Raw genomic sequence first — 72,089 nt, forward strand, 5'->3', positions numbered from 1 at the left:
CCCTGGGGACAATAAATCTAATCTAAACTAATTTAATATTCAATCCCACACTTGGCGATTGAGAACATACATTCGTAATTTACCTCCTTTAAAGCACTTTTGTTGTAATACTATGGATTTAGTTGACACTACTAGCCGACTTTCTTTAGTCCAATATTTTGAGAGGGGTCTGCCTGCAGGCCTCCACTCTCAGGACAGTTCCGGGCTGAAGTCGAATAGTCCATTTAGCTTAGGAACCTTCCTAACGGAGTGAAATGACCCGGAAGTCCCTCAGTGGCAGCCATGATAAGTGCCGTTCAAATTCTCTAGATGATAGGAAAGGAGGTTTCAAACTTCCTTTATAACCTCCTTTAGCTTAGGAACCACTGGACCTCCCTCACCGAAAGGAGAGGAGAAAATGCTGCCCCACAATGCCTTGCAGCCGCAGCATTTGCCGGCCCAATTCCAAACCGCCCCTACACCCTACCCCTACACACTACCCCTCCGTTTGCGCGTTCGCGCGGAGGGTCCGCCACATTAAGTGCTGTTCCAAACCAACGAGTGTGGAGCGGTGTGGAGGGGGAGTGGGCTATCAAGCCCTCAAACAGCGAGTCTGCATCGGTGCTGACTGGAGACCGGTCTCTACCTGACCGGTCTCAACGCTGTGTGTGTCCGTCAGGAAACACGTTGTTTACAAACAGTTCCAGCAAACATCCACTGATAAATTGCGATGTTAACAACCTCATGATAACTTCATATTTTCTTTACTTAGGATCATACCTGTGTTTAGTCTAGAAAAAGGTAAATGTGTGCATTTTATTATAAAGTTGTGTATATTTACAGACTGTTGCAAAAACTAAGAAGCTTAGAAACATCAGGTTTAAAACTAATAGAGCTTTACAGAAAAAGTAACACAATTAAAGATGTTTGGAGTTTTATTTGAGTTCTTAATTAAAAATGTTGGTCTAAGAGATTTGATTTGAAACCGTTGTTAAATACAGTTGCGGCATTTCCTGTTTCTGCCGGAGAGAGGGGAGGCCGTCCCAATGCGGTGCGCTGTATTTATACCCTTAACCCTTAATGGAGGGAACTACATTCAGCTGCGAGTGTGGCTACAGACGGAGTTCACTCCGTCACGGAGGGGTAGGGTCGAGGGAGTGGTTTGGGATTGGGCCGCCGTCACACAACAGTCGGCCGTTCACGGAAACAACCGATTATGACCTAGAAATTATATCATGAAAGTTACGGTGCTTATTAAGCTTTTTAAAACGTATGTGGTAACTTGCCAAAGTGCTTTGTTTTGAACGTCCATCAGTATTATAATCAAAAAGAGTTAGTTAGTTAGTTTTTACTGAAATGATCAAATAAAGTCAACATTTCACAGTCTTTACTGAGCTGTGTGGGGTTTGTTCAACTTTTAAAAGATGTTTGAATGGTGATATACACAGTGATAGATGTTAAGGACTAACGTTTATAATAAATACATTTGTATTGATTTGAAGATCTTTTCATAGTTCATACAATCATACGTATTGGGATAATTTGTATTAATGTGGACCGGAGGGAGAGGGTGACGAGCATAAGTTTCACTTTCCTTTTTTATTTCAATTCCAACTTTGGTCATGAAGAATATGTTTCTCTGTTGTCCCCGTTCATAAAGCATAAAACAACAGCATCAGAGCACGGTGCAGAGTCTCTAGATGAGTTTACAGTAGTCCCTCGTTCTTATTAAACATCCATGTTGTAGTCCGCTGTATAGAAAACTGTAGTTTCCATAGTTTACCCACAGCAGCAGACGCACATTCATGACGTCCGCTGGCGCATCATAAACACGTCGGATAGTGAAAGTGCAGTCGGATTCTCTAAAGTACAGCAGTCTCTTCTCCTAAGTCCTTTTGAATTCTCCTATCCACTATTATGATGCGCCAGTGGACGTCATGAATGTGCTTTCATGATATCATTTCTGGGTCATGATCGGTTGTTTCCGTGAACGGCCGACTGTTGTGTGACGGCAAATGCTGCGGCTGCAAGGCATTGTGGGGCAGCATTTTCTCCTCTCCTTTCGTAAAGGGAGGTCCAGTGGTTCCTAAGCTAAAGGAGGTTATAAAGGAAGTTTGAAACCTCCTTTCCTATCATCTAGAGAATTCGAACGGCACTTATCATGGCTGCCACTGAGGGACTTCCGGGTCATTTCACTCCGTTAGGAAGGTTCCTAAGCTAAATGGACTATTCGACTTCAGCCGAGGTGTCCTGAGACTGTTGCCTGCAGGCAGGCTCCCATGAATATTTTGCAGGAAGGTACATTGAATTAGAAGTAAAACAAGAAGAAGAAGGATAAGAAGTAGAGGTAGAAGAAGAAGAAGTAGAGGTAGAAGAAGAAGAAGGAGAAGAAATAGAGGTAGAAGAAGAAGTAGAGGTAGAAGAAGAAGAAGTAGAGGTAGAAGAAGAAGAAGAAGTGGAGGTAGAAGAAGAAGAAGTAGTAGAAGAAGAAATACGCTAACGCTACAAACAGGCACAACACTGTTACTCTGTTTTTACTGACATGTAACATTTTATTTCACCTTGCTCTATGTTTTTTAACGCACATTCAAAAACGGGAACATTTTCGGGAGTTTCAACCGGGTACCGGCCACCGAAAAAGGGGACTTTGTTTGCAGCTAAGCACACACGCTAACATTAATTAAGACTACAAGCTCACTTGGGGTTGAGGCTTTTTTACACGTTGATTGACTGCCTGCCCACATATCTGATCTAGACATAGTAACGTGTGTTGGGGAAAATAATTATTTAAAGTTATTTAATAATTGTGACATTTATTTTACTTTTCGATGGATGAATGATGCTCAAAGTGAGGGGCGCCGGGCCCGGTGCAAGGTCGCTTCACAGCAGTTGAGAGGGAGAGTTAATGTGGTGCATGTGTGGTTTTTTTTCGGTCAATTAACAAGCATTTGAACGTGTATGCAGTGCATGTACCATCGCGCTCTTATTCATTGAGCACACTAATCTGAACTACATCTAAACATCAGGTAATCTATCTGGCAGTGATTCCTCTGGAACCGTGAGAAAACACAAAGGACTCATTCAGTATTGTTTTATTTATCAGCTGAAAGGATCTGCGTCTTATGGTTTCATACCTTGCAACAGTTGAGCAATATGATATGCAACATAAAAACTGTAAAATCAAAATAGCCTCAACAATTTAAAACATGTGTGGTCATCTGTGCTTCTACAAGTGGCTTCATGATGTTGCACATAAGAAATGTGTTTTATTTGGTTAATATTGAGATTTGAAATTGTAGCTGTCTTCGTTAATGTATAATTCCTTTTTTAATAACACAACATAGCTGGGAGAGTATAATCTGTTAATAATAAATAGCTCTTGCCCGATCTCCTGCCCAATAAGTTAATGTGTCACCACAAATCCAATGTTGCTCTATACTACACGGTTTCACACTATGAAGCTTTGTGTAACAGCTCTTTCCAGCTAATGAGATGTAGAAGAGAATACACTACAAATATATACATTTCTTACTGGTGATGCATTCAAGGTTAAACTCCTTTAGTTTTAAATTGCACAACCAGGAAACACAATAGGAGCAGCAAAAGAATAAACCTATGCTAAACAATGTAAAACAGAATGTTATTTTACTCTTACATTAGAGTTTAATATGATAAAAGTCTCCTTTATCAAGAACTGTGTTGTTTTTGTTCAGCATGCTCTCTCTATCTCTTTCGGTTTCTCAGTCTGTAAATGCCCAGGGCTTTCTCTAGTATTATATGACAGAGTACAATGTCTGGAAAACCCTGTACTTTAACCAACAGTGCAGGAAGTGGGTCAGAGGATAATCTTTGTATCAAATTATGCCTTTGCAGTGGACAATAGAAACTACTTTTTTAATTGTATTTGGACAAAATTGCCTCTGTGATGAGGCGTATTTAATTTCTTAACTCAACAAAGCAGCACCCGGTGTGTGAGCATCAGCAATGACTCTGACAACTGGTGACTGATTCTATAATTTAGGGTGCATTTCACATCAACAAAACAGTACAAAGAAAGTGTTCTTTCTCAATAGAACAATCAGTGGTTCAAGTTAGTATATTCCTCAGTGTAACATATCCACTAGTTGCAAAGCTTAAACATTTTTTTATTTTATTTTATTTTAAGGGAAAGGATGTTTTCACTACTCAGTTTGTCAACTATGTTACGGACAAACTTGATGTCATTACAATCATTTGATTAAGTCCTGCACTTCAAGTAAAATCAAATTTGAAAGGCTCTTGAGTCTATTCTACCATATATCCAAAGATTTTTTAAAGTTTAAAAAATAATTGTATTAAAGTTTTGTTTTTTCATGTGATATGTTCAGCACTGTCATTAAGTTTAGGGATATTTTGTATTATAAAACTACCATACAGGTCATTTTGATAGTTTTAAGAGATGTCATGTAAAACTCCAACCTGTGTAGATGTACATTATACTATAAAGGATATCAGAAGCACTATTTTAGATATTTTAAATTTGAAAAAATGAGGTGCAACATAGTTGACAATGAAAGTCAAACATTTGACGCAAATAACATAGTTGACTGGACACATTATTAACCATCAGCACTATGTTCATTTCAAGGCAGAAGTGCAAAATTCCATTGATAATGATGTGTAATGACGTCTACATGTCATACAAATTGTCAACTAGGTTACCTGTCAACTAAGTTACTACAGTTATTACAGTACTGGGTAACTTAGTTGACAGGTAACCTAGTTGACAATTTCCCTATTTTGACCCATCATTTCAATGGTAGGCCTTGCCTGGATGATCACATGTCATTTTCTTGAACAGGTTAACATCACATTTGAACATATAATTGAATTAAAATCATTAAACAATTGTAAACCATAACAATGTACGTAACATTGTTGATGGTCAATTAATATACTCATTGACAATGTGCTATTATACATAACATATTGTAAAAAGTTAGAGGACAATCACCACAGTGTGTTCAAAATGTCTGCCAAAGAGGAACATGGCATCATGTGATGCTGGTGACATGGTATTGGGACAAACCATTTTTGAGTTAAAGGGGGGAGTTCTGTTAGTAACATATAATAGTTGACAGAACTTTTGCGGACATTCATATATTAAGATATTTAAATAATTTAAAGGAGGAAATCAATTAAAAATATGTTATTATTCTTTAGTATTTAGACTTTTGAAATAAATGAATACTTTTTTTTATTTACTTTAATGGTTTTTATTCATTATTTTGAAACCAAGACACCCTCAACTGAAAAACGGACATAGCAAAAACTGACAATTTAAGAACATCATGACACATTTCAAGCTAAATAAAGCATAGGATGCACATAATGTTTGTGTGATATTATAACATGCTTTCCAATAATAGGCAAAATATGATATTTTTGAAGAAAATAGTTAGAATAATTATAATTATCATCAATGGACATCAATGGACATGGAATGTACCCTAAATTGTAGAATCACTCTGGTACCAAATTGTGCTTGTGGTGCTCAGTGGCAGTTTGGAAAAGCTTGTACTTTCATTCTTCCTTTACATCTCTGTGCCCACATTTAATCAGAAAACCTCCATTATATATATTTGTTGCTGCTATTATTCTTTGTTTTGGTGACGGTGCTGTAACCTGGTTACAGTTGAGTCCTTCATTTGAGTGTTATAAAACACAATAAAGTCATGACGCAAGTCAATATTGCGTCATGTCACAAGTCTAGGCAAGTTATGCACATTGGACACCACCATCATATTTATAAGAGGGTTAATTGGATCTCAGTCTCAAACAGATCTGGGGACTTGAATTCTGCATACAGCCCGTATCCTTTATGCATTTGTTACTTATCTTTGCCAATTAAGCTTCCAAATGTTTTTGCTTGAGTTGGCTCCTAAAAAAACCTGCTTAAAGGTGGGGTACGTAATTTATTTCAGAAACACTTTTTGTTATATTCCATGGAATGCTCTTAACATCCCGATAGCAATGAATATATTAAATGCTTTGACAATAAATCCATACAAAAATGTCATCTGTGGAAGCCGTGGCGCTGTAAAAAGCACGACCAATCATTTTAACCGGCCCGGCTAAAATAACTGGATGGCCTACCTGCCTGTCAGCCTTCCATCTGTGCACACATTTATCTCGTGCCCTCATTGGTCATGTGCGCGTTCGTGTGTGTTGGAGGAGGGGCTCTGTAACGGCCCGTCCACACAGCAGCGTTAAAAAAATCTTTGCTTAAACACTTGATATAGGTAGGGGAAACTTTAACAGGTTGACTGCAAAGAGAAGAAGGGTGAAAGACAGTGTTTACCCTGCAGGCCTACATGCTGTTTTATGCCTCTGCTCCACAAAGAATAAAGTCCTCTCTCATGAAACACATGTGTCTCTTCTCTGTGTTGTGCTTGGAGACAATATATCTATCACATCATACATATCTGTGCAATCTGATGACCAGCTCACTCCTGTCAACATATTGGGTAAAGGAAAGAGGCACCAACCTGTTTTCCTTTGAGGCGCATCATCTGTTTACTGGTACATAAACTCTAATGAACCTAGCTACCCACTCAGCAGCAGCGGCTCTGGGAACAGCTTGCAGAGCTGGTGATCAAGCATCATGATTAAGCACCAACTGTGAGAAAACTCTCCGTGTGTTCAGTCCAATTCAGCCCTGCACTGATTAGACTCATCAGGGCCCCGTATGCTGCAGGGCTTGGAGGCGCACCAACTGCTGTTTGAGATACAGACTTTTGCCAAAAATATTTCACTACTGGACATATGGGCTACAATAAAAGAGCAGAGCTTTGAAAGGAGGAATACATTGGGCATTGGGAGCATGCAATGAATTAACACTTTTCTACATTGTGCATGATGCAATAAAAAAAGGAAATCAAAGTTATTTCAGGGTCACATTTGTATTTTAGTTGTGTTTTTCTCAAGTACTGGACACCGCGTCTGCACGACGCTGATCTCTATTAATAGCAGAACAGGAAACCAGTTTCATAACACAACTTTGGTTGGATAGAAAATGATGTTGCTAAAGAGTGCATGATCTGAAGATAGGCCCTTCAGTGGTGTTTCCTTGGATGGCTCCATGGATTTTTGTGTGGCCTGAAACAGATTTGTATTTGTTAAAGGGTTAAAAGGAAAGGAAACAATAAGATATACCTAAAAAGTGCATTTGAATACTATGTTAACAATGAATATAGGGTATTTTAAACACATTAACACAGATGGTGCTAAGAAACCTTGGACAGTAGTGACAGGATTTGGGGTGGCAGTACCGGAAAAAGGTATTGGAATCAGCAGAAGAACATCTGATAGATTGGGGGTGAGGGGAAATGAGAAGGGCGATGGACTGTCAAAGGGGCCTTTAAAGAAGGGTATTGTAGAAATGCAAATACATGTTAATAAGGCCGAGGTCAAATGTGTAATCTGGGAGAAAGTAAATGTGGCAAGAAAGGTAGGAAAAAGAGGGGAAAGGGAGGCATCTACATCAAATTCGAAATAGTGTTGTGTAGTGTCTGTAATAGGAGAGAATTAACCGTGTTGAACAGATTGAGATTGGGGCACTGTGCACTGAACAAAATGTTAAAATTAATAGTGCACCAGACTGGTTTGTCTGGGAGTCAATAGAGTACGCAGTAATGAGATGTACAAGTATGAAACATAGAGGGAGATGTTGAGGAGTACAGGATGTCACTTTAAAGGTAGTATTGAGCATGAGTGAGGCAGCACAGGTTAGGGCATTGTTATATTTCTTAAGGGGTACGGGGGTTTTATAGGATTTTAGGTGTTTCTTTCTTGTCTTTTTTTTTTTTATCTCATTTGATTGTGAGGGATTTAGAATAAGAAGTAAGTACTGTCTGATCCACACTATGGAACAGACAGGTGGCGGTAATGCACCATTGAGCTGGATGCCATCCGCCGTCAAACCCGAAAAAGAAGAAGAAGAAGAAGACAGTTTCATAACAATACGTCACTTCCTCTGACCGCTGCTTAAGGTAACTCATTTCATTTAAAGATGCCAATATACTAGCTATACCTTTAAAATATTTACACCACTTTGTCAACAGTGACTGATAGTTACCATGTTAAGCCATATGGTTCAATTACGTGATGTTCCGCGAGGCCACTGTCTCTTAGTTAGCTAACAAGCAGGCTACATACCTAGCATGTTTCTATGACTAAAACACAGCATTTCATTTAAGGAGACTTTTATTTTGAAATTGAAGAATAAGTGTAGCCTATTTAGGTATCCGCGTAAACTCTGATAAGATGTTAGGATGTACGATCCTGCTCATCGTGACAATAATGTGCATTAAGTTGCACTAAGGTTGCTCATTATAATTTTGAATGTGTTAGCTGATGGTTGTTGAACCATCCACGAGTTTGATCATGATTTCCCCTATGAAACATCTGGAACCAGCTGTGCAGAATAGTATAAAATACTGTGTTATAAGAGCAAGGCTGTTTTGGGTGTAATATATAACTGGTTATGAATTAGAAGGTGGTACATTTTATGCATGATGTGCAAAAATGTTGATTATGGTTGAGGAAATGTGCTGATGTTCACAACATGTAAACATCTGGGTGCACTCTGTGTTGAAGCAGCATGGAGATTACATTACAAATGGCTTTTTCATCACTACATAAACAGCAATTCACTTTAATACAGGTAGTAGTCCTAATGTGTTTTAGTGGGAAATACATTGAGATAATACATTTCTGTCAGCATTCTGTAAATACTTGTTTTAAAGGGGGACGTTTACATGAACTACCACAACTGTGATTGTTTAAATTTAATTTTCTTATCTGTGGGGCTTAGTGACAACAGGAAGCCCCAGAAAAATCCCCTGACTGCATAACGTTAAGAGGATATTGTTGTACAACTGCCTGAGGTTTCTGTGGATAGAGAAACAAAAACATTTGACATCTGGTAGTATCCTGTCTTGATAGGAGCACATGGCCGACAATGACACACCTTTGGCCTTTCAGAGCATCACCACAGCTGATACCATTGTTTGATTAATGTTTGATATGTTATTCTGTATCACTGTAATGGTCTGCTCATCATAAAGCTCCCCAAATGATGTATTCTCTTGCTCCTTTAGGTTATCTACCTCATGACTCAATGTTGCGTTTGATCGCAACATCCCTGTGCCTCAGATGCCAAAGTGCCGCAGCTCTATCTTTACACATAAGACCATGTGCAACACTCATCCCAGCAGAGAACCAGCAGACTGTGGAGGCTCTCTACGATCTCTCTGTGGACATCCAGAAGGTGCGGAAACTAAATAGCTGGGTCCTGCATCAGAGCCCAGCCTACACTAAGGAGGTAGCAGACCTGCTGAAGGACTTAGGGGCCTCGGGCCCTGTCATTGCCCGGATCCTCACAGTTCACCCTGAGGCGGTTCTCTGCCAGCCGGAGCAGATGCAGACTCAGAGGGAGCTGTGGATGTCCGTGTGCCCGAAACACAAAGAGCTGGTTGGTATCATTGAGAACTTCCCAGCCTCCTTCTTCACTTCCTCCAGCCACCACGACAACCAGCGGAACAACATCACTTTCTTCCAGAGCCTTAACCTCAACAAGAGAATTATCACTAAGCTCATGGCCAGCGCTCCGCTGAGCTTCAGTCGGCCGGTAGAGCAGAACGAGGTGATGGTGCGCACCCTCCAGCAGGCTTACCAGGAGCTCGGGGGGGAGGAGGCCAACATGAAGATCTGGCTGCAGAAGCTGCTGAGTCAGAACCCGTTTGTTCTCCTGAAGCCCCCTGAGGTGCTAAGGGAGAACCTGCTGTTTCTGAGGGACAAGGGCTTCAGCACCGCCGAGCTCCTCCACCTGCTCTCCAAACTCAGGGGATTTGTCACCGAGCTGAACCCCGACAGCATGCGCCGCACCCTGGCGTACTCGCAGGACACCATTGGCTGCTCCGAGGCAGAGCTGCGGCACATCATCCTCAACTGTCCGGCTGTGCTTTACTACCCTGAGGATATTCTGGCCGAGCGCTTTAAGGGCCTGCTCAGCGTTGGAATCAGCATGTCGCAAATCAAAGAGACTCCGACCATTTTGGAGCTGACCACGCAGATAGTGAATTATCGCATCCAGCGACTGAGGGTGCATGGGTATGACGTAAGGACAGGTAGTCTGGAGGTCCTTAATGGCACTAAAAAGGACTTTGAGATGAGCTATGGAAAATTACATCTACGTAGTGAAAGACCTATTTTTAACCCTGTCGCCCCTCTAAAAGTGGATGACTGACATCATTTGTATGGATTAAATCAAGAGAATTAAAGTTTAAACTGGATGTGTATTAATATTCTTATTTATGTTATTCAGTGTAGGATTAAGGTGTGCACCCATTTCAAACATTACATTTATAATGGGATACATCTGTTTATCCCACATATATCTATTTATGCCACTTTAACTTGAGTGTCTGTTGGAAAGTATCTCAGTATGCACGATTTATGGGTGTAAATGTGTAAATACAGGCTAAATGTATATTTAAGGTGTGAAAAATTAGGATGAAGGATCACACTTTGGCAGAAAGTATTTGAGAGTCCCTTTCTGCTGCCAAAATATTCAAAGTAATTTAAATCCAAACAACAAACTGCTTTGTTCCTGTAATAATGAAGTGTATCTAAACACCAAATGCAGAAAATTAAAATATTCACACGGATCAAAGAAAACTCACAATTTTTCAGTCTGATGGCATTACAAATGAAATACATCACACTTACTGCAGGAGTAAATTCATGTTGTGTATGTAGGTATCAACTTCCCAGAGAGTAAGACAAATGTATTGGCATCAAAATATTTAGGAGAGAGTCCCTTGCCAAATAAAGAATGTATTACAGCTTATTTGCGAGTCACTTTATAACTTCAAGATTCAAGGCTTTTATTGTCATTCGTACATAGCTTCAGTGTAGTTATGACGATGAAAATCTTAGTTTACAGGCTCCTCCAACAGTGCAACACAATACAACAGATAAAATAGTGCAAGTAAATACAATAAAATAGAATAGAAGTAGTGCCATAAGAGTCTATATACAAGTAATAAATCATTTGTAAGTTACAAACAGGTGAATGTTATGGATGTTCTTAGTTCAGGTGTTTAACAGTCTTATGGTCTGTGAAATAAACACTGCATAATATAACTGGGTAATGAGTATAACTGTGGACAAACAAGGCTGTTCAAAGCTTTTTATTTACAGCCTGTGTAAGTCTCTTATTTTCACACAATGTTCTTGGCAGCACTGTTTCCCTCAGGGAAGAAATCGGTGGCAGATTTGTATTGTTAGTTTACAGATGGAGACACTTTATTATATGCCATTTCACTACAGAAATGTCATTATAATTTCAAAGGAATTCAAATGCTATTGAAAGATGAGAAAATGAAAAGTCAGGAAAATGTCCTATGATTTGAACGGTTTCTTTAAATGCACTTTTCAATATTAATTCAAAAAGCAGTTTCAGTTCATTCATGTAAAATAGATTTTCGATTATATTTGGCTTAATTAATGAGCTTTTCCTGTCTGTGTGCGTCATTCAGAGGTAAAAAGACTGCTTTTGGGCTAGTGCCCACATTTACTTAAGTGTCGGCCACAAAATCAATACACAATTTTACTGAGCATTGTCTAACCAAAGGAGGGCATTGCAAAAAGGTTGTGTTTTGAATGTGTCTTAATATTTCAAAGCCAGAAAAAGCCCTTGAAGCATGTGAAAGAGTGCCCTTTAATGGGAGTGGGCTCCACGGCTAATGAAGCCATGACTTTATGCCTGAAGGTTCCCTCTCTGTGTAAAATGGGGGTCACAACAAAAACAGAGAGAGGACTTGTGTGTCCAGAGGGATGAGGTGGGACAGGAGGTGGGGATTATATACATTAACAACTTCCACTGCCCATCTGCCGCTTCCTGCATCACACAGCAAGGCTCTGTAGTCATGGTGATAGCCACTGGGCAGATGATGCGAAAGTGAGTGCATCTGGTAATGAATGTGTGCTCAGCAGATGGATGCTTGAGTTCATTTTTAAACCATTCATAACATGGAACCCCTGAGGGTGGTACAACAGGAGTACACCGCAGCTGATGTACTGACGGTTTCTAAAACACAGACATCCGTGACATTTTCTTAAACTCATCAAGGTTGAGTTTCGCTCTGCAATAAATACAAGGAGTTAATCAGGATGGGACAAGGCCTCAGGTGTATAAATGCAAGTCACCTCTATTTCTTACCCACCGTCCTCTTGTCCTCTGCGGCCGTGTCGTGCCGCACTGTGGGTTTGAATTACGAAGACAAGCCAGAGAGGTTAATAAGAGGGAGTATAAATTGTACTTTTTCATTTCAAACACGACACTGGTTGATATTAGCCACGCTTAACAAATTGCTTTTATGGATTATATCTCACCTGAAACAGATGACATCTGCAATTAAAAGCTATGATTTCCAGCTGAAGTCAGGACTTGGACGACAACTACAGCAGTAAATATTCCTCAGTGGGAGTTACATTTTTATTTTTGAAGTATATTCATCAAAACAAGCTAATGCAGGAGAAAAATAAACAATTTTTTGCAACTGAAATAGTCCCTATTTCTCAAAGGAAAGTACTGTGTTCACCACTAAGTCGCAATATATATTAATATTTGTTTTCCTCAATAGACCTCTAACATTCCGCCTTAAAATAAAAACATGAACAAATATTGTTATTGCACTTGTGTTGTGTTTCTTTAAATAAAAAATAACATTTGCAGTTCAACTTTTTCTCTACTCACAAAGCTAGAAAATTGGTTTTCTGTTATTACTTGTCTCTCTAGCTCCATACTGTTGAGATAACTCAAATATACCATGATGTGGGAGGAAAATAAACATCACATTGATGAAAGATCAATGCCCAGGGCGGTAGTGGTTCAGTATGTAGGGGATTGGACTTTGGACCGAAGGGTCGCCGGTTCACGTCCCGATCGGACCAAAAATACGGAGTGTGGACTGGTACTGGAGAGGAGCCAGTTCACCTCCTGGGCCACTGCCGAAGTGCCCTTGAGCAAGGCACCTAACCCCCAACTGTTCACTGGCGCCTGCTAGACTGGCTGCCTCCGCTCTGACCTCTCAACTGCATGTGTGCATATAACTGTGTGTGTATTTGTATGTGTACTGTGTGTACTGTATGTACCTGTATAAAAAAAATGCGTGTGTGTACGACATGTGTGTGGAAACTGAATTTCTGAATAAATAAAGGTCCATCTTCTTCTTCTTCAAAAAGTAAATAAGTAAGGGATAATGTAAAAGATAATCTTGAACTAATTCAATATTAATAGAGGTACTTTATATTAACAAGGTACAAGAAAACTAAAATAATTTAAAATGTATTCATAACATACCCTTGAAGCAACTTCTTGCAATTTTTCTAGATTGAAGATGAACACATGATAGCCTTCAACCAATAGTAATTTTTTTACTGAAAGATTAACCATAATAAAGCAACTCAATGTTACCTCCATTGAATAAGATGTTAGCTCCATTATTTATCCTGCTTACATAAAAGAGCTCTCCTGCTGCCAATATCAACACATATTTGTCGTTCACAATTAAGTTCTTTCAATTAAAAAATAGGAACAACAGGACGCTCTAGTATGGGTGCCTGTAACACACTCCGCCCAACATCCCATAGGAGATAAAGGCTCAAGACACCACTGAGGAAAATTAACTGTGCCAAATAAATGACTAAAAGTCTATATCACAAATATCAATATTCAAATATTCTTATTGTAATGAATTAGGAGTATGTCATGAAATAATGTTTAACTAATCTTAGTTTTCTTGTTTGTACAAAAGGGTTTGTATCAAAATGTAATTAGTTGAAGATGATGTGCTTTGACTAAGGGTTTCATGGCGAACATGAAATCCAATACCAGTCAGGGCCCAGGGTGCTATTTTCATTAATGACCGCCTTGTTTTACATTAACCCTTGTGTGTGTGTGTGTGTGTGTGTGTGTGTGTGTGTGTGTGTGTGTGTGTGTGTGTGTGTGTGTGTGTGTGTGTGTGTGTGTGTGTGTGTGTGTGTGTGTGTGTGTGTGTGTGTAATCCAAGTTGGTGGTTAATTCAGTTCCCGGGAGCATTAAGGTGGGCTGTCATTCCTTTTCTCATTGAGTTGCCTCCATCTAGTGGCAAAAAGCAACACATACAACCAGATGAGGTAGGATTGTTTTATTTTTTTTAACCATTTCATGAAAAAAAACTATCAAATTCACAAAAGACTAGACCGATAAAACCTTCATCCAAAAGTACGTCTCATTATTTCATTATTCGTTACCCTTTTCTCTGTGCAGCTGCACACTTACTGAGGACGAGTGGGGAAACCTGACAAGGTGACAGCACAGGGTGGCTGTTTTTTAAATGTAAAACAAGAATGGGATTTCAGGCATGTCAAGAGTATTAACACTGGAATGTTCCGTATAATACAAAAAGTGATAGCAAGACTTTGGCTTTCCCTGTCCATGAGTTGACTCGGCAATCGATCTTGAAAGGTGTTCAAGTAATGAGTGACTTTGAGTTTTTCTCTGTTAAGTGTCTAAACCTCGTCGCCTGTCTCTCTCTTGAATACTTGGAATTGGTACTTAACACCCTTCTCTTCTTGAATTTCACTCGGTACACCAGGAAATCTGGTTAGGAAACAAAGTAAAAAATAGCTTTGTGAGTTTATTAAAAGAACAGAAAACTGGCAAACACAATAATTAAATAGATAAACAATATCCATACATAATACACATTTGTTATGGAATACAACCTAGTGACATAGAACAATTAAAATACTCTTTAATTACAAGTTGTAATGTATCGCCTCAAATAATAAAAAGACAAGGGAATGATCTACTTTTAGTACATTATTTTGTAATTTAGTCGTCACATTCAGTGCACAGAATTTTAAATAACAAGAGAAACCCCCAACGGTGCGGTCCTATGGTGGTGCTGGTGTTTATTTTGTAACAAAAGGCAAAAATAACTGTCTCATGGGGCGTCAGCAAAGTGTGCCGAGGTTAAAAACAACTTTAAATGTCACTTGTCACGGTTTAGACGTGGGGTCAGGACAACACACACTATAATGGTCTGGGGGAGGAGATGGACACTCACCCTTCTTGTAGTTTAAAGAGTTCTCTGTCAAACTCGGGGAAGAAAACGTCGCAGTCAAAGTCTGCCATGACCTTCGTAAGGTAAACCAAGTCACACCACCGATGCAGCAGAGCTTCCTGATCAGAAGAATGAACAGAGGGTCACATTGACAGTATTAACAATGTGGCTTTTCTTTTTCCATACGGTAAAATGTGGGATACAAATAAGCCTTTATTGTAAGAAAGAACATACTGACATTTGAAGGAAGAAATCCATTAGTTGCGGAAGACAGCTCTTTATATTTGTGACTCCACACAGCACTGACAATGTTAACAGTATACTGTTTACCAAACCTGCTAGTGTAATAAAATGTTAAGGTTTATAGGAACACTGAACTACAGGATGTCGCTCGATTATTTGCTCGCATCCTGTGAATAATTTGTGCAGGAAGCTAACTGAATGAATTTCCGTTTTGTAAGAACAGTTTGCTCGTAATTTGTCACTATGTCACTTTGTCACTGATTCTGGGATTTGCATGGGTTTTATTTAATTTTGGCTTTTGTTTACGAGCACTCCACCAGAAATTGTTTGCCTAGCGCAAGGAAACATTAGTTTAAAGGGGACCTATCATGCAAAATGCATTTTTGTACGTCTTTTACACATGAATATGTGTCCCCGGTGTTCCAGGGAACTCACCAAGTGTCAGAAAACACAACCCTCTCTATTTTCCTCCATACCCAAATCTCTAAAAAAGGGGCTGCAACGGATCTGATAAAAACTGATCCAGATTTGAACACTGTCCTGACGTCAGGACGGTAGCGCTACGGCTATTGGGCCAACTCCACCAATCAGGAGGAGACAGCCACGGCCATTGCCGTTCGAAAGCGCTGGAGACGCTGTAGTACATATGCCAGGCCTGTAAGTGGCGCTGTAGTCTGCCACAAAAGCAGCGAAGAAGACTTGGTTACCATGGTTACCCTTCTGTTTATTCTCCGCTGTGGCTTTCTTTCTCCCTCCCCAAGGCAAGCGTTTGCTCCCGCTGCAATGCAATCCCTCCCCGTCGAGGCAAGCACTGTAATTCTCTCCGGTTAGTCCACCAGCAGATGACAAACACCCACCTCTCCGCCTCTTCCAAGGAACGAGGGGACCGTGCGGCAGAGTTTCAGTTTCAGTTTGTTTCGCTGGTCAAGATGTCCGTTAAAGTTTAAATCTTCCGGACAAAATTAGAAAAGTGCCGGTCTTCTTTGTTATTTATTGAGCTTTAAAACAAATGAATAACGACTCTATATAATAAAACACGGAGATCTCTTTTTCTCCCCCTCTTCTGACAGCCCAGCAGCTGATCAGAGCACGTCTCCCGTCTCCTGCAGGGGGGCGTGGTCAGGCGAATCAGACCCATAGACAGCAAACAGCACATAGAGCGAAATGAGGCATGGCTAAAATGCATGATCTGTTTGGTATTTTGAAAACAGAAACGTATAAATATACCTTATACAGTATAGGTATGGCCCTACAATATATAATTTAAATATAGCATGATAGGTTTCCTTTAACATAAAAACACACAAATCTCAATCAAATTAAGATTATTATAAATTTTAAAGTCATTATAATAACTGGATTATTATATTAGTGAGTTAAAGATAAACTAGTTTTCCACTGATCCCAAATAATACTAAAAACCCTTGGAGGATGATATTTCAACTTCTCAATGGCGTACATACTGCCCTACATGCTTTTTCCAGTACCGCGAGAACTGTTTTATGGCCATATAATCCCATAAAATCAATTTTGTTCTGACAGTATTTAACAGTACCTTGATTTTTACTCAAACTGGAGTTCTTCTGCTAACAGGCATTTTTGGTGTAATCGCTTTCATTCTTGGTTATGTGTCAGAACATTTGCACGCAAGACTGAAGGCCCATTGGCTCATAAATGCTGTTCACAACACAAATACATTTGTTAAATTAGTCTGCAAGGAGTAGAACGGATTGAAGTCTGGTAGAGCTGGTTATGCTGGTTATGCTGGTTATGCTGGGAGTCATGTGAGGACAGGGGCCATAGCTGATTGCCCAAAACTAATTTTCCTGCCGTGCTCTCTGCCATATGTATCACGAGGCTTCAATGAAACACGCTTACCTTGTAGACCTGCATTCCTCCAACAATCCAGATGGTCTCTATCAGGTCAGCGAGGGGGTGGCTCCCAGCCAGGCGGACAGCTGCCTCTAGGTCTGAACCCACAAAGTGGGCATGATCTGGAGGTGAGCTGTAAGAGGAGAAAAGTTTGTTATTTTCACAAGAACAATAAGAAATCTGGGATTGGTTTCTGGGTAGGGCTGCTCAATTAAAGGTGGGGTAGGTACGTTTGAGAAACCGGCTCGAGATCGCTAGAATTTGAAAATACACAACCGGAGAAAATCTGCCACTTCCTTATAGAGCCCCTCCTCCAACACACACGAACGCGCACATGACCAATGAGGGCACGAGATAAGTTTGTGCACAGATGGAAGGCTGACGGGCAGGTAGGCCATCCAGTTATTATTACGGCTTCCACAGATGAAATTTTTGTATGGATTTTTTGTCAAAGCACTTAAGATATTCATTGCTATCGGGATGTTAAGAGCATTCCATGGAATATAACAAAAAGTGTATCTCGAGCCGGTTTCTCAAACGTACCTACCCCACCTTTAAGATATTCATTGCTATCGGGATGTTAAGAACATTCCATGGAATATAACAAAAAGTGTATCTCGAGCCGGTTTCTCAAACTTACTTACCCCACCTTTAATCGTATTTTAATCGCAATTACGATTATGGCTTGCAACGATTACGAAAACAACGTAATCGAAATAAAACGATTATTCTTTTATTATTATTATTACTTTTTTTTTAAAGGAGAGGTGTCATGGCCATTTCCACTGATCATAATTCCATTGTTGAGGTCTACTAGAATAGATTTATATTGTGCAATTTTCCAAACTCACATTGGTTTCTCATACAGCATCTCTGTAAACTACGTGTATTCACTGAATTTCACTATCTGCCTTTAACGGCTCGTTGTAGCTCCAATAGCTCCAGCCCCCACCCTCCCTGTGAGCACAGTGTGCTCTGATTGGTCGGGACGTTGTGAATCGCGCTGAGCTCCGTGGAGGTGTTGTTTCCTTGTTTAGGATACTTAGCAAAACACAGCCAAACTCATCCTGAGCACACACAAACTCACATCCGAAGTAAAAACAATAAGTGTGGCTTGATATTGAGTAAGAAAAAGGTTGATAAACGCTGTGAGAATGGGTCTGCAGAGAGAATTTTGCTGCGATCCCAACTGTCTGTTATCAGCCTGCAGCCAGGGAGGAGAAATCAGCTGAGCTGCCTGCTCCCTGCACACAGATGTGTGTGTGAGGAAGTCCGTGGATTGGTTAATTTGGACCAATCAGCGGGGGCTTAACGTAACGGCTCCGCGGACGTAACGTAACGGCTCTTCGGGATTGGTCCATTTCGTTCCGGGTACCGCTTGACATCATGCCGTACCCGGAACGAAATGGAAGACTCAAATGGGCAGTGACGTATCTCCAACGAGGCGTTTTGGGGAGGTATTTTCTGTGTTAGAGTTTTACTCGCTACAGGGTGTACTTTGAGGGTTTTGACTCTGCACACCGTTTACATGCATAAAAACCTTCATAACACACAAGGGGACGGGTAATAACCGGAAAAACATGACATGGGAGCTTTAATAGTTTTTTCAGTTGAATTATACTTAAAGTTCAGGGTAATCAACTGTTAAAAACATACTGTTCACATTTTTTTTCTCCAATAAATTGATGTTTTCAAAGTAAATGGATAATCGTTTTTAATAATCGTGATATCAATTATTGACCCAAATAATCGAGATTATGATTTTTGCCATCATCGAGCAGCCCTATTTCTGGGTAACCCAAAAAAAACTGGAATCTCAAAGCAGATGTTAGTGAGAGAGAGCACTCACTCCAGTGTCGAACTCAGCACCACATGAAGAGTATTGGGCAGTGGGAAAGTACTTTCTGGGTGGGAGAACCAGCACTTCTTCCCCCACACCATCATGTTGAACTTTCCTGAAACAAAAAAGAATAGCATATTTGACTCTCCACATCTCAACTTTTGCAGCTTTTAAAACCCAGCCCTAAATAAGATGGCGATAATATGATGAAATATGGACGTTGAGGCATACCTGGTCTTGACACCGTTGTGACTTTGTTCAGGAACCACTGGAATTCAGATCTGTAAGGGTGTAATGTTGAATATTAAAATCAGGCATACTAAAGTCAGCTGTTAAGCAAAAATAACCCCATGTAGCCTACTGTAGTTTCCACATACAGCACAGGATGCCCCAGGGAATTAGATGTATAGTTTTAAAACAACTCTTTTTCAGATTTTACTATGTTGTATAAGCTCAAAAGACACTGCTTTTATGAGTAGGCCTACTGTCTCTCTCAACTAGCACTGCTGCTGCTTTCACCTATACACCAAGAACTTCAGCATACACTGCTTTCATCAAATGACATAATCAAGGAAATAAAATGACAATTTTTCATTTTTCATTTAGAAATATAACAAAGTTGTCCAAAGCTTTACTCAAATGGTAGCCTATATGACAGGGCCAGACAGGCTATATTATACAGAGGCTCTCTTCGATACAGCAACATCTCATATAGAGACATAACACTTCCTGACTGAATGAGTCACATAAGAGACATCATCACAAAGGTTTCACTCTTACGGTAAATTCCAGGGCATTCCCCCCTCTTTCCCGATGCCCATGTCATTGCAGGCCGCCGCGATGAGGCGAACAGGCTTCCTCTGCACTTTGTCCTGGGTATTTTCCATCTTCAGCGTTAGTCAAACAAGCACAGGATCGATGACCGGCAACTCTACCCGCCTCTGTGTGCGGGAACAATTTATAGAGGCTTGAACTCAACTATCACCGCCCACTGACCGGCAGCAGCCTTTGGACACGGAGGAGCTCCTCCAGTGGATTCTCATGAGATTTTCACAGCGTGCTCCCTCCTACAGAGAGCGTGACTCCCTCACATTGGTTAAAGAATATAAACATAATATAAACCTCCTTTTGTAATAATTGTATTTTCTTAAACAGTTTAATAAGAGTGAAGGAGCCAGACTAAGCCAATCCCTATAAAAAACAACTTATTATATCAAATATTAATATTTATTACCACAAATGAGGGTAATAAAGCTTGATAAGCCATTGGCAAATGTATTGATTGTTAAACGCTGCTTGCATGCGATAGTTCATTTTGGCAGTGTAGCCTACTTGAGTAAATAGATATATCAATATACTGTTAGAAATTAAAATCAATGTTTTATAGCATAATTTAGTCTAAAACATACCGTCAGTTTAAAAGCTGTCTTATGAAGAACTCATTGATTTCAGTATTGTGTTCACACCTTAAAAGGTGTGAAAGGAGGGATTGTTAGAAATTAAAATCAATATTCAATGACGTAATTTAGGTTAAACGCACAGTAAGCTTTGTCATAGCAGCTGATACCCCCTCTGTCACTGTATGCAAAACCATCTCACCCTACAAGACAGTGAGATATACACAGACACAGTAGGCAAAACCTCACCCCCTAAAAAGCGTCTGTTGATCACACATACATTTAAGATTCACTCTCAGAGAGATGACCTAATCAGAGAAACTAGACATTGACATTAGACAATGAGAAAGAGGAGGGAAGTTCCCTCCCTACGTCACCGCCCACCATCGATGAGGAGGGGTCACCACTGAGATAGAGAGGTGAGGGGGCTCTGGGGAAGACTACTTCTTCTTCTTCTTCACCACGGGACTTCACCCCTGCACCCCGGCGAGGCAACAGCTGCTCTGTCTCTCCTCTTACCCTCTGCTTGTTGTATCATCGTGCCATTTAATTAAACTCAACCAATTTGAACCTTTTCGGAGACTCCATTAGTCTCTTCATTCTAAGCTCCTCTCCTGGGCGCGAGAACATCGAATACTTTCAATAATACCCAAGTACACTTTTGAGGGACTTTTACTAATTATTTCAATTTCACCAATCACCCCATTACAAGTCGGTCAATAGTGTACTTTACTCAACTACATTTATTTAATATCTTTGGTTGCTTTGCACATTTAACTAAGACTTTAGTACACCTTGAGTAAATACACTACCTAATACAAATTAGGTGCACCTTTACCAGCTTTGATAAACACATTAATAGTTATAATCAAAACATATGTTATTCTGAAATTGGCCAATTTGCATAATGAGTAATTTTACTATTGGTCCTTTAAGTATATTTTGATGCAATACTTTTGTAATTTTACTTGAGTATAATTTTGAACGCAGGACTTTTACTTGTAACAGAGCATTCATTCACTCTGGTACTTCTACTTTTACTTAAGTACAAGATCTGAGTACTTCTCCAACCTCTGGAAAAGGCCAGTCTGAGGGCAACAATATTTATAACCATGAAAGCACAAAGGTTAGGTACGTAATAAAACGTGATAGGCCATTGGCAAAAGTCTTAATTTGTAAACGCTTCTTTGTATGAAGTTTATTTTGGCAAATTTAAGTAATTAATTAAACTAAGTTTTGGTTAAGCAGATATAAAACAGGTTACGGCTTACATAGAAAATGATACCATTGAGTTTTGAGTAATTACAATTATGAAAAGAAAGTGTGATATGCACATTTTTGAATTATATTTCCTGGAAACAACCCCTCTATTTGGTTTGATCTATAACGGAAAAAAACCTATGAATGGGATATATACCAATCTCTTCAATTAAAACAAGAGCAGATGTTTCCCCCCTTTAAAGCTTTTCTAGGAAAACACATTTCTATAGATGTTCAGCGTGAAAAATCTTGACTAACTGCATAAGGGATTATGAGTACAAACTTGTTTCATCTTTTTTGCAAATTCGTTGAAAGTATAGCAATCTGAGAATATTTCGCATGGCTAGATGTCAACACAAAACATTATGCAGGATTATCAGACTTTAAAAAGGCATACCTTCATTCTTGTTGAGAGAATGGTGTCAGATAAAAACATTTTACAGAAAGTGCAAATAAAAGGATGAATTATAATGAAATTATATAACAATGTTTGTCATTTATTGCCATTCCAATACAGTTAGAATTGAGTCATTCTTTATACAAAAATATCATATTTACAATCACATGCGAGAAAATGACATGCATATCCAATACATTTCTTTTTTCGTAACACATTATTTACAAAAGGTGTTGTAAAACCACACAACCAGATATATAAAGTTTGAAATAAAAACAATAAATATTGATAACATGTCTGATAGCCTTTATAAAGGCATTCTTTATTGTCAAACCTGACAGTGAGGTTGTATTTTCATTACTGTACATCTCCTTTTAGTGTCCAGAGCTTTTAAAAACTGGAATCACATTATGTACATATATGACAAATGTATTTATTTCCCAATATTTGTCTCTCTAAAGAAATATTGGGATATATTTCAGAAAGATACCACTGTGTGTTATCCAGGTCCTATATGTCAGGTAGGCAACTCCAGATTGTGTTATATGTTCCCATCACTTGAATGGGAACATTGATGATAACGATCAGCAGTTGACATACTGTAGTGGAAGACAATAGAGGTCTTCACAACAGCTAGATGTGGATACTGGAGATCAAATGTTTTTGCCTTTTATATCCTGCAGTTCCAGGGTTCTTTGTCTTCAATTATAGTCTAAATGCTTTCCGCCTTTCCTGGGATGCATAACATGTCTTATTTGAAGAACAAGGAATTGTATGGCTATCGATGGCTGTTAGTTACAGCTGCTGCTGTGTCAGCTGATGCCAGTGCAAATAAAGACGCTATCCAAAAGATCCAGACTGACTGGTACTCCCTTTGTAATCAACCTTTTGCACACCATTTGCTCTGCTTTAGCGATTTGAAGCCTCTATGTGGACCCTCTTCACGGTCTGTACTTTTTCTGCATTAAAAAATGACACGTAGAACAAAGATTATAGACAATCGATACATTCAGCAGTGAAGTGAATCTTTACCTATGTAGCGATTAATTTCTCAGCTAAGGGCATTTTATTGTTAATCAATATTTCTGTCTTCTTTTGGGAGAAATGTAGGTTCGCAACGTACAATAATGAAGACCAAAATTAAATTACCATTATTCAGTTTAAAAAGGTCCAAAGCAAATCCGATGCCACAGATAGCAAATATGTATAATCACAGCTGGCTCAAGTCTACTGGGCTTTTACTTTAGCCATAAGTGTTATGACTTAAGTAAATAACACGTTAGTATCTTTTCTGCATTGTAAAATCTTACATTTATGTATGTATTAAATGAAAATAATGGTATTCTAACAATGGGAATGTAACTATTCAATCTACATACCTGTTTGAGGAGTTACAGTGTATGTGGAAAAGCCTCCCACACTGTGACTGCTTCCTGTGTTGACTCCTCCGACACCACTTTTGGGATTGGCAGGTATGGTCGCAAGCATGCCTGCAAGGGGACAAAAGCATTCAAATTAACCACAAGACAACACTTGTTTTGGAAAACGATACAGAAACATTAGCTCTGAATTTCTTGGCTTATCAAAGTATTTTTACGACAACAAGTCTCATAGGGAGCTTGAAGTTATCAGTGTCTGGGTCCTGTCCCTACCCAGTCCTTTGTAGCTGGATAGCTGCTGGTACATTTGCTTCATCCGCTCTATGTTGATGCGGCTGACCTCTGCATGGTTCACCATGGGCTTGGGGTAGTGGACTCCTACGATCCTTCTGCACGTCCTCTGGGGCATTCCAAGGATCATATATGTATTTGGCTGGAAAGCCCTTCAAGATGGGCAAATAACGCCTGAGAGCAGAGAATAACATGATATAAGGTAAAGTAGACTGATGTAGCACTCTACAGGAGAAACATGTGCCCTAAATTCATTTACAACTACAAATAACACTGAACTGAAAGTAATTTTTTCTTTGGCACTGCATTTGCATTACTGTTTAATTAACTACTTCACATGATTCTGTCATGAGAGACCATGACAAATCTGCGCCCCCCCTCCCATGAGGCTACAAATTAGTACAAGCTAACAATGATGATTTAATTTGCATGTGAAAAAGACGGCAGGGGGCAAAAATAACCTCAACACCGTGAGGATTTGACAGGCCGGGTCTTTTAGGCCCCATTTACACGGGAACGCAAACGAAAATGAACCGAATTCGATATCAAAAAAGTCTTCCGTTCACACGCAATCGGCTCAATAAACGTGTCCGTTCACATGAGACCGCTCGACCCGCTGGAGACACTGTAGTACATATGCCGGGCCTGTAAGTGGCGCTGTACTTCCGCCACAAAATACACCAAAAGCAGTGAAGAAGACCCCCGAGCATGGTTGCCATGGTTGCCTGGTTGCCCTTCTGTTTATTCTCCGCGGTGGATTTAGCAACATGTAGTTCATGTGGTTCTCCATGTCCACTTGTTGCTGATGGTTGTGGTAGAAGAGCTGTAGATTTTGCACTAACATCTGTAGCATGGTTAGCAGTAGCACTAGCTACTGACAGTAGCTACTGCTACTGCTACTGCTACAGCAGTGAGCAGCAGAGGTGGGGAGAGGCGGGGCTATGGCTTCATCGTTATCAGGAAATGATCGTATAGGACGTCCACACGGAGCCGTTTGGCCCCCCAGAGCGTTCCGTCCGCAGATCTACCCACCTTGGGACCCGTTATCGTTTGAGGGGTCCGTTTCCGCGGCTCCGTTACGGCCTTGTGTGAACGAACAAGCTATACGAAAGAGAAAAGTAGCAAGGCTTGAGTTAGCATGTAAGCAAGTGGTAGCTACATATGTGCTAATGATGCTAATCGTAGCCTCCAAGTTAAAACGTAATAGAGAAGTGTAAAGCATTAAGTGGGATAATACTGTAGAACAAACGGCTTCTTAGGGTCATCCTTGTAAGTTAGAGAGATATTTTATTAGGAAGGTAACTTTATGCATTGATAAGGTTAATTTAAATTTGCTATGATCGATTATGTAGACAAGCTAACGTCAAAGTAGTGCTGTTGGAAAGAGGAGATTCCTAGCTTTCTAATGATATCAGGATTGTTTTTGTACTCCAAATATTAAGCAAAATATGTCACATTATATAATGACTGTCACCGAGTCATCATTTTGAGAAAAAGGCCTTCAAAGTTTCCTCTTCTCTGGAATCCATCGATCTAATTGATTATTAGCGGAGCAAATGATCAAAATAGTCCGGAGGGAAAATATTTCCGTTTGGATTACTGGTCTGGGGGAAGCTCGCGAGTGTGTGTGTGTATGTGTGTGTGTGTGTTTGTGTATTTTTGCGTTTGTGTATATTGTGTTTGTTTCCCAGGGAAAACACTCACGAGAAACACCGGCTGTTGTTATAACTGCTGTGACGTTAAATTACTCCGGTCTCCGCTTGTAATTATGCCGTTACAAGCTTCAAAGTTGTATTTATCATCTAAATTTGCCGAAACAAGTTTAATTTTCTGAAAGCCAAGACTTTGTTTATTTGAAATCAGATGAAAACAAACTGTAACGGACCCTGCCGTGTTATCTACTGTATGATTACTATGCCTTACATTCATAATTTCAGCCGGAGGGAGGGGTGCGGCGCTGCGGAAGAGCAGATTGCGAGTGAGAGGTGCCTGTCATCTTCCCTTTACAAGCTTCAAAAATGTATTTATCGTGTGGTTTTGGAAATAAAAGTTTCATATTCTGAAAGCCAAGACTTTGTTTATTTAAAATCAAACAAAACACCCGAACCCCGAAAAAATAGTTTTTTACGCAAATCCACGTTTATTTTTAAATGAGCCGTTGCGACTTCCGACTGATTTCGATAGAGCGGGTCACATATATATATATATATATATATATTTTGGGGCCCCAATGGCATTGACTAGTTCACGCAGTCTTCAAAGTAACCAAGCAACCTAAATTAATTTGTAATTTGTCTGTCCAATAACCTTGCTTCCTTTCATGCAGGGCTGGTTTTTGGCATAGGGCGCCAGATCTGGGGGGGGGGAAACCATTTTTGACCGTTGGTGCTCATCCTAATTTTCGGCCTTGATGTAACAACATTCATAATTAAGTAAAGGTAACACCCTTTTCATCCCGGTTACACTTTTCATTTGCCCTGTACGATGGGCGCTGTAAGTGATGAAAGTGGGGGATGTTGGCGCCCGCAGCTCACAGCCAAAGTGCGAGTGAGCGTGGGAGCGAGGTACCGGCGCTGTTGTTAATAGCATCTGGTGCTAGCTGCGCTAACGGATATAAGAAGAAGATGTTTCTCCAACAAAGGTGGAGGGGAGCTCTCTCCTGACAGACTGAGAGGCTGATAACTACAGCTCAGTGAGGTAAAAGACTCTCTCAGTGTTTAGATAGTTAACTTTAGTGTACTTAGTTATCTCAGTGGGTCTCAAACGTTTTGATCACAATTTATGTAAACCAGGGGTGTCAAACTCAATTTAATCGCGGGCCACATCAGCATTAGGGCTGCACTCAAACGGCCGGTTGTAACTTTAAGACTATATAAAAATACATATATAAATATATATATAAAATAATGTATTACATTACATTATTGCCTCTGCATTGGATTATTATCAGATAGGGTAATAACTTCATAATTAACTACGTCTGAAAGCAGAAGTCTGGGGCAAATAATTGCAAGTCTCTTCAGTGAGAATGTCACAAAATGATTTAACCTGTTAAGCCCTGAGCCTGTTTTTCAGGTCTCAGGCTCGAAAAATGACATTCCCAGAACAAATGACTATATCTTCACTTCTAAAAGGGTTAAATTAATAATCTTTTTTCTCAAAGTAATGATAAACCTGTGAGTTGGATGTAGAAAAGTCAGAATCAATATAGATGTTTTTTATTTTAAAGAAAATTCAGATTTTACATAGTAAAAAACTGTAAATTATAGTGTCCGTCCAAAAATTATTTGTTACTTATAGTGAAAACCACCTTTGGATGATGGGTTAGTAGACTAAAAGCTTTAGGAATCCAAAGTACAACATATAATAAGTACCCTGTATCAAGATTGATGCAAAACAAGTGACATTTGACCTTTTTAGAGAGATTTAGCAAAAAGAAACCACTTCTGGGGTCATTTGGGTGGATTTTCCATATCTCTGGCCCCCCTTGCTCGATTTTGATGGTTGACACCTCTTTCTGACCGTTAGAGCCAATAGAATTGAAGGGGGAGTCCCCCACACACACATGTTGTGAAGAGAAAAGGTGGGGGCTTCGCGCATGTCATTTTCAATCAGAGTGAACCTATCTCAATAAAAGCTACAAACAAACAAACAAACAATCTCTAGCTTTGACATCTGGAAACGGAAAAGCAGTTTTAATGCTTATGGATTATCAGAAATCATTTCAAAGGGACACAGACACATTAGATTAACCTATGTATTAACTTCAGCAGCATTTTTATCGTTTTAATGCCATTGAAGACCACTTTGGAGAGACTACAGAGCCAAGGTAAAAATGTTAGCATTTTTAGCTACCGAGCGTGACCTGTTTTGATGTCCGTTTTTGCTTATAACGTCGCAAATACGTATAATTCTGTGGTAATGTCGGTGTCGATAGATTCTGTGTCACCTCACGATGTGAATCGATGTGTTGGATGTGGTGAAAAGATAAATAAGGTTTTGTGAGTGATTTTCGGTGCAGCAAGGTGTTAGCATTTTTCGCTCGTTGCTAATTCAGAGGCTCAGTGTTAGCATTGTGGGTTTTCTTTTGAAAAAAATTAAAATGATCAGTTAGATGAGTTTCTTCCCGTTACATGGATATAAAACATTCATAGTTTTATTAAATGAACATGCCCTGAGACACTGTTTCCTGCAAGATGTTGCGGCAGTGCCCCGGTACCGGGGTCTCTCGGGCTTAACAGGTTAAAAAGAAAAGCCAAATTCTGGAAAAAAAGTCGAAATCAAAAAAAAGAAGTGACATTTCAAAAAAAAGAAGTGACATTTAAAAGAAAAGTAACATTTAAAAAAAAGAGTCAAATTCTGAGAAAAGGGCACATTCTAAGAAAAAAGACATATTTAGAAGAAAAAAAGTCAAATTCTGAGAAAAAAAAAGTCTAATTTGAGATGCATTGTGGGACATGTAGTTTATGGGCAACATGCTTCTGTAAATCATCATGTAACCGTATAATAAACATATAATATTCTTTGCAAGCTCTTGTGGGGCCACAGAAAATGAAGTCACGGGCCGGATTTGGCCCCCGGGCCTTGAGTTTGACACCCCTGATGTAAACACATATTTCCAAGGCACTCCTTTATAATTATTGGGATAAACAGGTTTGAAATCATTTCAATGTATACTATAGGACAGTAAACCAAAAGTATCGTATAAAACTGGAGAGATAAAAAAAATGCATTACTAAATAAATGTTAACTAGGTAAAATAAGATATGAATGAACAACAAAAATCTCGCCTAGAGCATCAAATTGTCTAGAACCGGCCCTGCTTTCATGTCATGTGATACCTTGCGTGACGAGCGAACCGTTTAATCAACCTGTACTGTACTTTAGCTAGCAGCAGCAAGTTTGGCAGCATTATAAAAAATGTAATAGCTTGCATTTATAATGTACAGCAAACCAAAGCAAAAGAGAAAGGACAAGAGAGAGTGTATGTCCATGCCGTGCGTGTGTGAGCGCATCAGCATGCGCTTATGTTTGGGGCAATGGGGGGGGGGCCCCAAAACAATATTTGCACTGGGGCCAATCACAACCTTGTTACGCTACTGGCTTACACGTTAACCTCACAGTCATATCTGAAGAACGAAGAGAATACATTTTATTTTTTTTAAATCAATATGGACCATTACTGTATAATTATCCTTAAATAATTTTATATAATGCACCTATTAAACAAGTATGGCATTTTGAAACATGATGTGCAACAATTTTTACTGTAATTTGTGTGCATTTTGTTGTTAACTAAGATGATGTTATGATTTATTTTTTGTTAGTATGCACGTGGACGCTTTGGACATACCTCGAGAAGGAAGAAATGGGTCTTCGGAAAGATGGGAGTTAAAGACAAAAGGCGGAGACTAGTGTTGAAACTAGTGGAGAAACTATCAAGATGTCCCCTTGTCCCTCTGATTAGACGGCATGTTAAGTCAGGAAGTAGCATTATTAGTGATGAGTGGAGGGCATACAGGAGAGTGCCGAGTAACATGGGGTACAACCACTACACCAGGGGTCACCAACCTTTTTTAGGATGAGAGCTACTTTCAAAATATAAAACAAGTCGTGAGCTACTTTTACTCCTCTTTTTTTTGTTTTTTGCAGTGTATATATTTAGCACATTTTAACATTATTATATGCTTACCTTTAACCTTTGTGCTGTTTGGGTCTGAGGGACCCGTTTTCAGTGTTTACTAAAAGAACGTGTATGCAATTTAAAGTGGACCTATCATGCTATATTTGAATAATATAGTGTAGGACCATACCTATATAAGGCATATTTATACTTTTTTTTTTCAAAATACCAAACAGATCATGCATTTTAGCCATGCCTCATTTTGCTCAATTTGAAAAATGTTAGCTCTGTTTTTGCAAGGGTTGATTCTGTGAGCAACAGCACCATCTAGAGGCCTGGCATATGTACTACAGCGTCTCCAGCGCTTTCGAACGGCAATGCCGTGGTTGTCTCCTCCTGATTGGTGGAGTTGGCCAGATAGCCGTAGCGCCACTTTCCTGACGTCAGGACAGTGTTCAGATCTGGATCAGTTTTTATCAGATCCGTTGCAGCCCCTTTTTTAGAGATTTGGGTATGGAGGAAAATAGAGAGGGTTGTGTTTTCTGACACTTGGTGAGTTCCCTGGAACACCGGGGACACATATTCATGTATAAAAGACGTACAAAAGTGCATTTTGCATGATAGGTCCCCTTTAAGTAAACACATCACAAATATATCATGGAAAATGGCTGTTTTTGTGGAGGACAGACTCCAGTATAATGTAAGCATAAGAGGAGGGTACATTCAATTCACATGGATTATATCGCAGTGTCAAATTCAGAATCTGACTCTGACTCGGTCACAGGGGCACCTGCACGCCAGAATGTTTGGGGCAAAAGGTTGGCGTAGGTGTGGCGCCCCATTGGATCTTGGAGTGGGATAGCAGCGTACTGAACGAAAGCTGAGGATATCATGCTGGAGACACATTTCTTCAGTAGGGGGATAATAAAACATGTGCAACAGATTAGTAGGCCGAAAAAGATGATCAGTGGCGTAACTATTGTAGCCAGCCATGCTTCCCACCCACCCGATGTAAGCCAGGACCACCAGTCCCAGCCACTCGCAGTGGATATGTCTTCATCTTTCATGTTGGCCAACAGGTTGTTAAGGTGTAGCACGGTGTCGGTAATGTTTTTGCTGGTGTCGGGAACGTAAGTGCAGCAGGAGTCACCAATAACATGACACAGGCCACCCTTTGAGGCGAACACAAGATCAAGAGCGTATTGGTGTTGCATGAGCATGTTCCTAGAGGCTATAATGTACGGGGTCAATGCCTGGAAACCTTGCGTCGTCTCGTAAGTGAGGTTTACTAGACTAACGTGTAGGCTATCTATGTTATGGGCATTGTTTACTGTGCCCCATCATGTATGTGCATGATTTAAAAAGTGTGGACTGTATGTACCTGTATAAAAACGCATGTGTGTACGACAGAGTGGAAACTGAATATCCCCCTCGGGGGATTTTTCCATCTTCTTCTTCTTCTTCTTCTATATGTGGTATATGTTTACCCTTTTTCAAACATATATCCTGCTAACGGAGTACCTTGCTGCCAAACCAAATTATGTTGTGTTTAACATACAATGATAAGCATCTTGTCTTTATCATCACTTGTGGTTTTAAAGCCGTTCCATTAACATTTTTTGAATTCATTATTGAAAGACAAACAATCAGTAAATGCTGTAGTATTTTGTGTTGTTTTCCATGCTTTTCTTCTCATTCCCAAACTGTCAGCACTTTGCCCTTTCCTCGCTATTATCATGGGCAAACAGTGACTAGGGCTCCTTTCATCAGTGAAGCAATAAAGACTGAACAATGAACACAAAACAAACAGACACACCCACAGAGAAGGAGGCAGGACACTACTTCAAACTGAAATGCAATATATTTGCATATATGAGCTTGAGTGCCACAGTAAATTGTCTTGGGGTTAGTGTTGGTAACAGCTATAAAGCAGATACATTTTTCCAGACAGTAACTGGACACATAACCAATGTGATCAAGTGGTGTCAGTACTGACCTTGAAAATAACATTCAATATTACAAAATGGCTAGCAGCTAGCATAAAAAGCCTGCTATATTTCCTTATGACCCACCTGTAGTAGCTGCTGTTTGAGCTTCTGTATCTCGGACAGGTTGAGTTCACTGAACAGGTCCGGCACCGGGTGCAGGCCTTCTCCTTTCCAGCCCGGTCTGTACTCCCCGTTCATTTTAGCCAATCCGGTGCCTGCGTGAACATGACCGTTGCGACTATTGCTGTCCTCGTTGTTGCCGTTAGCAGCACCGTTGGTGATGTTGGTCTCCTCAGAGAACTTGAGACCCTCAACGCCAGTGACGGTGAGGGCCAGGTGGGCCCCTGCTCCGTATACACTGTCACTCAGGCTGAGGTGGTGGGCCAGCTCCTTCCTCAGATTGTTCTTCTGCTCACGCTCACTCTTTAGGGCATCTAAGGCCTCCTCCAACTGACCCTGAGAAATGTCTTTCAGACGTAGTGCGTCTTCCAGCTGACTGTTGAGGAGGACAGTCTCCTCCTCGAGGACTTTGATCCCATGTTTCAGTCCTTCATACTCCACCTGAGGAGCAGCGGAGAGGACGGACAGGAACAGGAAAAGAAAGAGTAGAAAACATGTCATTTAATTAGTTAATTATGCTTTAAAACACAAGTATACTCTTTGTTAAGGATTGGATGGCCCTGTCCTAGGTCACTCTAGAGGAGACAATAGGTGTGAGTAAAACAAAAAAAGGTTAACATTAAGCACACTTTTGACACTATTCTTAACATATAAAACAGTTTTTACACGATGTGATTTTGACAAAACACTTCTGCAAGTTGTTATAAATGCAGATTTTGTGCAATAAGTATAGTTAAAAACATGCTACGGTAATGTGGTCAATTATAGATGATAAAGTCATTTGGATTTGATAATAAAGTAGGAAAAGACTTTCATTTCAGTTAAAAAGTGACGTAACCTTTACAGTTAGTTCAGCAAAATCTAAGTATAACATAATTTGAGAGATATAAAGTTGATATATGATCTCAATCTAGCTCAGCACAGGTATATAATATTGTCTAAAGGCAATACAGACACTGTAGAACACTTTAGAGAATACTGCAGCTCCTTAAAGTGGACCTATCATGCTATATTTGAATAATATATTGTAGGGCCATACCTATATAAAACATGTCTGTGAAGTTTTATTTTCAAAATACCAAACAGATCATGCATTTTAGCCATGCCTCATTTCGCTCTATTTGTTCTTTTTTAGCCCTGTTTTTGCAAGGGCTGATTCTGTGAGAAGTCTTCTTCGCTGCAGCATGACTAGGCTGTTCAATGGGGCTGATGTGTTGTGTAGATTCTGCCAGAAGGAAAATCACGGTCAAACTCCTTATGAAGCGGTGAGCTGCCGCTCCACATTGCTTTTCTTCCTGACTGCAGCGCTGGTCCGCAAATCAAGCAAGAACGTGATTGGTCGATATTCATTGTGGGGGTGGGGGGAGGAGGGGTGTTAGATAGATATAGAGTTGTAGTAAGTAGATAGAGTTCGCTATGATTGAGGTTTTGTTTATGCATAGGGTAGATTCTTTTAATTACATTTCCTTTTTTGTTTTGTATATTTTTTACATTTTGGATTTGCTTGGCGAGCTATTTTTAGAACATGCCCCGCAGGCGACTAAGTGCCCGCGGGCACCGTGTTGGCTACCCCTGCACTACACCATAAACCACAGCAGGTGGTTTGTGAACCCCCAGACTGGCAGTCATACCCAACATAATGAAAGAGCTAGGTCGACCGTCAAAGGACATGCCCGTAGACTGAGAGGAAACCGTACAGAGAGTTTGTTGGAGGAACACCTCAAGGTTAAAAAAAAAGAAGTGACATTTCAAAAAAAGGAAGTGACATTTCAAAAAAAGAAGTGACATTTCAAAAAAAGGAAGTGACATTTAAAAGAAAAGTAACATTTAAAAAAAAGAGTCAAATTCTGAGAAAAGGGCACATTCTAAGAAAAAAGACATATTTAGAAGAAAAAAAGTCAAATTCTGAGAAAAAAAAAGTCTAATTTGAGATGCATTGTGGGACATGTAGTTTATGGGCAACGTGCTTCTGTAAATCATCATGTAACTGTATAATAAACATATAATATTCTTTGCAAGCTCTTGTGGGGCCACAGAAAATGAAGTCACGGGCCGGATTTGGCCCCCGGGCCTTGGGTTTGACACCCCTGATGTAAACACATATTTCCAAGGCACTCCTTTATAATTATTGGGATAAACAGGTTTGAAATCATTTCAATGTATACTATAGGACAGTAAACCAAAAGTATCGTATAAAACTGGAGAGATAAAAAAAATGCATTACTAAATAAATGTTAACTAGGTAAAATAAGATATGAATGAACAACAAAAATCTCGCCTAGAGCATCAAATTGTCTAGAACCGGCCCTGCTTTCATGTCATGTGATACCTTGCGTGACGAGCGAACCGTTTAATCAACCTGTACTGTACTTTAGCTAGCAGCAGCAAGTTTGGCAGCATTATAAAAAATGTAATAGCTTGCATTTATAATGTACAGCAAACCAAAGCAAAAGAGAAAGGACAAGAGAGAGTGTATGTCCATGCCGTGCGTGTGTGAGCGCATCAGCATGCGCTTATGTTTGGGGCAATGGGGGGGGGGCCCCAAAACAATATTTGCACTGTGGCCAATCACAACCTTGTTACGCTACTGGCTTACACGTTAACCTCACAGTCATATCTGAAGAACGAAGAGAATACATTTTATTTTTTTTAAATCAATATGGACCATTACTGTATAATTATCCTTAAATAATTTTATATAATGCACCTAATAAACAAGTATGGCATTTTGAAACATGATGTGCAACAATTTTTACTGTAATTTGTGTGCATTTTGTTGTTAACTAAGATGATGTTATAATTTATTTTTTGTTAGTATGCACGTGGACGCTTTGGACATACCTGGAGAAGGAAGAAATGGGTCTTCGGAAAGATGGGAGTTAAAGACAAAAGGCGGAGACTAGTGTTGAAACTAGTGGAGAAACGATCAAGATGTCCCCTTGTCCCTCTGATTAGACGGCATGTTAAGTCAGGAAGTAGCATTATTAGTGATGAGTGGAGGGCATACAGGAGAGTGCCGAGTAACATGGGGTACAACCACTACACCAGGGGTCACCAACCTTTTTTAGGATGAGAGCTACTTTCAAAATATAAAACAAGTCGTGAGCTACTTTTACTCCTCTTTTTTTTGTTTTTTGCAGTGTATATATTTAGCACATTTTAACATTATTATATGCTTACCTTTAACCTTTGTGCTGTTTGGGTCTGTGGGACCCGTTTTCAGTGTTTACTAAAAGAACGTGTATGCAATTTAAAGTGGACCTATCATGCTATATTTGAATAATATAGTGTAGGACCATACCTATATAAGGCATATTTATACTTTTTTTTTTTCAAAATACCAAACAGATCATGCATTTTAGCCATGCCTCATTTTGCTCAATTTGAAAAATGTTAGCTCTGTTTTTGCAAGGGTTGATTTTGTGAGCAACAGCACCATCTAGAGGCCTGGCATATGTACTACAGCGTCTCCAGCGCTTTCGAACGGCAATGCCGTGGTTGTCTCCTCCTGATTGGTGGAGTTGGCCAGATAGCCGGAGCGCCAGTTTCCTGACGTCAGGACAGTGTTCAGATCTGGATCAGTTTTTATCAGATCCGTTGCAGCCCCTTTTTTAGAGATTTGGGTATGGAGGAAAATAGAGAGGGTTGTGTTTTCTGACACTTGGTGAGTTCCCTGGAACACCGGGGACACATATTCATGTATAAAAGACGTACAAAAGTGCATTTTGCATGATAGGTCCCCTTTAAGTAAACACATCACAAATATATCATGGAAAATGGCTGTTTTTGTGGAGGACAGACTCCAGTATAATGTAAGCATAAGAGGAGGGTACATTCAATTCACATGGATTATATCGCAGTGTCAAATTCAGAATCTGACTCTGACTCGGTCACAGGGGCACCTGCACGCCAGAATGTTTGGGGCAAAAGGTTGGCGTAGGTGTGGCGCCCCATAGGATCTTGGAGTGGGATAGCAGCGTACTGAACGAAAGCTGAGGATATCATGCTGGAGACACATTTCTTCAGTAGGGGGATAATAAAACATGTGCAACAGATTAGTAGGCCGAAAAAGATGATCACTGGCGTAACTATTGTAGCCAGCCATGCTTCCCACCCACCCGATGTAAGCCAGGACCACCAGTCCCAGCCACTCGCAGTGGATATGTCTTCATCTTTCATGTTGGCCAACAGGTTGTTAAGGTGTAGCACGGTGTCGGTAATGTTTTTGCTGGTGTCGGGAACGTAAGTGCAGCAGGAGTCACCAATAACATGACACAGGCCACCCTTTGAGGCGAACACAAGATCAAGAGCGTATTGGTGTTGCATGAGCATGTTCCTAGAGGCTATAATGTACGGGGTCAATGCCTGGAAACCTTGCGTCGTCTCGTAAGTGAGGTTTTCTAGACTAACGTGTAGGCTATCTATGTTATGGGCATTGTTTACTGTGCCCCATCATGTATGTGCATGATTTAAAAAGTGTGGACTGTATGTACCTGTATAAAAACGCATGTGTGTACGACAGAGTGGAAACTGAATATCCCCCTCGGGGGATTTTTCCATCTTCTTCTTCTTCTTCTTCTATATGTGGTATATGTTTACCCTTTTTCAAACATATATCCTGCTAACGGAGTACCTTGCTGCCAAACCAAATTATGTTGTGTTTAACATACAATGATAAGCATCTTGTCTTTATCATCACTTGTGGTTTTAAAGCTGTTCCATTAACATTTTTTGAATTCATTATTGAAAGACAAACAATCAGTAAATGCTGTAGTATTTTGTGTTGTTTTCCATGCTTTTCTTCTCATTCCCAAACTGTCAGCACTTTGCCCTTTCCTCGCTATTATCATGGGCAAACAGTGACTAGGGCTCCTTTCATCAGTGAAGCAATAAAGACTGAACAATGAACACAAAACAAACAGACACACCCACAGAGAAGGAGGCAGGACACTACTTCAAACTGAAATGCAATATATTTGCATATATGAGCTTGAGTGCCACAGTAAATTGTCTTGGGGTTAGTGTTGGTAACAGCTATAAAGCAGATAAATTTTTCCAGACAGTAACTGGACACATAACCAATGTGATCAAGTGGTGTCAGTACTGACCTTGAAAATAACATTCAATATTACAAAATGGCTAGCAGCTAGCATAAAAAGCCTGCTATATTTCCTTATGACCCACCTGTAGTAGCTGCTGTTTGAGCTTCTGTATCTCGGACAGGTTGAGTTCACTGAACAGGTCCGGCACCGGGTGCAGGCCTTCTCCTTTCCAGCCCGGTCTGTACTCTCCGTTCATTTTAGCCAATCCGGTGCCTGCGTGAACATGACCGTTGCGACTATTGCTGTCCTCGTTGTTGCCGTTAGCAGCACCGTTGGTGATGTTGGTCTCCTCAGAGAACTTGAGACCCTCAACGCCAGTGACGGTGAGGGCCAGGTGGGCCCCTGCTCCGTATACACTGTCACTCAGGCTGAGGTGGTGGGCCAGCTCCTTCCTCAGATTGTTCTTCTGCTCACGCTCACTCTTTAGGGCATCTAAGGCCTCCTCCAACTGACCCTGAGAAATGTCTTTCAGACGTAGTGCGTCTTCCAGCTGACTGTTGAGGAGGACAGTCTCCTCCTCGAGGACTTTGATCCCATGTTTCAGTCCTTCATACTCCACCTGAGGAGCAGCGGAGAGGACGGACAGGAACAGGAAAAGAAAGAGTAGAAAACATGTCATTTAATTAGTTAATTATGCTTTAAAACACAAGTATACTCTTTGTTAAGGATTGGATGGCCCTGTCCTAGGTCACTCTAGAGGAGACAATAGGTGTGAGTAAAACAAAAAAAGGTTAACATTAAGCACACTTTTGACACTATTCTTAACATATAAAACAGTTTTTACACGATGTGATTTTGACAAAACACTTCTGCAAGTTGTTATAAATGCAGATTTTGTGCAATAAGTATAGTTAAAAACATGCTACGGTAATGTGGTCAATTATAGATGATAAAGTCATTTGGATTTGATAATAAAGTAGGAAAAGACTTTCATTTCAGTTAAAAAGTGACGTAACCTTTACAGTTAGTTCAGCAAAATCTAAGTATAACATAATTTGAGAGATATAAAGTTGATATATGATCTCAATCTAGCTCAGCACAGGTATATAATATTGTCTAAAGGCAATACAGACACTGTAGAACACTTTAGAGAATACTGCAGCTCCTTAAAGTGGACCTATCATGCTATATTTGAATAATATATTGTAGGGCCATACCTATATAAAACATGTCTGTGAAGTTTTATTTTCAAAATACCAAACAGATCATGCATTTTAGCCATGCCTCATTTCGCTCTATTTGTTCTTTTTTAGCCCTGTTTTTGCAAGGGCTGATTCTGTGAGAAGTCTTCTTCGCTGCAGCATGACTAGGCTGTTCAATGGGGCTGATGTGTTGTGTAGATTCTGCCAGAAGGAAAATCACGGTCAAACTCCTTATGAAGCGGTGAGCTGCCGCTCCACATTGCTTTTCTTCCTGACTGCAGCGCTGGTCCGCAAATCAAGCAAGAACGTGATTGGTCGATATTCATTGTGGGGGTGGGGGGAGGAGGGGTGTTAGATAGATATAGAGTTGTAGTAAGTAGATAGAGTTCGCTATGATTGAGGTTTTGTTTATGCATAGGGTAGATTCTTTTAATTACATTTCCTTTTTTGTTTTGTATATTTTTTACATTTTGGATTTGCTTGGCGAGCTATTTTTAGAACATGCCCCGCAGGCGACTAAGTGCCCGCGGGCACCGTGTTGGCTACCCCTGCACTACACCATAAACCACAGCAGGTGGTTTGTGAACCCCCAGACTGGCAGTCATACCCAACATAATGAAAGAGCTAGGTCGACCGTCAAAGGACATGCCCGTAGACTGAGAGGAAACCGTACAGAGAGTTTGTTGGAGGAACACCTCAAGGTTAAAAAAAAGAAGTGACATTTCAAAAAAAGGAAGTGACATTTCAAAAAAAGAAGTGACATTTCAAAAAAAGGAAGTGACATTTAAAAGAAAAGTAACATTTAAAAAAAAGAGTCAAATTCTGAGAAAAGGGCACATTCTAAGAAAAAAGACATATTTAGAAGAAAAAAAGTCAAATTCTGAGAAAAAAAAAGTCTAATTTGAGATGCATTGTGGGACATGTAGTTTATGGGCAACGTGCTTCTGTAAATCATCATGTAACTGTATAATAAACATATAATATTCTTTGCAAGCTCTTGTGGGGCCACAGAAAATGAAGTCACGGGCCGGATTTGGCCCCCGGGCCTTGAGTTTGACACCCCTGATGTAAACACATATTTCCAAGGCACTCCTTTATAATTATTGGGATAAACAGGTTTGAAATCATTTCAATGTATACTATAGGACAGTAAACCAAAAGTATCGTATAAAACTGGAGAGATAAAAAAAATGCATTACTAAATAAATGTTAACTAGGTAAAATAAGATATGAATGAACAACAAAAATCTCGCCTAGAGCATCAAATTGTCTAGAACCGGCCCTGCTTTCATGTCATGTGATACCTTGCGTGACGAGCGAACCGTTTAATCAACCTGTACTGTACTTTAGCTAGCAGCAGCAAGTTTGGCAGCATTATAAAAAATGTAATAGCTTGCATTTATAATGTACAGCAAACCAAAGCAAAAGAGAAAGGACAAGAGAGAGTGTATGTCCATGCCGTGCGTGTGTGAGCGCATCAGCATGCGCTTATGTTTGGGGCAATGGGGGGGGGGCCCCAAAACAATATTTGCACTGTGGCCAATCACAACCTTGTTACGCTACTGGCTTACACGTTAACCTCACAGTCATATCTGAAGAACGAAGAGAATACATTTTATTTTTTTTAAATCAATATGGACCATTACTGTATAATTATCCTTAAATAATTTTATATAATGCACCTAATAAACAAGTATGGCATTTTGAAACATGATGTGCAACAATTTTTACTGTAATTTGTGTGCATTTTGTTGTTAACTAAGATGATGTTATAATTTATTTTTTGTTAGTATGCACGTGGACGCTTTGGACATACCTGGAGAAGGAAGAAATGGGTCTTCGGAAAGATGGGAGTTAAAGACAAAAGGCGGAGACTAGTGTTGAAACTAGTGGAGAAACGATCAAGATGTCCCCTTGTCCCTCTGATTAGACGGCATGTTAAGTCAGGAAGTAGCATTATTAGTGATGAGTGGAGGGCATACAGGAGAGTGCCGAGTAACATGGGGTACAACCACTACACCAGGGGTCACCAACCTTTTTTAGGATGAGAGCTACTTTCAAAATATAAAACAAGTCGTGAGCTACTTTTACTCCTCTTTTTTTTGTTTTTTGCAGTGTATATATTTAGCACATTTTAACATTATTATATGCTTACCTTTAACCTTTGTGCTGTTTGGGTCTGTGGGACCCGTTTTCAGTGTTTACTAAAAGAACGTGTATGCAATTTAAAGTGGACCTATCATGCTATATTTGAATAATATAGTGTAGGACCATACCTATATAAGGCATATTTATACTTTTTTTTTTTCAAAATACCAAACAGATCATGCATTTTAGCCATGCCTCATTTTGCTCAATTTGAAAAATGTTAGCTCTGTTTTTGCAAGGGTTGATTTTGTGAGCAACAGCACCATCTAGAGGCCTGGCATATGTACTACAGCGTCTCCAGCGCTTTCGAACGGCAATGCCGTGGTTGTCTCCTCCTGATTGGTGGAGTTGGCCAGATAGCCGGAGCGCCAGTTTCCTGACGTCAGGACAGTGTTCAGATCTGGATCAGTTTTTATCAGATCCGTTGCAGCCCCTTTTTTAGAGATTTGGGTATGGAGGAAAATAGAGAGGGTTGTGTTTTCTGACACTTGGTGAGTTCCCTGGAACACCGGGGACACATATTCATGTATAAAAGACGTACAAAAGTGCATTTTGCATGATAGGTCCCCTTTAAGTAAACACATCACAAATATATCATGGAAAATGGCTGTTTTTGTGGAGGACAGACTCCAGTATAATGTAAGCATAAGAGGAGGGTACATTCAATTCACATGGATTATATCGCAGTGTCAAATTCAGAATCTGACTCTGACTCGGTCACAGGGGCACCTGCACGCCAGAATGTTTGGGGCAAAAGGTTGGCGTAGGTGTGGCGCCCCATAGGATCTTGGAGTGGGATAGCAGCGTACTGAACGAAAGCTGAGGATATCATGCTGGAGACACATTTCTTCAGTAGGGGGATAATAAAACATGTGCAACAGATTAGTAGGCCGAAAAAGATGATCACTGGCGTAACTATTGTAGCCAGCCATGCTTCCCACCCACCCGATGTAAGCCAGGACCACCAGTCCCAGCCACTCGCAGTGGATATGTCTTCATCTTTCATGTTGGCCAACAGGTTGTTAAGGTGTAGCACGGTGTCGGTAATGTTTTTGCTGGTGTCGGGAACGTAAGTGCAGCAGGAGTCACCAATAACATGACACAGGCCACCCTTTGAGGCGAACACAAGATCAAGAGCGTATTGGTGTTGCATGAGCATGTTCCTAGAGGCTATAATGTACGGGGTCAATGCCTGGAAACCTTGCGTCGTCTCGTAAGTGAGGTTTTCTAGACTAACGTGTAGGCTATCTATGTTATGGGCATTGTTTACTGTGCCCCATCATGTATGTGCATGATTTAAAAAGTGTGGACTGTATGTACCTGTATAAAAACGCATGTGTGTACGACAGAGTGGAAACTGAATATCCCCCTCGGGGGATTTTTCCATCTTCTTCTTCTTCTTCTTCTATATGTGGTATATGTTTACCCTTTTTCAAACATATATCCTGCTAACGGAGTACCTTGCTGCCAAACCAAATTATGTTGTGTTTAACATACAATGATAAGCATCTTGTCTTTATCATCACTTGTGGTTTTAAAGCTGTTCCATTAACATTTTTTGAATTCATTATTGAAAGACAAACAATCAGTAAATGCTGTAGTATTTTGTGTTGTTTTCCATGCTTTTCTTCTCATTCCCAAACTGTCAGCACTTTGCCCTTTCCTCGCTATTATCATGGGCAAACAGTGACTAGGGCTCCTTTCATCAGTGAAGCAATAAAGACTGAACAATGAACACAAAACAAACAGACACACCCACAGAGAAGGAGGCAGGACACTACTTCAAACTGAAATGCAATATATTTGCATATATGAGCTTGAGTGCCACAGTAAATTGTCTTGGGGTTAGTGTTGGTAACAGCTATAAAGCAGATAAATTTTTCCAGACAGTAACTGGACACATAACCAATGTGATCAAGTGGTGTCAGTACTGACCTTGAAAATAACATTCAATATTACAAAATGGCTAGCAGCTAGCATAAAAAGCCTGCTATATTTCCTTATGACCCACCTGTAGTAGCTGCTGTTTGAGCTTCTGTATCTCGGACAGGTTGAGTTCACTGAACAGGTCCGGCACCGGGTGCAGGCCTTCTCCTTTCCAGCCCGGTCTGTACTCTCCCGTTCATTTTAGCCAATCCGGTGCCTGCGTGAACATGACCGTTGCGACTATTGCTGTCCTCGTTGTTGCCGTTAGCAGCACCGTTGGTGATGTTGGTCTCCTCAGAGAACTTGAGACCCTCAACGCCAGTGACGGTGAGGGCCAGGTGGGCCCCTGCTCCGTATACACTGTCACTCAGGCTGAGGTGGTGGGCCAGCTCCTTCCTCAGATTGTTCTTCTGCTCACGCTCACTCTTTAGGGCATCTAAGGCCTCCTCCAACTGACCCTGAGAAATGTCTTTCAGACGTAGTGCGTCTTCCAGCTGACTGTTGAGGAGGACAGTCTCCTCCTCGAGGACTTTGATCCCATGTTTCAGTCCTTCATACTCCACCTGAGGAGCAGCGGAGAGGACGGACAGGAACAGGAAAAGAAAGAGTAGAAAACATGTCATTTAATTAGTTAATTATGCTTTAAAACACAAGTATACTCTTTGTTAAGGATTGGATGGCCCTGTCCTAGGTCACTCTAGAGGAGACAATAGGTGTGAGTAAAACAAAAAAAGGTTAACATTAAGCACACTTTTGACACTATTCTTAACATATAAAACAGTTTTTACACGATGTGATTTTGACAAAACACTTCTGCAAGTTGTTATAAATGCAGATTTTGTGCAATAAGTATAGTTAAAAACATGCTACGGTAATGTGGTCAATTATAGATGATAAAGTCATTTGGATTTGATAATAAAGTAGGAAAAGACTTTCATTTCAGTTAAAAAGTGACGTAACCTTTACAGTTAGTTCAGCAAAATCTAAGTATAACATAATTTGAGAGATATAAAGTTGATATATGATCTCAATCTAGCTCAGCACAGGTATATAATATTGTCTAAAGGCAATACAGACACTGTAGAACACTTTAGAGAATACTGCAGCTCCTTAAAGTGGACCTATCATGCTATATTTGAATAATATATTGTAGGGCCATACCTATATAAAACATGTCTGTGAAGTTTTATTTTCAAAATACCAAACAGATCATGCATTTTAGCCATGCCTCATTTCGCTCTATTTGTTCTTTTTTAGCCCTGTTTTTGCAAGGGCTGATTCTGTGAGAAGTCTTCTTCGCTGCAGCATGACTAGGCTGTTCAATGGGGCTGATGTGTTGTGTAGATTCTGCCAGAAGGAAAATCACGGTCAAACTCCTTATGAAGCGGTGAGCTGCCGCTCCACATTGCTTTTCTTCCTGACTGCAGCGCTGGTCCGCAAATCAAGCAAGAACGTGATTGGTCGATATTCATTGTGGGGGTGGGGGGAGGAGGGGTGTTAGATAGATATAGAGTTGTAGTAAGTAGATAGAGTTCGCTATGATTGAGGTTTTGTTTATGCATAGGGTAGATTCTTTTAATTACATTTCCTTTTTTGTTTTGTATATTTTTTACATTTTGGATTTGCTTGGCGAGCTATTTTTAGAACATGCCCCGCAGGCGACTAAGTGCCCGCGGGCACCGTGTTGGCTACCCCTGCACTACACCATAAACCACAGCAGGTGGTTTGTGAACCCCCAGACTGGCAGTCATACCCAACATAATGAAAGAGCTAGGTCGACCGTCAAAGGACATGCCCGTAGACTGAGAGGAAACCGTACAGAGAGTTTGTTGGAGGAACACCTCAAGGTTCTTGAATGGTCATCTTGGCTTGGCTCTGCTCACCCTGATGGACTGCTTGGACGCTTGTTCAAGGATATACACAAAGCCTTTCCAGTCTGAGTACCATTATGTCTTACCAAGTCTTTCATTTATGTCTGAGAAAAGCTTTTATTTTTTAAATATGTGTATCAGTCATACTAAACAGTCATTACTATGAGTCCTAATTTTCTTCATGTGTGAATAAAATGTTTTGCTTGGCTCTTTTGCATCTTACTTTGCATTTCATGTGAAAAATGTGTATTAGGTCAGCGTGAATGTTATAACTCATTCACAAATGGACATGTGTATTAAACTTAAAAACGACGCACCCTTTCAGTAGTTATAAATGTTAGTGACTCATCAACAGATGGTGATGTGTTTCACACTTTACAATAAGGCTCCCTTTTACCAATTATAAATGGTTGTGTAACTCATTAATAAATGGGAATGTGTTTTACACTTTACAATAAGGCTCCCTTTTGTCAGTTATAAATGTTAGTAACTCATTCATAAATGGTCATAAGAGATGCCAAGAAACATCAAGATGGAAGGGGGGGAATCAACTCAGTGAACAACAGATACCAAGGATGCTGGCTGATGAAGAAGAAGAAGTAAGTTAGGTAGCCAATATAAGGCTTAGCAGTACAGATAAATGTGGGCTCTCTATTTGGCAAGCAACCGGTCACAGTTGCCCTGTTTATCTCATGTCTTATAAAAGCTTATTAATGATTTAAGTGTTCACAACCTAATTAATAATTGAATTACAAACTATTCGTAAACCCTTTATAAGGGTAGTCTTATTGTAAAGTGGTACCGTACCTTCTTGTACAGATCGGTAAGTCTGAAGTAGAAGAGTCGACAGGAGAGACATCCGAAGCGCAGGTAGGGGCTGAGGCCTGTGGGACTGGCCAGCAGGGAGTTGGCGTTCATACGCAGACGCTCAAAGTTGGCCACCCATGCCTGAAAAAAGATGGTCAGTCAGCTTTAAAGGACACCTATCATGCTATATTTAAATGATATATTGTAGGGCCATACCTATATAAGGTATATTTATACGTTTCTGTTTTCAAAATACCAAACAGATCATGCATTTTAGCCATGCCTCATTTCGCTCTATGTGCTGTTTGCTGTCTACGGGGCTGATTTTGTGAGCTGCAGCTGACCACGCCCCCCTGCAGGAGAGGGAAGCCGTGCTCTGATCAAGTCAAGAGGGGGAGAAAAAAAGATCTCCGTCCTCCGTGTTTTATTTATATATACAGTCTATGGTTTTATTATATTATTATAGGCCTATAGAGTCGTTATTAATTTGTTTTAAAGCTCAATAAATAACAAAGAAGACCTTTGACCGGCACTTTTCTAATTTTGTCCGGAAGATTTAAACTTTAACGGACATCTTGACCGGCGAAAGAAACTGAAACTCTGCCGCACGGTCCCCTCGTTCCTTGGAAGAGGCGGAGAGGTGGGTGTTTGTCATCTGCTGGTGGACTAACCGGAGAGAATTACAGTGCTTGCCTCGACGGGGAGGGATTGCATTGAATTAAAGCAGCGGGAGCAAACGCTTGCCTCGGGGAGGGAGAAAAAAAGCCACAGTGGAGAATAAACAGAAGGGTAACCATGGTAACTATGGGCGGGAAGTCTTCTTCGCTGCTTTTGTGGCAGACTACAGCGCCACTTACAGGCCTGGCATATGTACTATGGCCAGGCATTTTTCTGTCCTAAAGGATCATAGAACTGAATGAGGGTCAGCCTCCCCTCACCTACAAGCGCCTCCAGGCCCTCATTAGCCGTATGGATGCGCTTTCGAGCGGCAATGGCCGGCCGTGGCCCAACCCCACATTCCCCTGATAAGCAAGGCAAGGCAAGGCAAGGCAAGGCAAGTTTATTTATATAGCACCTTTCAACACAAGGCAATTCAAAGTGCTTTACAAAAATGGAAGACATTAAGAAAATGGCATTTAAAATCAGTCATTAAAAAGAAAAGATAATAAAATAAACATTAAAAGAAAAAAGACATGGATAAAAGTTACAGTGCAGTTTAAGATATGAATATATCAATTAAAAGCAGCGGCAAAAAGAAAAGTCTTCAGCCTGGATTTAAAAGTAGTAAGAGTTGCAGCGGACCTGCAGGTTTCTGGGAGTTTGTTCCAGATATTTGGAGCATAATAACTGAATGCTGCTTCTCCATGTTTAGTTCTGACTCTGGGGACAGAAAGCTGACCAGTCCCTGAAGACCTGAGAGTTCTGGATGGTTCATAATTTAGCAGTAGGTCAGACATGTATTTTGGGCCTAAACCATTCAAAGCTTTACAAACCAGCAACAATATTTTTGAAATCAATTCTTTGACACACAGGAAGCCAGTGTAAAGACTTCAGAACAGGAGTGGTGTGATCCACTTTCTTAATGTTAGTGAGGACTCGAGCAGCGGCGTTCTGAATTAGCTGCAGCTTTCTAATCGATTTTTTAGTGAGACCTGTAAAGACACCATTACAGTAGTCGAGTCGACTGAAGATAAAAGCATGGACAAGTTTTTCCAAATCCTGCTGTGACATTAGTCTTTTAATCCTAGATATGTTCTTTAGGTGATAGTAGGCTGATTTAGTAACTGTTTTAATGTGACTGTTGAAACTCAGGTCAGAGTCCATGACTACACCTAGATTTCTGGCTTTATCTGTTGTTTTGAACATTGCAGACTGAAGCTCAGCGCTAACTTTTATACGTTCTGCCTTGGCTCCAAAAACCATTACCTCAGTTTTATCTTTGTTTAATTGGAGAAAGTTCTGACACATCCAGTCATTGATTTGTTCAATGCACTTACTCAGTGTTTGAATTGGAGCATAATCTCCTGGTGAAATTGTTACGTAAATTTGTGTGTCATCCGCATAGCTATGGTAACTTATTTTGTTTTTTTCATTATCTGAGCCAGTGGTAGCATGTAGATGTTAAAGAGAAGAGGAGAGTGGAGAGTTGGCCCAATAGCCGTAGCGCCACTTCTGTGACGTCATTGAAGTGTTCAAATCTGGATCAGTCTGTATCAGATCCATTGCAGCCCCTTTTTTAGAGATTTGGGTATGGAGGAAAATAGAGAGGGTTGTGTTTTCTGACACTTGGTGAGTTCCCTGGAACACCGGGGACACATATTCGTGTATAAAAGACGTACAAAAGTGCATTTTGCATGATAGGTCCCCTTTAAATCAAATGTATTGTTCAGCCTTCATCTTTGTTAGCTGCCCTCTAAACCTATATAATGGGAAATCTATTAACACTGCCATCCAATAAAGCCTTTTATAACCAAACACCAAACATTTATAACATCTGCCATTTTCCTACACTAAAAATACTTAACTCAAGTCTTTTTTAAATGTCCTAAAACTATTTGTTATTATCTTGGTTGAAGTTGTGAATACAAACAGTGGAGTACTACATGTCACTGTTTATATAGCAGTGGGCAGCATTCACCACCATATCAGAGTTGCATGTGTTCTATATCAATCTACATTTCCAACACTTTCTGCTTTGATTTTTGGAACAAAATGTCCAGTGACATGGGAACACCTTAGTCCTGTGCTGACTTGTGCATATTTCAAAAAGCAGGGAAATTTATTTCCAAAGTTTCACAATATATCGTAAAATATTACACAAGTTGTTATTCAGATATAATGTAGTAAAAAGTCTTGTTACCTTCCTCTCCAGGTGGCGCTCCAGCCTCATGAGGGCTTCAGTTTCTCCACCTGGCCACACTGCTGTGGGCAAGCCCTCTGTCTCAAAACCTGAAGAATTAGAATAAATGTATATATTTAAAAACTGTTGGAATTTTGTGACTGTGATACTGTATGGGATAACATAATGTACACCACAATTAAAGTAGTCTTGCTCACAAAAAACCTACTAAAAATAAAAAACAACTTACCAAGCTCTTCTAGGGAGGGCACCCCGAACTTGTCATCATGGTCGTCGCTGATGGGTGTGGCACATTTCTTAATAACCTCTGACGTGATGGTCTCTGCCGGCAGCTCCACAGCATCCATACGGCTAATGAGGGCCTGGAGGCGCTTGTAGGTGAGGGGAGGCTGACCCTCATTCAGTTCTATGATCCTTTAGGACAGAAAAATGAAGAAGGAAATCAATACAAATCTCCACACAGATTGTTTCAAAAATGCTCATTGAAATAGAACATTTGATTGATTGAATACTGTATGTTGACTCACTTGTCCAGATTGTACAGGGTGTGAGCGGTCCGCACCATCACCTCTACCCCGGCTGCCCTGGCTAGTTTTTGGATGGCAGCATCACGTTCCTTGCCAAATGGCTCAGTCATACTCATAAGATAAACGGTTAATCTGCCATTCCTGAGAAACTAAATCATACACACGAATAAATACATAATGTACATGTTTTTTTATGTAAGTATGTAAAAGGTGAAATGACAGAGTGACAATGACGATTTTTTTTGGTAAATCTGATTTGTCTATGCGTTTACAGATTTTTCTCCGCGTTCACAAATCTCATTATAGTTGCTCATCCAACACAGCTATGGAAATCTGTTAACAATGATTAGTAGGTTCCAGTTAATTTGGTCAAAAAGCTAAGTATATAAGAATAAATCCTCTACTTTGTTCCATCGCGCATACCTTAAAAATCTTTGGGAAGACATCTGTGGGCTGGCCTCTGATGACAAAAAAAGGGAGTTGATTTTTCGCAGGCTTGCATCCAAGTCCTCTAAGCACTGCAACAAAAACCTTTTTTTTTTTAATTAAGTAAATAGCCCAAATGATTATTTCTCTTAATTGTGGAGTTGGGATTCATTCAGTAGCTTTGTGTAATGCATTCGTATAGCTCCACAGATGGCTAATGTAAGCTATCTACAACAGATGGTTAGCCAAATCAATTTAAATTGCTGCGGATGCTAGGCAAAAGTCTGCGGGAGCTCTAACTTAAATTGTTCTCAGGTATACGCTTAATGTTTTAGTTTTCTTTGTAACTCAAAACAGAGTTAAACAAATATCTTCATTTGATTTCCGCAAAGCGGATGAAACCCACCATTACACTGGACAAACTTCACTGGCCTTTTATTTGCCACATTATTAATATTGGACGTATCATTGTTCTATCAATGGCCCAATGTCTTTGCATTGATTTAGCAGAGTTTTCATAGGAATTGTTTCATATAACACCAGGGATTTGTCCAAACATCTGCCTTTTTTTTTTTTTTTTATTGGTCCCTGAAGGCTTAAAGTTTGGAGTGAGAAAAACAAAAATGGCAAAACAATAAGACTTTATTCTCTCACACAAAAATGTTAGGATGATGTGCAAGTGTCCTTGACAGGCTAAAGCATTGGATGAGAATGTAAAATGATCTCCAACATTTGTTTTATGTTGGAGATCTATATCAATAGTATGCACATAGTAAGTTTGCAGCAAACTATAGAGGGGTGAAATGGGGTCTCTGGTGAGTGTCTGTTAGATGTGGGTCAACAAAGTGTGATTATGTAATGACCATTACAACACACTGACCCACTTTGTCATACGTCCATTCAGGGCTGAGCAGCTGAGTGAAAATGTATCGTCATCCTGAACAGGCACACTGACATCATCTCAGGTGAACGTCAAACATATTTAAAAATAATAACAGGTTTGAAATACTTGGCAAAGGAGTGCTGATGGGGGTAGTCAGTTGTAATCTACAGCCTCACCACTAGAAGCCATTAAATCCTACAAACTGCTTCCTTAACTGTGGTGCATATGAGGCCAATGATAACGTGTGAGGTTTAAATATCAGCAGAGAAAGGATTCAGTGAAAATGTCACACTTTTTTAAATATTCACTCTATTTTAATATTATTCCTCTTATTATACACATGCGTTTCAAATATATATTTGAGCAAATAGAGTAGCTCCTTTTCTGCAAGTTACTAATGGGTAGCTAACTATTATGCTAAGGAAAATATTCAAAAGAAACAGTTAAAGAAAACAAAGGAAGATGCCATGATTTAGCATGCATCCTTGATGTTAATTATTGTAATAATAAAGAACAGGGGACAACTAAACCTGCTGTAAACAAAATATAAATGCTAGAACGACTATTAAGAAAACACACACTCCATAACATTCTGTATTATTTTACTTTTAAAAGGAACTCTTAAGTGATATAAATGTACATTTATCAAAGAAAAAAGGAATATAGTTCGATTTTTACCTAGGATGATTTGAAAATGGCCTAGGTTGTCATCACTAATGAATCAGATTGCACCACAGTTGCAGACCACATATTGTATAAATGGGGTATGAACTGTTGCCAGTTTTTCTTGTGATACCACCCCCATGCCACAGCTGAGCAGTTAATAAAAAGCCTGTTAGGTCTGTTATAATTGAGAAGAGGCCAAACTGATTGCAAGAAAATGTAATGTCACAAGGCCCATTAGAAACCATTGCTGCTTTTTTTGAAAACTTGCTTGAAAGTTGTTTGTAACTCAGGGGGAGTGGCAGAGTTTAGATGGCAACATCTTTGTACACACTTGGCGAATAACAGGCTATATCCAAAGCATTTAACAACACACTTTAAAGAGATATTGATTGGTTCTGGCATTTTGTTGTGCTGTTCAAATGATAAACATATAATTATATCCCAGTTAGTGGATTTAGATTTGGTTTAAGTGTGACATAATAATTACTGATAACAAAATTGGTACTTAACTACTGCAATAATGGGTTGAGGATGAGCTGAATTATGAAAACACAGTGAAATGTAAGCATAGTAGTGTTCACAATTCCCTACATATTAAAAAGCTTTTGGAAGCAAACACAGAGTTACAGGTGTCGAATTTGAGTAATCAAGAGTTATTATTTCAACAAATAAGTTCTACATGAATTAACAATTAAGGGGTATAACTGATTTAAAGTGTGTATGTGACATATTTCACTTCAGTTAGACATTTAATTATAAGATTTTTGAAAGGGATGTACAAAAATGCTATGTAGAATTGAACTAAAGTTGTACATTTGGACAAACAGGGAGGTCAGTGTAGGGAAGATATCATAGTGTATGTGTATAATTAGGGTCCACTAAATGTTGGGTTGAGGTGCAGTCCTCTTAAACCCTCCCCCATGGCTCCACCCACTAATGTATAACTTCCGACTTCCGGTCCCACTCTTACCTCCACCTGTTGATGCCCACATTGGAGGACCCTGCAAACCAGGGGTCCAGGTCAGGATGTAAACGCAGCGCAGGGTGTCCGCATCCCGGATTGAGTCCCTTAGAGACGGGTTGTCGTGCAGCCGCAGCCCCTTCCTGAACCAGTGGATGGTGTTGACCACCATGTTGCCTGCCTTCTCTTATTTTTTGTTGGAAAGAGGGGAGGGGTTTTTCAATTACAAGTAGACGCCCTGTTACGTTGTTTTCTTAGCGAAAGTGTCAATTTACATCCGAGGGTGAAGACGCTTTGGCCAGTAGTTTCGGAGAGTCTGAGTTACTAGGCTTGTTTGAGATGAGCTGCGGCTCGCCTCGAAAGTAGACGAGAATAGCCGATTGCAGCCGGGGGAGGTCTCAAAAAGCTCGCCTGAAGTCGGACAGCTCGGGTTGCGGTCGAATAGTCCAAAAATCAGCTCCTAAATTCTAACCCTATCGTCTATTCGTTACAGTGTTAATTTTGGCAGCTGTTTTTGATTTAGTCTTAGTCTTTAGACGAAAATGGTTATTAGTTTTAGTCACATTTTAGTCATTTCTATCCTTCATAGTTTTAGTCTAGTTTTAGTCGACGAAAACTCCAAACGTTTTAGTCTAGTTTTAGTCGACGAAAAAATACATTTTAGTCAACTTTTAGTCAAAATGTTTTCTCTCTTTAAACCAATTCAGTTAGGCAAATACAGGTTTCTGACATTGTAATCAAGGTGACAGCATCAAGTGTTGAAATTCGTAAAGCAACATTTCACTCTCTTAACACTTTACTTGTGTAATATCTAGGGATGGGTATCATTAAGGTTTTCTACGGTACTATAGTCTTATCGATACTGCTTATCGATCCGGTACTTTAACGGTATTCTTGTATTTACTTTTTGTTATTTTTTAAAGGAAAAAACTAACAAATTGTTAACCGAATTAATTGCTTTATTTAAATGTGAAATAAATGAAATATATATAATTATGTTAAAATATTGTAGGCTACTGTACTTGAGTAAAATGTTGAGGTACTTGTACTTTACTGGAGTATTTAAATGTTTTGCTACTGTGTACTTCTACTCCACTACAGTTCATAGTTAAATGGTGTACTTCTACTCCACTACATGTATTTAATACCTTTAGTTACTTCACAGATGTGGATGAATGATGTGAAATATAATCAAGTGTTAACTCAGACTTTAGTTCCACCTGGAGTAAATTCACAAGCTACCCTGCAGTATACAAAGTCATTCAAACTAGCTGCACCTTTACCAGCTTTGAGAACACTTTAATGATCAATCATTATAAAACATATCATATATATTATTCTGAAATGGACCAATCTGCACAATGAATACTTTTACTGTCGCTACTTTAACTATATTTTGATGATCATACTTTGCAGGGATGCAAACTCATCAGGTATGAAAAAGGTGACAAGGATCCGAGCCCCCCGACCCCACGGAATATCGGCTTTAAAATGAGGAATAACAGAGGATTTTAGCAGTCAGAACAACTAAAGCAGCAGTTAATAATAACAGAAACGCCAAAGAGTCACATCTAATAGAAATATATTTAAGCATTTATTTTAATTGTGTAGCAGTCAGTTTATAATTTTGGCAGGACTGTTGAGCATTTTGAAAATGTATTTTCATGCCTCTGTGCAAGGCTGTCTTTCTATCTTTATAGCCAGTGGTGTAAAGTAACTAAGTTCATAAACTCAAGTACTATACTTGGGTACAATTTTGAGATACTTGTACTTTATTTAAGTATTTCAATGTTTTGCTACTTTGTTCTTCTACTCCTCTACAGTTCAGAGGTAAATGGTGTACTTTTCCTCCACTACATGTATTTAATACCTTTAGTTGCTTCACAGATGTGGATGAATGATGTGAAATATAATCAAGTGTTAAATCAGACTTTAGTTCCACCTGGAGTAAATTCACAAGCTACCCTGCAGTATACAAAGTCATTCAAACTAGCTGCACCTTTACCAGCTTTGAGAACACTTTCATGATCAATCATTATAAAACATATCATATATATTATTCTGAAATGGACCAATCTGCACAATGACTACTTTTACTGTCGCTACTTTCACTATATTTTGATGAGAATACTTTTCTACTTTTACTTGAGGAACATTTTGAATGCAGGACTTTTACTGTAACAGAGTATTCCTACACTCTGGTACTTCTACTTTTACTCAAGTACAAGATCTGAGTACTTCTACTTTTACTAAAGTACAAGATCTGAGTACTTCTACTTTTACTAAAGTACAAGATCTGAGTACTTCTACTTTTACTCAAGAACAAGATCTGAGTACTTCTACTTTTACTCAAGAACAAGATCTGAGTACTTCTACTTTTACTCAAGAACAAGATCTGAGTACTTCTACTTTTACTCAAGCACAAGATCTGAGTGCTTCTACTTGTACTCAAGTACAAGACCTGAGTGCTTCTACTTGTACTCAAGTACAAGACCTGAGTGCTTCTACTTTTACTCAAGTACAAGACCTGAGTGCTTCTACTTTTACTCAAGTACAAGATACTTATGGCGCATTTCCACTACACGGTCGGCCTCGGCCACACTCGGTACGGCTCGGTACGGCTTGGCCGCGTTGGGCCTTAACAGGGCCGACTCACTTCATGCTGCGCTTCCATTACAGTTTAGGAACTGGGGTAGTTACTATAGTAACGCAGTGTAGGCGGAGCCGTGACGTCATCTTCAATGAGAAATCCAGAAACACAACACAGCCGTTAGCTGTGAGCACTCAGAGCTCACAGCTCCTTATATATGTTCAGAAACTCGACAAAAGTTAAACAAGTACACACCACAGACTGCCTGTGTCATGGTGAATACAGTCGCTGCCTTATTTATGTCTGTATAGGCCGTTGTTGTGAGTGTGGACGGTCGGGGCATATACTGCGTTAGCTTAGCCAATCTCCATCTAGAAAAACACGAATTTTAAAAGGTTTTTCGCCTGCCGTCTGTCTGCAGACTTGACAAAGCATTAATTCATGGTTTTTACTAACCGGTATCAGTATGTTGTTACTTCGGCATCATTTTGAAACGTGTATTACAATTAAATCACGGTCAAATATGTCCATCTTGTTGTAGTTCTAGCCCTCTTGCCAGCGCTCCTCTCTCTAGTTTAGCATACTCAGCCCGACTCAGCCCTGTTTGTTGGCCCCGATAGAACCACAATTTTCTAGGGCCAGAAAAGAGGGGAAAAAGTGGCCCCGCGCCGTGCCGCGCCGGAACGAGGCCTAGTGGAAGCACAACCAAAAAAGGGGACGGCACGACACGGCACGCTTAAAGCGAGCTACGCGCTGCAATGGAAATGCGCCATTATACCACCTCCATTTATAGGCTATGAAAGAAACTATTTGAAAACGAAGGCTAAAGCTAACGTTAGCAGATAGTGACAATGTATGCTAGTTAGCTAGCTCAACGATTCATTAAATAATATTGCGACAGAAACACTTTTCAGTGCACATCACGCTCTGCCGCTCCGACAGGGAGCTCTGCTCTGAACACCCCGTTCTAACCAGCGGTCCAGTCTGTGCCCGCACAGTTAATATTAACGAACGCACCGTAGGTAATGTAGCTGCTGAAGCTAGACCCTCATCCCGGAGCAGCAGAGCCTTATTATACATCCATGAGCAGAGCTGACAGGCAGGAAGACTTGTGCTCGCGCTTCATTATAATATATAAAAAAAGAACACCATGCGTGTCATGATGGCACATAACAGCTCGCGGCCGCAGATTACTCCGGGTCCCAGACCCCCCCCATATCCCAAAAATATTTTTATTGCAGATCTACATGAATCACACAAACGACCTATTTTGGAATCAAAACGGCGAATTTCGCCGAAAGGTGACAAGTTTGCATCCCTGACTTTGACTTGAGGAACTCTTTCTACACTATGGTATTTTTTTTACTTAGCTACAAGATCTGAGTAGGCTACTTCTCCCACCTCTGCACACCTGATGTGATAACGTTACTCGTAATTGAGGCAACAGAGCTACGAGTTAAGGAAGTCGAAAATTGTGCATTTCTCCGATTGAATATGACGCCTTTTGGCCGGCTGTTTGGACAGACTACTCTACTCGTGTCAACGCGCTAACGCGAAAACATGGCAAACGAGCTTTGTCCACATCGAGCCTTGTAGAGTGTCTCTATACTCTCTGAACACTCCGTCCCCGGCAGATCTCTGTGTGCCGCTGCAGCGTGTCTGTTAGGCCCCACCCCCCGCACACACAGAGAGAGACAGGGAGATCGCTCTTCTGGAGTGAAGAGAGCGGAAATAATGATATTGCAAGTTAGAAACGTAAGATGCATTTTGACAGACAAGACGGGCAATTGTGGGGAAATACCCTGCATTTTGAATGTCCGATAGTCCACCATTAACACCGTAGTCCCGTCTCGTCTCGTCAACGAAAACTAAATATACATTTCGTCAAATTTTCGTTATCAAGAATCTATTTTTAGCTCGTCATCGTCTCGTGTTAGTCGTGTACAAAAGGTCGTTGACGAACATTTTTCGTCATAGTTTTCGTTGACGAAATTAACACTGATTCCTTAACCTCTGAGTGAAACGTCACGGGGTTAAGGGATAGTGGATAGGAGAATTCAAAAGGATTTAGGAGAAGAGACTGCGGTACTTTAGAGAATCCGACTGCACTTTCACTATCCGACGTGTTTATGATGCGCCAGCGGAGGTCATAAATGTGCGTCTGCTGCTGTGGGGAAACTATGGAAACTACAGTTTTCTATACAGCGGACTACAACATGGATGTTTAATAAGAACGAGGGACTACTGTAAACTCATCTAGAGACTCTGCACCGTGCTCTGATGCTGTTGTTTTATGCTTTATGAACGGGGACAACAGAGAAACATATTCTTCATGACCAAAGTTGGAATTGAAATAAAAAAGGAAAGTGAAACTTATGCTCGTCACCCTCTCCCTCCGGTCCACATTAATACAAATGATCCCAATACGTATGACTGTATGAAAAGATCTTAAAATCAATACAAATGTATTTATTATAAACGTTAGTCCTTAACATCTATCACTGTGTATATCACCATTCAAACATCTTTTAAAAGTTGAACAAACCCCACACAGCTCAGTAAAGACTGTGACATGTTGACTTTATTTGATCATTTCAGTAAAAACTAACGTTCATATTTCTCTTTTTGATTATAATACTGATGAACGTTCAAAACAAAGCACTTTGGCAACTTACCACATACGTTTTAAAATGCTTAATAAGCACCGTAACTTTCATGATATAATTTCTCGTTCATAATCGGTTGTTTCCGTGAACGGCCGACTGTTGTGCGATGGCAAATACGGCGGCCGCAAGGCATTGTGGGGCAGCATTTTCTCCTCTCCTTTAGGTTAGGGAGGTCCAGTGGTTCCTAAGCTAAAGGAGGTTATAATGGAAGTTTGAAACCTCCTTTCCTTTAATTTAGAGAATTCGAACGGCACTTATCATGGCTGCCACTGAGGGACTTCCGGGTCATTTCACTCCGTTAGGAAGGTTCCTAAGCTAAATGGGCTGCGTTTCACTTCTCTTATTTTTCATTTCCTCGCTCCTCGGTCTCGGTCTCACCGGAAGTTGATTTGTCTGCGCCATCTTGAGTAGCGTCCCAATGGCCTTATTTTTGCCGGAGGACCGAGGAGCGAGGAGCTATAATGGAGGAGCTATAATCGAGGAACCACCAGACCATCCTTCGATGAAATCCTCAGACACTCACCCCGCCCCCTTACTGTGTATCGCTCACCGATTGGACGATGCAGCGCATGCAATGATCTGATGCTTCTTGACATGAGAGCAATTTCCCAGCGGAGTGAAGAAAACACATGAAACTCACGGGACTCACTCCTCAGTTCATACTGTGTTTTGTTTCAATGAATGCATCATTCAGTTACAAATATGTGATATATCTGAACAACAAAGTGGACAAAAATCATTTCATTCATTTATTGGAAACATTTTCGTGATCGCTTTTTTCGTTTTACATTTTCATTTATTGTCATTTCCATTCAGTCAGTCATTAAGTGCTATTTAACATGTTAATTTGCTACATATCCACACAAACAAACTAAGTGTGCAATCCAATGAATGTTAATCTAACTGGGTTTTGATAGATAACATATCTCTTTTTCTTCTCTCAATTATTTTATTTATATTGTGCACTCTAATCAATATTAATCAAACTAATATTCGTTTATACATTTTAAGAATGGCGTTTATCTTTTTTGAGAATTAGTTCTTATTTGATTTTATTTATTTGGGTCTACAACAGATGATACAAATGTTTGTGTCAGTAAATGTGTACTAACAGAGGCGGGGGTGTTTGTGAAAATAACGGGGACAGAGCTGGCTGCTGTCAGACGATCAGCTGTGCGGCGTCATCACAAACGGACGTCGCTTCACGTGACGCTCCGGAGGAAAGGACGTCCCATTGCTCTTAAAACTCATTTCCCTGCTTCTCGTGGTTTCCTTGCGTCTCTCCATGCTTCCCTGGTGGGAGGGACTAGTCGCAGGGAAACGACCCAAGGAATCCATTTAACCGAAGTGAAACGCAGCCCCGGGGTGTTTCTCAATCGCGAGTACGCTTGCTTGGTAGCACATGTCTGCCGAGCATCTTGCTTCAGAAGCGAGTCAAGAATACTTCCTGGCATTCGGAAAACGAAGAGTGGAACAGGCTAGCAAGTGTGCCGGTGTGTGTCATATGAGAGGCCCCGCCTTACATCTTCCGCCACAGATTTGGGGAAATTGGTCCGTGCGCAAAGCATTGTGGGGATTTTAAGACCGCGGAGTCTACTCATGTGCAGCCTCGATATTTCTCCAAACGGAGTACCCCGGGCTCGGTAGATTTCCAAGTATGCTGGAGATTGGAACAGTACTTCGGCGGCACTCGATGACGTAGTATGCTTGAAATAGTGGCTCGGAAGCAGCTTTACTCGCGATTGAGAAACACCCCCGGACTATTCGACCGCAACCTCGGAGTCGGCTTCTTCTTCTTCTCTCGGTTTTTGGCGGATTCCAAACAACTTTAAGGTGCATACCGCCACCTACTGTACAAGAGTGTGTATCACCATATCATCCTATCACCACTTGTGGAATTATACCATGTATTTACGTTGTTTTAAATTCTTCCAATCAATCCTGTTTCATAGGCCAGTAGGCCTATGACAGAGCAAGTTTCTCTCTTCTAAAGAATGCACAAATGTGTTTAATCGTTAATGTCAGATATGTACTAAGTAAATACATTTGTTCCTGCTCAAGATTAGATTCAACTTTATTGTTATTGCACAGATTACAGGTACTGAGACAACGAAATGCAGTTTAGCTTCTAACCAGGAGTGCAAAAAGCAGTAAAGTGAAAAGTAATGTACACAATCTACAGAATAAAATATAGAATGAATTGAATGATGAATAAACAGTGAGGGGTATGAATACACTAGATATACACAGCAGCCTGTGAGCAGTATGCAGTGTGTATGAATATGCTAAGATATATAAAGTATGAAAACGGTAAGCAGTGCAAGTATAGTATAAAATAGATATTAATTTCATGATGATAAACATTGTGGAACAATGATGAAAAATGTGAATGGAAGTGGCGACGTAAAACTGACACAAAACAACAAACTTTTGCGGAGCCAATTGGAGAGTTTCATCACCAGCACGGGGTAAAAACCACCTATGAGCGCTCAGCTCGATATACCAGCGAGTCGTTTCCCATCAAGCATTTCGCTTCTGCAGCTCGTGGAGAGAAACTGCTCCGCCTCGCTCTCAAGGCTGCCGGCGTCTTTGTCCCGCGAGATTTCAACGTCTCATGCAGTCGAGCCTCCAGCAAGTCGGACAAAATTACTAACCATCATGCAACGCACTAGCAAGACGGCGATCGCGCAGGTCTACGTCGGTCTCGCTCATCTCAAACAAGCCTATTTTGTCCGACTTGCTCTGGAGGCTCGACTACATGAGACGTTGAAATCTGGTTGTTACCCCGTGCTGGTGATGAAACTCTCCAATTGGCTCCGCAAAAGTTTGTTGTTGTTTTGTGTCAGTTTTACGTCGCCACTTCCATTCACATTTTTCATCATTGTTCCACAATGTTTATCATCATGAAATTAATATCTATATATTTGTATACTATACTTGCACTGCTTACCGTTTTCATACTTTATATATCTTAGCATATTCATACACACTGTTAATACTGTTCATAGGCTACTGTGTATATCTAGTGTGTTCATACCCCTCACTGTTTATTCATCATTAAATACATTCTATATTGTAATGTACACAAGAACTGGAAGAATGAGTGGAAAAGCGTCACATAAATGTATAAGTGCACACAGCTCCGTGGGAATTATTATGGGCAATTCATTTCTTAAGGTTATACTAACAATTTAAGTCATGTTTAAAGATTTTGAACGTCACTAAAACATAGCTATTAAGAAAGCTATTTCATAAATGGCTAGATCTTGATGAATAACAATTATTTTATAGTTTTGTGTTAAAATATTCAGTAGTTAAATTATTTAAAATTCAGTCCTGAATGTGGGTTTGTGGTGAATGTGGGGATCTACAGGACACACATACTATAATTATATTTGTATTTAAATGTAGGCTACCTTTTACACCACAACGGAACACAAAAGCAGGACCAACCATCATACATTGAATTCCTTGACTAACAAGAGAAAGATTCATTCATTTAAAGCTCCCATGTCATGCTTTTCCGGTTATTACCCGTCCCCTTGTGTGTTATGAAGGTTTTTATGCATGTAAACGGTGTGCAGAGTCAAAACCCTCAAAGTACACCCTGTAGCGAGTAAAACTCTAACACAGAAAATACCTCCCCAAAACGCCTCGTTGGAGATACGTCACTGCCCATTTGATTCTTCGAAATGGACCAATCCCGAAGAGCTATGGCCACACCAGCAGCGGCGTGTTCCTCCTCCAGAGGTTCGAAGAACCGGCATTTCACAGACGAAAGCTTCCAAAACATTGCCCAGTTTGAGGCCGGATATGCACAGCTTGTTTGGACCGTTTGGAGCAGGGGAAGATCTGGGTATACAACCTGTAAGTTTGCATTGTTATTTGTGTATTTATCAAACAAGACTGTTTAAATGTGTAAACTGTGTTGGACTGCTAAGCCATTGACACAGTGCTAACTGTGCTAACTAAGTTGCTAGAGTTTCCATATATCAACTCTAATATCAGCAGATGGCCTTGCATACATGTATCTCATAGCAGGAGAATGTCTGCATTCACACACAAAATACCTATTGACAGTATACTCCGGGTGATTTGCCGGTCAGTCGCGAAACGTAATTACATTATAGCTGGCGTAGTGATCTAACACACGGAGCTAGAGCTAGTTTTGGTCAGAAAAACATTTTTGTGATGCTACGTTGCTAGCGTTTAAATATATCAACTACAATGTCAGCAGATGGCCTTACATGTTTGTCATGGCAGGAGAATGTCTGCAGTCACACACACGGAATACTCATACAGTATACTGTACTGTGATTTACCGTACATTGTGACCGTACATATACTGCATGTAGCTAACGAGGCTAGCTGTATGCTAGCACAAAACAATGTATTCATGCAAGTTACATTGTATGGTAGCAGAATACCCGTATACGATTGCAATTATAAACACGTTATTGCTAGCCTAATATGAACCACTAGCTTTTGTTCATAGTAGTTTTATTACACTGCATTATAGTTGCCTTTCCTCCAAGCTAACGTTCATATCGTGTTAGCTACCAAGGTAAACAAAGCTAGGTTAGCATATTAGCAGGCAAGCTGTTCATTACACAACTACTACTAACTAATCTAAAACAACTAAGTTTCTCTAATATTTTGTGATTTGCATTTGATTTCGTCCAGCCAGATCCTGGCGGACAATCCATGACGGGGAAGGGATTCTACTACTACTGAGGGTGCTAAAAGGCACCGCACCGACTGTGCGCAGGCAAGATGCGAGGAGGAGGAATGAATGATATACCGTGTGTATATATGTATATTTATGTTCATTTTGTACATTTCTAAAAATAAAGTTTAATGGAAATACTTAGTAGGCCTATCCTTTCTTCCCTGAATTCATATATAGCAAACCATGATTTGATTTCTCATCAAACAGTAGTAGTTTATAACGGGTAAAAATAACTTACTCTTTGTTATGAGAGTAGCTCGTAGGCCACAACGGAAAGACAAGGAGACATACACGAGTTTACAAAACCACGGCACATTTATTGTGGTAAATGCAAAGATAGGTGGTTGAGAGGATCGCAGAGTTAGTCTTCCTGCAGCCGCTTTGGAGAGAGACTGTGTCCGGAGGTGTCCGTGATCGTGCTGATTAGCCTCTTCAGCTCCACCCCATCGTAAGACAAAGGCCCTGGGGCCGTCACACTCTTCTATAACAGTTAAAAATATATATGTATATAAAATATACCGCTGTACCGACGCCATGATAAGACTGATGTTACGCTGAGAGCAGCCGGGAAAAGCACTGACATGGGCGCAGCCTCTCTGGTGGTTGACTAATCAGAACGAGTGGCCGAGCTGACCAATCGGAGCACACTAGGCTCACAGGGAGGGGGGGGCAAGAGCTCCAACGAGTCGTTTAGTGGAGAAAGTGAATACTGCTGAATACACATGCTTGACAGAGATGCTGTATGCGAAACCAATGTGAGTTTGGAAAATTGCACAGTATAAATCTATTTTAGTATACCTCAACAATGTAATTATGATCAGTGGAAATGGCCATGACATGGGCCCTTTAAATAAATATTTACAAACAAATGTGCCGGTTCTAACGGGTTATTCAGTTAAACCCGATGAGAGGGGATACAGCTGTGCACATGTCATCATTAACAGACGTCGTTTAAGAGTGACGTTTGAGTGAACGAGGACGTCCCAATTAATACCTGAGGACTCCTCTGTCCTCGCGTCACCTCCTCGCATCTTCCCGGAGCTAAGACGCAAGGAAGGGACGCGAGTGAGGGAAAGGAGGAGGTGAAATATTCAATTGAGACGAGCCTACTGATTGTGTTACGTTATTATGAGAGTGCTCTCATACTTTAAAAATTGTATATATTTATATAAATATATTTGTGTGTATATGTCCGCATCTATAGCCTGTTATTGTCTCTGTTAGCAGATTTAGACTTATACCTTTCGTCTCTGTAGCAGAAAGGTGACTATTCTCAGCAGTTCAAGTTTAGCCATTCATCACGGCGTTATTTATTAGATACACACAGGTCAAGAGGACAGAGAGAAGGGGCGTGACTCCAACGGTCTTATACCCCAGGTAGTGACATCACAATCATGTGCTACAGCGCTATCCAATGAACACAGTAGTAGTCGCAGCTACTTACATAAAGCAATATGGTACACAGTATTACATGGAGTCATACATAAACATGTCTCTGTATGTTATACCTCAACACTCCCACTTATGAATTATATTCTTACTGTATACCTGTTCATATTTAATTAACAAAGCAAAAACATGGTACAAATGATTTAAATGTGGGCTTCTTCAACACATTTTACACACCAAACATGGTCCCTTCAAATTTCCTCAGCTTCAGTTTGGAAACAGGCTTGGTCATCACATCTGCAACCATTTCATCCGTAGTCTAACTTTTGGTCACAAGGTGTCTCTCTATCCTACACTCCTGCATGTCAAAACGTTCCAATATTTTTTTCACATACCTCTTTTTGTGACACTTTCACACAGCCATCAGACTGACTGAAATCCATGCCCAGAAAATGATTTAATCTCCCCAAATCCTTCATTTTAAATTTTGTGGAAAGTATGTTCTTCACTTTCTCTAAAATCTTGGTGTTGCTGGCTGCAATGATAAGATCATCGACCCAGATAGCAATTATTACTTTTCCCTCTTTAGACTCCTTGGAGTACACGCAGTGGTCTGACGGCTTCGGAGTGAAATTGTCATCTGTTAAGCATTCATGCAACATCTTATTCCAATTTCACCCTGACTGCTTCAGGCCGTAAATGTACTTCTCTAGCTTACACACTAGCTTTCCTCCCTCCTTTACATAACCCTCAGGTTGTTCCATGTAAATGTCGTGATCGATGGGTGCATGCAGGTAGGCTGTCTTTACATCCATCTGGTGTAAAATCAAATCCTCTTGGGTTGCCTTTTGCATTAATACATGTACACTTGTCAGGTTGGCTGTTGGTGAGAACGTCTCCCCGTAATCTATCCCCGCCCTCTGACTGTATCCTTTCGCTACGAACCTAGCTTTGTATTTGTCGTGTCCGTCAACGTCTCCCTTAACTGAATAGACCCATTTACCTCCCACTGTTTTTCTGCTCTCAGGCAATTTTGTCAGGGTAAAAGTCTGATTGTCTTCTAGAGACTTAATTTCCTCATCCATCGCTTTTCCCCAGTTTTCTGACTCAGTCGATGTCATGGCCTCTTTAAAGGTCAGAGGTACACCGCAAACTGCTCTGTAACAATAATCTACACTAATGAGTGTTTTATCATCCTCATCACTATCTTCCTGAGTATAATCTTTCAAGTACTCAGGGGGTTTGCGCTCCCTATTGGGATATCTCCCACTGTCTGAGGCATGTGACGACACCCTAGAGTGCTGTTCGCCATCATCCTCTGGAGCTGACTGTGGAGCGTTGGTCTGTCTGTGCGCAGTACACTAGGCTGTGGGGCCTTTACTCCCTCTTCGCAGTCTTCCTCCGAATCCTGTTCTAGCCTCTGTGTCTGAGTCTCGCTATCACAAGTTTTGCTGGTGATAAACTTTACTAGTCTGTGCTTCTGCACCTTCTCTTTGTTGGGGTAGTAAACTAGATAGGCGGGGCTTCCCTTGTCATGCCCTACAAAACGTCCTTTCTCACATCTAGTATCTAATTTTCCCCTGTCCTGCTGGTACGCATAACACACTGCTCCAAACTTATGCATCCTAGCTAAGTTACACTTTTTCCCTGTCAGTGCTGAATATGGCGTAGTGCCCGTGTGCTTATTAAAACACCGGTTTCTGATATGGGCTGCTTCCTGAATGGCATAGTGCCAAAGGTTTTTAGGCAGATCACTGTCAATAAGCATACACCTGGCCATTTCAAAAAGAGTGCGCCCTTCTCTTTCAGCTGTCCCGTTCTGATGTGGGGAATAAGGACAAGACGTCTCATGTCTGATCTTGTTCTTTATCAATAGGGTCTGAAACTCCTTACTAGTGAACTCAGTCCCGTTATCTGATCCAATGCATTTTACAGTCCCATAGGGAGCTACATCTGCCAGATACTTCTCAGTGGCTTGAACTGCGTCACTCTTCGCTTTCAGGAAATAAACAAACACTGCCCCTGTACACACATCTGTAAATGACTGCATATACTTGAAGCCATTTATGGACTCGTTATTAACTGGACCAGCTAGATCAGTGTTCACCAACTCAAGTGGTGTGTTTGCTTTATCGGTCGGATCTCCGTTTCTCGTTTGGGTAAACTTTCCCTCTATAACATGTAATTTGTTTTGGCCACATTAAGGGATAATTTATTAACTGCAAACCAGTTACATAGTATTTCTAATTCTGCATTAACAATTTTAACAAGATCACCAAGATTATGATGGGAGCAGAGAATGGTGGTATCATCGGCAAACAAGATGAATTCTAACATGTCGGAGGTGTTGATGTCATTAATATAAATCAGGAACAGTTTTGGACCTAAAATTGATCCTTGAGGGACTCCACATGTTATACTGTAGGAAGATTGTTTGATTTCGCCTCGTCTATATCCACATATTGTAGCCTATTTATCAGATAACTCTTAACCCATTCTTTGGCTTGACCCCTTATGCCATAATGTTCTAATTTGTGTAGCAGTATAGTATGGTTCACAGTATCAAAAGCCTGTTTAAGGTCAATGAATACCAGCTGTAATCATTTTTTTATCAATGTTGTTTATTTCTTCAACCAGTTCAATTACTGCTGAAGAAGTAGAGTGATTTTTCTGAAATCCATATTGGCTGGGGCGTAGTATATACAATTTGCTGAGGAATGACTCCAGACGGTTGTTAAAGAGTTTTTCCAGGATTTTTGAGAATTGTGGTAGTAAAGAAATGAGTCTATAATTATTAAAACTTGATTTATCACCAGATTTGAAAACCGGAATCACCTTCGCGATTTTCATTTCATTGCTAGGGCATATCCAAACTGATGACGGTAAATTAATTTATAGTTGCCCATATCATTTTTTTAAAAAGAGAGAATAAATGTTGCATCTTATAAATTATGTCTCAATATCCACCATCTGTAAAATAGATGTTTATGGTGTGCATTATTAATTCAGGTGACTGCGATTGGGCCAATAAGAGTTAAGTGTCACCCAATTCAATTGCAAAAAGAAGATGGATCAGCAAACTGAATGGTCATTGTTTATGTGTTTCTTTATCTCATACTTCACTTTAAAAGTAAAATATTAGTTCCCCCTTAAAACAACCATGCCTAATGTTAGAGGGTCAGCCGAAAATATGTACATAAACCACAAGCTATGTAAATATGTATTTATTTTTTATGTTTTGTCCATGACAGGATCAATATGACAAGGAATTTATTAGGATTCAAAGTTATTAACCCTTGTGCCCTCCTCGAATTTTCAACCTTTCGACCCCTTTGTGGCAAAAATGTACACGCCCATAATAACTGCTATTAAATCTTCATACATCAACATTTCTTTCTACTTTTTTTTTCATGAATCACTTAAACAACTTATAACGTTCTCAAAACTAGCAAACATTCAATAATTTTCTGGGTTTTAACCCTTTAAATGCCTGTTTAATTATTTGAATTATTTCATTATTTATGACAAAAAACACAAAAAATGAATTTTTTTCAATATAATAATTAGTAGAGGGATGGAACTTTGGTGGTTATTAGAGTCTTGGATGTGTCAAAGATTAGCAACAAAATTGATTTGACTGCATTATTATTTTTTACGTAGTATCAGATACTACCTCTGGACACCTTCGTGGCAAAAATGTACATGCCCATAATAACTGCTATTAAATCATCATACATCAATATTTCTTTCAACTTTTTTTTTCATGAATCACATACAACTTCTAACGTATTCAAAACTACCAAACATTCAATCATTGGCAGGATTTTAACCCTTTAAATGCTTGTTTAATTATTTGAATTATTTCATTTTTTCTTACGAAAAAACACAAAACATAATTATTTTTCAATATAATAATTAGTAGAGGGATGGAACTTTGGTGGTTATTAGAGTCTTGGATGTGTCAAAGATTAGCAACAAAATTGATTTGACTGCATTATTATTTTGTACGTAGTGTCAGATACTACCTCTGGACACCTTCGTGGCAAAAATGTACACGCCCATAATAACTTCTATTAAATCATCATATATCAATATTTCTTTCTACTTTTTGTTTCATGAATCACATAAACAACTTATAACATACTCAGAACTAGCAAACATTCAATACTTTTCTGGATTTTAACCCTTTAAATGCCTGTTTAATTATTTGAATTATTTCATTATTTATTACAAAAAAACACAAAAAATGAATTTTTTTCAATATAATAATTAGTAGAGGGATGGAACTTTGGTGGTTATTAGAGTCTTGGATGTGTCAAAGATTAGCAACAAAATTGATTTGACTGCATTACTATTTTTTACGTAGTGTCAGATACTACCTCTGGACACCTTCGTGGCAAAGATGTACACGCCCATAATAACTTCTATTAAATCATCATACATCAATATTTTTTTCAACTTTTTTTTCATGAATCACAAACAACTTCTAACGTACTCAAAACTACCATTTTCGGTTTCGATTTTAACCCTTTAAACGCCTGTTTCATTATTTTCATTATTTCATTTATCTCAAAAATGCCTCTGACTTCCATTCAGACCACATTTGTTGATCTCACTGCCATTGCATTATAAAACCATGCATTTTGTAATGTCAGCATTTCATTTAGAAGAAAAGTAGTGATATTTGATATTTCTACTCTATTCCAACAGATTAAACCATTTTCCCACTGTAGGCCGATGCATGAAATTCTTACATTTTTGCCAGTTATATTATGGAGCCGTGTGACTACCAGGGGGCCCCGAGAGTGGTGTGTGTGTGCGTGTGCGTGTGTGTGTGTATATGTGCGTGTGTGTGTGTGTGTGTCATTTCCAGCAGCAGACTAGCAGGTCCTGCAGCATGTGACCTGGTGCTCTCAGGTGATAGAACAACATTTTTTTAGGCCTGTGCACAACCAGCACACACCTCTCCTCCCTCTCCGTGTGTGTGTGTGTGTGTGTGTGTGTGTGTGTGTGTGTGTGTGTGTGTGTGTGTGAGAATCTGTAAGCATGCACAGATCATTTCATGGGAACAAAAGGCCATCTTTTGAGGGATGTGTTTGATGTGTCTTTGAAGAGCTGCTTGATTACTCAAAAACAAAAAACAACTGTTAGTGTGTTTATGCACCTGGCTGCCAAAGATAAACATGCAGTTTGACCAAGGGCTTATTTCATTAGTGAGCAGAGAAGGAGAAAGACCTGGAGCAAAGAGAAGGAACTCAAATGAAGAAGCTTTTCAGTGCAGAAGAGACTTCAGAAATAATCTTGCAGCCTTCTTCTGCCAGTGAGCTGCAGGACTCATCTGAAGAAGACACAAGGTTCGAGCTGGGGTCTGACACTGAATGCTCTCTGGAGTCTGACACTGAATGCTCTCTGGAGTCCAGCATTTCTTTGAGTGGAGAGGACACTGAAGGTCCGGCCCACAGTGAGGGGACAGAGAAGAACGGAGGTCGTTCTCCCAGGAGCTGGGGAAAACCAGGGTGTCCTCACAGATTGTGAGAAGAAAGCCCCCCGTGGTGGTGGATGGTGGGCCGGACCCTCAGTGTCCTCTCCACTTTCAGATGAAGGGTCAGAGGAACTCAAAGAAATGCTGGACTCCAGAGAGCATTCAGTGTCAGACCCCCCCCCCCCTTGAACCTTGTGTCTTCTTCAGATGAGTCCTGCAGCTCGCTGGCAGAAGAAGGCTACAAGATTATTTCTGAAGTCTCTTCTGCACTGAAAAGCTTCATCATTTGAGTTCCTTCTCTTTGCTCCAGGTCTTTCTCCTTCTCTGCTCACTAATGAAATAAGCCCTTGGTCAAACTGCATGTTTATCTTTGGCAGCCAGGTGCATAAACACACTAACAGTTGTTTTTTGTTTTTGAGTAATCAAGCAGCTCTTCAAAGACACATCAAACACATCCCTCAAAAGATGGCCTTTTTTTCCCATGAAATTATCTGTGCATGCTTACAGATTCTCACACACACACACACACACACACACACACACACACACGGAGAGGGAGGAGAGGTGTGTGCTGGTTGTGCACAGGCCTAAACAATTGTTGTTCTATCACCTGAGAGCACCAGGTCACATGCTGCAGGACCTGCTAGTCTGCTGCTGGAAATGACACACACACACGCACATATACACACACACACACACACACACACACACATACACACACACACACACACACCACTCTCGGGGCCCCCTGGTAGTCACACGGCTCCATAATATAACTGGCAAAAATGTAAGAATTTCATGCATCGGCCTACAGTGGGAAAATGGTTTAATCTGTTGGAATAGAGTAGAAATATCAAATATCACTACTTTTCTTCTAAATGAAATGCTGACATTACAAAATGCATGGTTTTATACTGCAATGGCAGTGAGATCAACAAATGTGGTCTGAATGGAAGTCAATGAGGCATTTTTGAGAGAAATTAAATAATTAAACAGGCGTTTAAAGGGTTAAAATCCTGCCAATGATTGAATGTTTGGTAGTTTTGAGTACATTAGAAGTTGTTTATGTGATTCATGAAAAAAAAAGTTGAAAGAAATATTGATGTATGATGATTTAATAGCAGTTGTTTGGGGCGTGTACATTTTTGCCACGAAGGTGTCCAGAGGTAGTATCTGACACTACGTAAAAATTAATAATGCAGTCAAATCAATTTTGTTGCTAATCTTTGACACATCCCAGACTCTAATAACCACCAAAGTTCCATCCCTCTACTAATTATTATATTGAAAGAAATTCATTTTTTGTGTTTTTTTTTAAGAGAAATTAAATAATTCAAATAATGAAACAGGCATTTAAAGGGTTAAAATCCTGAAAATGATTGGATGTTTGGTAGTTTTGAGCACGTTAGAAGTTGTTCAAGTGATTCATGGAAAAAAAAGTTTAATAAAATATTGATGTATGATGATTTAATAGCAGTTTTTATGAGCGTGTACATTTTTGCCACGAAGGGGTCCAGAGGGTGCAAAATGCATCACGAGAGTATACAAAACATGTAAGAGTAAACGACATTGGATTTCAAAAATTTGACTCAAAAGAAGACTTCTTGCAAAAATCCATGCCAAAAGCTATAACACAGCTGAAATGATTACCAAATCAAAAAAAAAAAGTCAGGAAAAATGTACAAAAATGCCCGAGGAGGGCACAAGGGTTAATTGATCGCAACTTCCTCCGACTGGTAGGGATTTTAATGTTTTTGTGTCAATTACCTTCGTTTTTGCTGGTCGTGTTGATGTGTTCATTACTGCACTCTTAGCGTCGGTATTGGCACTTGCTTCGGGTGTTGATATCTTCCCTTCATTGCTCGTAGCTACGGTAATTGTGCAATGTTGTGATACTTGAGATGGGAGAATCGGAATCATCGGACTTCTGTTTTGGTTCCCACAGCATATCACAATCCAAGTTGTTGGAAGATTCATTTTCACTGTGGTCATCCAGAGGCGTCGTAGGACAAAACGTTTTCATCTGATTTTCAGAAAGTCTGGTCAAGACCACCACTGGTTCTTTCCTGATAGAGGGTTTTTTGGAATTTCCTCCATAAAGTTTTGCACTGCTCTCCAGCGTTGATGATGTTCCTACAAAGTATTTAAAAAAATCACTGGTCAAACAAACTAACTAAAATAAGCCAGTTTATTGGTGAAGCAATTCACAAATAAAAGAAACAAATCATGCATGAATATTTTCATTTAACAAACAATTTGCATCTTACCACAGCTTGTTATGTTATCGTCCTCATCACAATCAGCATTATCCTCAGAATCAGTGTCTCTGTATTCCCACCCCAGCAAGGAGTATTGTTTCTTCACAATGGCTTCACATGCCGACACAGACCTGAACACATTAACAACATTAAAACTGTTATTAGAATCTGGTGCTAGCTGCGCTAACGGATATAAGAAGTAGATGTTTCTACAACCAGGGTGGAGGAGAGCTCTCCTGTCAGACTGAGAGGCTTAGTGAGGTAAAGGACTCTGTTGCGGCTTTCACACCAGCGCTTTTCCCTTTCTAGCTCCTAGCTAGAGCTTTTCTGGTTCAGCTCCGGTTTCCCTTTTCTGCTCCCGCTCTGTTCACACTAGTGATGTGTCGGTAGCGAACGAGCCGATTCTTTTGAACGGCTCTTTGGTACGAACGAAGGGAACCGAGTCGTACTTGGTGAGAGCCGACTTCTTTTTATCGTTCAATCGTTGGTCCACACTCACTGCCTGTCAAAATACACTTGCCTTTTAAAAAGCTTGATTTTGTTCCCCAAACGTATTCTGTGAAGACCCACCCCTACTCTGATTGGTAGGTTTCAGCATGAGGAGTGAGATGGGGTGGGTCTTAACGGAATACGAGAGAGAGAGAAGTCATAACAAGTGGTGGCCTACAGGACAGGTAGACAACGTGTTTTTCGGATGGAAAATAAGCCAAATGCGAAAACGCAGCAGCATTTAGATGCACTTCAACCAAAACCCAGGCAGTGATAAAGCGGAATGTTCTAATATTAAGAGTTCCGTGAATTTCATTCAAGGCAAGGCAAATGTATTTACTTAACACATACATAGGGTAAATTCAAAGTAGTACATTCACTGACATGAATTACATGGATATGGCGCCACCCTGTGTCATGTTTACAATGCAGATTATTGACATTAGGTCTGTCAATCATTATCCTGGTGATTATTATAAACCTAGTAACCCCGCCCCCTTTAATAAAAACGGCTCTTTTGAACGGCTCTTTGAAAGGAATGGAGCCATAAGAGCTGGCTCCCTTCAAAGAGCCATAATTCCCATCACTAGTTCACACCGCCCAGAGCTGCCGCTGCTGCGTCATGACGTCACCGTTTACATCGCTGATTTTCTCCCCAACGGAGCTCACAACAACAACGGGTCGATGATCGTGTTGCTTTTAATCATACGAAGCCAGATTAAATTAAATAACGACTTCTCCAACCTTATACTTTTCTCCAGAGTGCCGTGGTTCATTGTTTATTAATGTGTTTCAGCGGCATTTACCGACCGCTGCAGTGCTGGCTGCCCTTCCACGGGAGTTTATTCTCCCGTTAGCTCCGGGTTAGCTCACACGGCTCTAAAGTATTCACTGTCTGACTGTCACACAAGCAGCTGATACATATCCCCAGTTCCCCTTAAGTGAATGTGTGTCAGTCTGAATTGACGATGTTTGGCATCACAACGCTGTTATGAAAGTTTCTCTGGTATAACATGGGTGATGTTAGCATAGCAACCGAAGCTAAACTGACTACTTGCTAAGCCGTGTTCTACAGGCACATTTTACCGGCGTATTTTTCATTATGATTCTACTTGTGATAGTCGGACATGACAACCTGTACAGCCCATGTATTGATTCCATCGAATAGCTGCTATAATAAAAAACAAAACGTCTGCCTGCTCTCCACAATGATCAATAACAGCGAACGGATGGTACAAATAAACAGAATCACACGAAGCCTGGTTAGTGTTGCCTGACTTTATAAAGTGTTTTTTTTTTTATAAGTGTGTGGTTGCCTTCTAGTCACTTTGCTCAGCGCTACTGCTTGTAGGCAGGCATGACGAGACTCTTCAGTCGACCCATGTTCAGGGGAGGTGGGTTTAGTTTCCTGCACGCCTCGACGTAAGAGAGACGTAAGCGACGCTGCCTCTAGCTCCGAAGCTCTTGCCTCGAGACCGACAATTTTTTGGAGCTGGAAGTGAACCGCATTCCGGAGCTATGAGGCGGCGCCGCTGCGGTGTGAACAGGAAAAAACGGTACTTTTCAGGCTCCAGCTCCGAGCTGAAAAAGCGCCGGTGTGAAAGGGGCATCTGAGTGTATAGA

General features: G+C 40.2%; 5 protein-coding genes across 5 annotated transcripts; 1 reads left to right on the forward strand and 4 right to left on the reverse strand.

Moving 5' to 3' along the window:
- The first annotated feature begins 7,784 nt into the window (after nucleotides 1-7,784).
- On the forward strand, nucleotides 7,785-10,895 carry mterf2 (mitochondrial transcription termination factor 2). Its single transcript, XM_034141181.1, has 2 exons — nucleotides 7,785-8,009; nucleotides 9,120-10,895. Exon 2 carries the CDS (start codon nucleotides 9,140-9,142, stop codon nucleotides 10,265-10,267), a length of 1,128 nt encoding a protein of 375 aa, XP_033997072.1. The 5' UTR covers nucleotides 7,785-8,009; nucleotides 9,120-9,139; the 3' UTR covers nucleotides 10,268-10,895.
- Nucleotides 10,896-14,198: 3,303 nt separating this feature from the next.
- zgc:153031 (uncharacterized protein LOC557552 homolog) lies at nucleotides 14,199-20,082 on the reverse strand. Its single transcript, XM_034141112.1, has 6 exons — nucleotides 19,870-20,082; nucleotides 19,321-19,370; nucleotides 19,099-19,204; nucleotides 17,256-17,382; nucleotides 15,138-15,253; nucleotides 14,199-14,668 (listed from the first exon to the last, which is right to left on the reverse strand). The coding sequence occupies exons 1-6, from the start codon at nucleotides 19,974-19,976 to the stop codon at nucleotides 14,578-14,580; spliced, it is 597 nt and encodes a 198-aa protein (XP_033997003.1). The 5' UTR covers nucleotides 19,977-20,082; the 3' UTR covers nucleotides 14,199-14,577.
- Nucleotides 20,083-30,173: 10,091 nt separating this feature from the next.
- LOC117491522 lies at nucleotides 30,174-33,215 on the reverse strand. Its single transcript, XM_034141547.1, has 4 exons — nucleotides 33,156-33,215; nucleotides 31,509-31,985; nucleotides 30,443-30,608; nucleotides 30,174-30,316 (listed from the first exon to the last, which is right to left on the reverse strand). The coding sequence occupies exons 1-4, from the start codon at nucleotides 33,213-33,215 to the stop codon at nucleotides 30,174-30,176; spliced, it is 846 nt and encodes a 281-aa protein (XP_033997438.1).
- Nucleotides 33,216-35,393: 2,178 nt separating this feature from the next.
- On the reverse strand, nucleotides 35,394-38,435 carry LOC117491523. Its single transcript, XM_034141548.1, has 4 exons — nucleotides 38,376-38,435; nucleotides 36,729-37,205; nucleotides 35,663-35,828; nucleotides 35,394-35,536 (listed from the first exon to the last, which is right to left on the reverse strand). Exons 1-4 carry the CDS (start codon nucleotides 38,433-38,435, stop codon nucleotides 35,394-35,396), a joined length of 846 nt encoding a protein of 281 aa, XP_033997439.1.
- A 2,177-nt stretch (nucleotides 38,436-40,612) lies between these two features.
- Nucleotides 40,613-51,035, reverse strand: cry1b (cryptochrome circadian regulator 1b). The gene is given in 13 exon segments (XM_034141550.1): nucleotides 40,613-40,755; nucleotides 40,882-41,047; nucleotides 41,948-42,035; nucleotides 42,037-42,425; nucleotides 44,541-44,681; nucleotides 47,401-47,489; nucleotides 47,630-47,814; nucleotides 47,928-48,032; nucleotides 48,034-48,068; nucleotides 48,351-48,403; nucleotides 48,406-48,458; nucleotides 50,873-50,922; nucleotides 50,925-51,035. Coding segments are annotated over 13 exon segments (1,608 nt in total).
- Nucleotides 51,036-72,089: the final 21,054 nt, after the last annotated feature.

The sequence above is a fragment of the Trematomus bernacchii genome, unplaced genomic scaffold (genome assembly GCF_902827165.1).
Source record: "Trematomus bernacchii unplaced genomic scaffold, fTreBer1.1, whole genome shotgun sequence".
In the NCBI taxonomy this organism is placed as follows: Eukaryota; Metazoa; Chordata; class Actinopteri; order Perciformes; family Nototheniidae; genus Trematomus; species Trematomus bernacchii.

Excerpts from the sequence above, each read along its gene's own strand:
- zgc:153031 (XM_034141112.1), bottom strand. The coding sequence starts at position 19,976 with ATGGAAAATACCCAGGACAAAGTGCAGAGGAAGCCTGTTCGCCTCATC. Across the intron at positions 19,205-19,320 it reads CACAACGGTGTCAAGACCAG|GAAAGTTCAACATGATGGTG; the intron begins GTATGCCTCAAC and ends TTTTTGTTTCAG. Across the intron at positions 17,383-19,098 it reads GTGCTGAGTTCGACACTGGA|CTCACCTCCAGATCATGCCC; the intron begins GTGAGTGCTCTC and ends CTCCTCTTACAG.
- LOC117491522 (XM_034141547.1), bottom strand. The coding sequence starts at position 33,215 with ATGTCCTTTGACGGTCGACCTAGCTCTTTCATTATGTTGGGTATGACT. Across the intron at positions 31,986-33,155 it reads GTATGACTGCCAGTCTGGGG|GTGGAGTATGAAGGACTGAA; the intron begins GTTCACAAACCA and ends GCTGCTCCTCAG. Across the intron at positions 30,317-30,442 it reads GTGGTCCTGGCTTACATCGG|CTTTCGTTCAGTACGCTGCT; the intron begins GTGGGTGGGAAG and ends TGATATCCTCAG.
- LOC117491523 (XM_034141548.1), bottom strand. The coding sequence starts at position 38,435 with ATGTCCTTTGACGGTCGACCTAGCTCTTTCATTATGTTGGGTATGACT. Across the intron at positions 37,206-38,375 it reads GTATGACTGCCAGTCTGGGG|GTGGAGTATGAAGGACTGAA; the intron begins GTTCACAAACCA and ends GCTGCTCCTCAG. Across the intron at positions 35,537-35,662 it reads GTGGTCCTGGCTTACATCGG|CTTTCGTTCAGTACGCTGCT; the intron begins GTGGGTGGGAAG and ends TGATATCCTCAG.
- mterf2 (XM_034141181.1), top strand. The coding sequence starts at position 9,140 with ATGTTGCGTTTGATCGCAACATCCCTGTGCCTCAGATGCCAAAGTGCC.